Genomic DNA, 72,089 nt, shown 5'->3' with positions numbered 1-72,089 from the left:
ACCCTCCACGCTGCCCTCCAATACTAAATTGGTGATCCCTTGACGCCTCAGAACATGTCCTACCAATTGATCCCTTCTTCTAGTCAATTTGTGCCACAAACTTCTCTTCTCCCCAATTCTATTCAATACCTCCTCATTAGTTATGTGATCTACCCATCTAATCTTCAGCATTCTTCTGTAGCACCACATTTCGAAAGCTTCTATTCTCTTCTCGTCCAAACTATTTATCGTCTATGTTTCACTTCCATACATGGCTACACTCCATACAAATACTTTCAGAAATGACTTCCTGACACTTAAATCTACATTCGATGTTAACAAATTTCTCTTCTTCAGAAACGCTTTCCTTGCCATTGCCAGTCTACATTTTATATCCTCTCTACTTCGACCATCATCAGTTATTTTGCTCCTCAAATAGCAAAACTCCTTTACTACTTTAAGTGTCTCATTTCCTAATCTAGTTCCCTCAGCATCACCCGATTTAATTCGACTATATTCCATTATCCTCGTTTTGCTTTTGTTGATTATCATCTTATACCCTCCTTTCAAGACACTGTCCATTCCGTTCAACTGCTCTTCCGAGTCCTTTGCCGTCTCTGCCAGAATTACAATGTCATCGACGAACCTCAAAGTTTTTATTTCTTCTCCATGGATTTTAATACCTACTCCGAATTTTTCTTTTGTTTCCTTTACTGCTTGCTCAATATACGGATTGAATAACATCGGGGAGAGGCTACAACCCTGTCTCACTCCCTTCCCAACCACTGCTTCGCTTTCATGTCCCTCGACTCTTATAACTGCCATCTGATTTCTGTACAAATTGTAAATAGCCATTCGCTCCCTGTATTTTACCCCTGCCACCTTCAGAATTTGAAAGAGAGTATTCCAGTCAACATTGTCAAAAGCTTTCTCTAAGTCTAAATTTAGTATGAAAGTTAAAATAATAGACGGGTCAAGGACTATGAAGGAGCTTTTAAACAGAATGGGGAATGGCGAAACACCAAAAACAGTTCCCCGTTTCAAGCCAGTGGGTAGAAGAACTACTGGAAGACCTAAAAAGAGGTGCGAATGGTGGGATCCGGAACGGTTCATATAGAATAAAGTTCATCAAAACGGAAGCAGAAGATCATGGTAATCGTTCGTTTGCCGGCCGAAGTGGCCGTGCGGTTAAAGGCGCTGCAGTCTGGAACCGCAAGACCGCTACGGTCGCAGGTTCGAATCCTGCCTCGGGCATGGATGTTTGTGATGTCCTTAGGTTAGTTAGGTTTAACTAGTTCTAAGTTCTAGGGGACTAATGACCTCAGCAGTTGAGTCCCATAGTGCTCAGAGCCATTTAATCGTTCGTTTCTACTTAACGATAGTGTAACGAAATTATTCTCACGCAACGTCTTAGGTGTGATCTCGCTACGAGACGTAATTGTACCACTGTTATTCGACGGCTCTGCACTGGTATACTACTGAAATAGTGTTTCACAATCATCGTCAGCCTCGCTTAAACACACGAAACAATATAAAAAAGAACTCTGACGCAACTCATTCCCCGTACCGCAATGCAGCAATACGATTCACATCGGATAAATTCCTATATCAGACCTCTGAACTGGCAATATACAATGCTAACAATCTCCAAGCAGTCTCCAAGTAGTAGTAGTTGTTTTATTCTTCCATAGAACTATTTTACAAAGATACTGGGCATGTCGTGCTATTACAATTTAAAAATAACAAAAATAAAGTCATTCACATATACAGACATTTACAGATCTACAAGTCTAGTTTGACAAGTATGGGGAGGTAGTTGGCCATAACGTTGTAGGAGGAAACGACGCGGCGTTTATCCGAAATAATTTAGGGAAACCATGGAAATCCTAAATCGGAATGTCTGGGTGAAGACTGGAGCCTCAACCCTCCCAATTACAAGACCACTCTAAAACAGTGCTACCTCATTGAGTTTACATCTGATGTATAATTCCGTTATAAAAATAAGTTATTTAACAAAGTAACAGGTTAATGCTACTTTTTTCATTCATTTGTCACTCCCAGTCACTGCACGCACTAAGCACACTATGCACACTTTGGCTCATAACACTGCTAGCAGTATCAGCTGATGTAAGGAGCATTCTTGGCAGTGCAACCCTCCATCCGCTGGTGTGAAAAACTGAGTCAGCTTCCCTCTAAAACGAGTGCCATGTTCAGCTCAGGGAGATGATGTCAGTATTGTACATCGCACGGCTTTGGAAGTAAGTTTTTCCAGAAATGGGAAAGACGGAAAAAATATAGTGTGAAAGTGTTATGTGGAATGAAGAAGGATAAAATATAGTGTGAAAGTGTTATGTGGGATGTCAGATGCTTCATTATCATTGTTATTATGCGTGTTACGTTTTTCTACCAAATGCCTCATGTGTGTATCTTCGTAATACTTCAGTGCATAGACTGTATTGCCGAAGAGCTACATTATAACTGCCTTTTCCGGTAAGTTGTTTTAGCGATTTCTTTAATCTCCTTTGGTAATTTATTGTACAGTTTCATTGCATGGTAGAAAATGCTGTTTTGAGTTTTATGTTTATTCTTTCTTGGTAAATGTAAGTTCAGTCTAAATCGTGTTCCACTGTCAAGGGCAGAGTTTTTTCTGCATTAACTATCACTGTATTTTTGAGGCGTTCTGCTGTCTGGTAATTGTATTCACGCGTCGCAGTCAAAATCCCCACTGTTCTGAACAGATCTTTGCTATGAGCCGTACTTCTGTTTTTGGTTATTACTCTTATGGCTTTTTTCTGCAATTCGAAAATTGTGTTCATATCGGTTCATTTGCTCCCCAGAAAACAATGCCGCAGCTAAGGACTGAATGAACACACGAACTGGTGCACTTGTACCGCAGAAAACAGTGCCGCAGCTAAGGACTGAATATACACACGAACACTATGTAACTAAAGGACACTGGCTGTTACACGTTCATGACAGGTTTCTAAGGGCATAACATGCTGATGACATTGTATTTGCAAATATCTTTGTGTGTTCACATCACGTCAGCTGAGAATCAATACTCCTTCCTAGAAATTTAGCTCATATTCCACATTCTGTGGAGGTACCATCTAAATTTTATTTAACAGTGCCATTCTTCCTTTTCGAACTGAAATTCGTGGCATTTGTCTTCTTTCAATTCATCGACACTTCGTTGCTTATTGACCAGTTGTCACCTTCCTATGGGGTTTCATTTGCTTTCTCTGCAAGGAATGCTCTAGCTTTTTCAGTTACGATACTGTTGCTGTCATCAGCAAAGAGCCATTTTTCCCGATGACTTACGCTACTGGGAAAGTCATTTATGAGCATTCTAAGAGAAGAAAACGATGCAACACGAAAGATTTATCCGAATGGGGCGGAAATCAATAGATGTGATGCACATTTACAGAAAAACAAATAATTACAATCTCAGACAAATTGGTTGATTTATTCAAGGAAAACAGCTTCACAAATTGAGCAAGTCACTAACGCGTTGGTCCACCTCTGCCATTTACGCCAGCAGTTATTCGGGTTGGCATTGATTGACAGAGTTGTGGATGAAACTTCCTGGCAGATCAAAACTGTGTTTCGGACCGAGACTCGAACTCGGGACCTTTGCCTTTCGCGGGCAAGTGCTCTACCATCTGAGCTCCCCAAGCACGACTCACGCCCCGCCCTCACAGCCTGACATCTGCCAGTATATTGTCTCCTACCTTCCAAACTTTACAGAAGCTCTCCTGAGAGCCTTGCAGAGCTAGCGCTCCTGAAAGAAAGGATATTGCGGAGACATGGCTTAGCCACAGCCTGTGGGATGTTGCCATAATGAGATTTTCACTCTGCAGCGGAGTGTGCGCTGATATGAAACTTCCTGGCAGATTAAAACTGTGTGCCGGACCGAGACTCAAACTCGGGACCTTTGCCTTTCGCGGGTATGTGCTCTACTAACTGAGCGACCCAAGCACGACTCACGCCCCGCCCTCACAGTCTTACATCTGCCAGTATCTCGTCTCCTACCTTCCAAACTTTAAAAGTTCTCCTACGAAGGTAGGAGACGAGATACTGGCAGATGTAAGACTGTGAGGGCGGGGTGTGAGCCGTACTTGGGTAGCTCATATGGTAGAGCACATGCCCGCGAAAGGAAAAAGGTCCCGAGTTCGAGTCTCGGTCCGGCTCACACTTTCAATCTGCCAGAAAGTTTCATATCAGCGCACATTCCGCTGCAGAGTGAAAATCTCATTCCAGAGTTATGGATGTCCTTCTGATGAATATCGTGTCAAATTCTGTCCAATTGGGTAGTTAGATCGTCAAAATCCCGAGCTACTTGGAGGACCCTGCCCATAATGCTCCTAACATACTCAATTGGGGAGAGGTCCGCCAACTTTGCTGGCCAAGGGAAGGCTTGGCAAGCACGAAGGCAAGCAGCTGAAACTCGCCATCTCCGGGCGGGCATTATCTTGCTGAAATGTAACCCAGGGATAGCTTCCCATGAAGGGCGTCGAATATCGTCAGAGTACCGCTATGCTGTAGGGATGCTACGGATGACAACCAAAGGGGCCATGCCAGGTAAAGAGCTGGCACCCCAGACCATCACTCCTGGTTGTCATGCCGTATGGCGGGTGACAGTCGGGTATCTCACCGAAGTCTGGGCCGTCTCTAGAGCCGTCTTGGACCTGCAAACTCGCTGACTCCAGTGGAACTGTCTTCAGTGATCAGTGCCACATAGAACTGAGCCCCGATAGCCAGTCAGCGAAGACGCGTGTGGAGACGCCCTGGACACTGGTGGGTTACGAACCCGATTGTCGCCCGTCATACCGGCCGAGAGCCAGGAACGGTGGTCTGAGGTACCAGTGGCAGGACTCCTTTGGTTGTCGTCCGGGGTACCCTTACATCTCAGTGATACATCGACGATATTTCACGTCCCGTTTTGTTATCCTTCGTGGCAAGCCATCCTCGGCTTACATTTTAACAAGATATCGCCCGTCCGGACACGTCGAGAGTTTATACTGCTTGCCTTCGTGCTCGTCAAACCCTAACTTGGCCAGCAAGGTCGCCGGATTTCTCCTCAATTGGAGCATTATGGACAGGACCATCCAACCAGCTCGGGACAGTATTTTGCGTAGTATGCCTCAGGACGATATCCAACAATTCCGTCAGTCAATGCCAAGCCGAATAACTGCTTGCATTATGGCCAGAAGTGAACCAAAGCGTCATTGACTTGCTCAGTTTGTAAAGCTCTTTCTCTTGAATAAATCATCCTTAGAGCACACAAATCAGGAAGAGGATTGTTCCTAATGTACCACTCTGAGGCTTGCTTGCCTCTTTTCAGCGCTCTCAGTAATCTGAGTAGTGAAGACAGTTCTGACATACCAATTCAAGGAATTGAATGTCTAGAAGTCATAGAAATTTTAAACGCTCTAGCCCCCTCGGAAAAAAATCCTTTATTTCTGCTTTAATAAACTTCGCCGAGTCCACTTCTCCGATATCAATACATCCGGGTAACTACAACTACACAATGAAATGTCAAACAGCTATCGAATACTAATCTCAGTTAGGGCTAAATCACTTTTACATCACCTTTCATTAGTTGTATTTCATGCAGAAATCTCTCTGGAATGTAGAATGTAGTCAAATACAAAGAGGAAGGTTATCTTACGCATAGCTGGAAGCACTGCAGACGTAAAAAATGGGTGCAAAGTGCATTAGCAAATACTTCAAACACGTTTGTTATAAATGTGTCGTTGTGCTGCATCTTGTGATCACGTGGCTGGAACAAAAATCTAAAGAAAGAGTCAAAAAAATTATATGGGAATTATCTATACCAGAGTAGTAAAAGGAAGCAAATAAGGTTATACAATACCAGTAGCTGAGAGAAGTCCAACCTTCATATACCAAATGGGTGGGATGTACATTGTGTTTGGCTAGGTAAAATTCTGAGTCGTTTGACTGAATAAATTTTAGGAAGCGAAACAAACCATTGGACATAAATAATCGCCGAACCTGCGTTAGTATTCCAAGCGACGCTTTTCAGATTTGCTTGCCCCGTAACCCTGCTTGACCCAGGGAGGGGAAGAACCTGCCAATCTAGAATTTATGCAGATTGTGAAAGAAAGTCAGAAATGACGAAAGAAGGTGGAATACTTTCCCGAGAAGCTTTGGTACTAACTTTAAACCAACAGGAGACACACGCTAGTCTCAGATGTGAATTGCGTCAGTGCTTTACTGCTGCGAAGTGACGACATGACAGTCCTGGTTGGAAAAAATGAAACACAACACCACGTAGACCATCAGGAACTCGGATTTCACAAGGGACATATGTAGCAAGAGATGTAGTGCTGCCACTGTTCAATGTAACACTTTGGGAAGGAGTTGCAACTCCAAAAATAATTACATCAAATCAAGCAACAATTGTCTGTGAAGATTCAATGGCCTTGTACGCCCTTACGATAATCAACACGTCATTCATCACCCTGTTCTGGTTATGTATCTTTTCGGGACTATTGTTTGCAATGTCTGCGTTTCATGGTGTACTATGTAATGTCCTTCAGACACGTATGAATGTGCTATAAGACGTCATGGTCTCCTGACCTTCATTGCTTACATATTCCACCCTCACAATCATATGCCGCACATCAAGACGCTTCATTCGAACTGGAACTCGATAAGATAAAGTCAACGTTGTATGAATTCATGTAAACGATATGCAAATAACAAGTGCGCACCGGGGTTGAAATACTCGTGGCTGGCGTACACACATACATTCCAAACATGACGGACACAGGAGCTTTTAGTTCGAGAGAGGCAGACCACACACCACGAGGCCATCCCTTCAAAGGACGAGTCAGCCTATCTACGTTGGATGGTGACTGCCTGTAGAGCAGACAGCATGTGCCCAACTGAAAGGGGGAATGACCCCGTGTTTGGCTTAAAAGAAAATTCCGCTAAACTGTGTGGGGTGTCCAACCTACGCATTCTTTACACATAGCACTTTCAGAGATTTTCACAGGGAGACGGCAAACGCCAAACGCCGATACTACAGATTTCTGGACCTTAAACGAAACGTCATTCTCCAGTTTTAGTAGATCAATGCTAATTGGCAGACGATATTTCTGACGCCTTGAGCTGAAGGAGTAATGGAAGAGACCAAAAGATATACATACCCCTTCACGTCTGGCGTGGATAGGCGCCGTTCTGTTGTCGCTGGAGCGAGGAACAAGTCTCTCCTCAGTACTTCACTGGGAGAGCACCTCTGTCGAGAGCGAATCGAAGTGCGACTCTATATCGAGTCCTTGCGATTAAGTGTTGTTCACTGTGTTGGTTGACACACTTATTGCGCGGTGTGAATGACAGAGTTACAGTTAAACATCTGTGAGCGAATTTTTGAGTGGCATTGCGATGGACTGGTTATCTGATCGGTGTACCATGCCAGTAGTTAGACTAGGGGCGAATAGGAACCCTTGACTTCATCAAGGCGTTGGGAGAGTTTGATTGGCGAAAGTCAATCCAGATAGAACGAGAGTTATCTTATTTGTGAGCAGCGAGCGGCGCAGACAGCAATCACCACAGCTTACGGTATTGTGTGCTACAGCTATTGCGAGCCCCATATTTCCTCCACAACAGTACACTTCACTGCATTTCACACGTGACGGCCTTGACCGTACCTAGCAACATTCTAAAGGATAATTATTCAAGTTGGGTAGGCGTGCCTCTCAGCCATTCTGCCAAGTTAATAACAATCTTAAACTTTGTATAGAAATTTCACTAGCGAATCCTATCCTTGAGAGGTAACTTCACATTCCGAAAAGAACCAGGATATAACTTGTTCAATTCATAACTAAGAGTGCCACTGCGATTTCTCAGAATTTTTGCAAAATAAATAATAATTTTCGTTAGTTTCATGTTTTTCTTACACTAACTAGCACTACTCCAGTACCCAAGTATCCCACTAGTTACATAAGAAATTTGAGAATTTTTGTGTCATTTCCTTACAGTGGACGACACCAGAAAATGTTTATTGCTTCAAGTTTTTCAGGAATTTCTCTTTAGAACGTTAGGAGCGTCTGTCTGGCTTCTGTAGTAGTGTGAGGGTGGAAATTGCATCTTGCAGGAGCCACAGGGTAAAGGGTAAATCCCAGATTAATCCGTTGCGCAGAATAACAGAGTAGCAGATCAACACCCCACGCCCACAGAAAATGGCGACCCTGCCAGGATAGGGAAATAGGTAACCTGTCAGGATAGGTAATATAGGTAAGCTACCAGGATACGAAAGTGTTAGGATAGTTAGGTACGGCAGGTCGCAGCAGTAGCACTTTGAAGAACTTTCTTTCATGTATTAAATAGCTATTTGCAAAGATTGGGATCAGAATAGATACAGGTAGTGAATAAAGCAGAATTGTAAGGAAAAGGGCGTGTGTTATTGTGTTGGAAAATTTTGCAAATTTTTCTTTTTTACTATTTTTGTGTAGCTGTTTGGGCATAGAATTTTCAGGTGATAGGCACAGACGCAGAGTGACGCACAGACGCAGTGTGACGCAGCATCATATAAATTAGAATTAAGAAATAACATTTTTCTCCCTTTTCAAGTGTGCAGGTAGAGATTGGAGACTGTAGCAGAGCAGACAGAACATTAGCCGACAAGTCACGACGTTGTTGTTGTTGTTGTTGGTTCAACCAACTGGTAAGTGGTCGTACAGGTTTGTACATAGGGTTGTGGTGTGTTGAAAGAATTTCCATGTTAACGAGAGCACAAACCAAAAGATTATGTGAGAGACAGCAAGTAGACAAGATGGGGGAGACTCAACCAGATAGACAGCAAGTAAACGAGCTTATTGAGAATAGGAAAGAAGGTGAACCTGAGAATAGGACAGACGGTGAATCAGAGAATAGGACAGTCGGGGAGCTGCAGAATCAGCAGACTCAATTTGACTGGGATAAAATTGAGACAGATCAGACAGATGGGAATCGAAGGGATGAGAACATCGAATTTCCAGAATATGAAATTCCAGGTAGGGCACATTCTGAGCCACAAATAGACAGCCCACGTAGGAAATGGCAAAGATTAGAAGCGAAACGAGCACAGGAAACGCGTTTATTTGCCGCATATTCAGGGACAGAATACGCGTCAATACAGTCAATGAACCGGCAGTTAGCTAACGTTCAAAGAGAAGTAGACAGTGAGGAAGAGGGGGAAAATTTAGAATACGTCGAACTCATCGTATACATTCTAAATATGCCTCAACAGCAGACGTAGAATTTTGCGGAGTTACGAGCACCTCGAAAAGGTTCCGTAACAGACGCAACTGTACCTGCAAACACAAGACATACACAACAGAGAGGGCAGAATGCGGAGTTGTTTGCGCCACGTAATGGTTCAATGAAAAACGTAACTAGTCCTCAACACAGACAGCACGGGTTATTGCAGTTGTCAAACTTAGAAACGCCTCTGTATAGCCCAGAAAACGACGTAACTGGCCGAGTGGAAAACAATAGACCGAGAATACATAGTTCAGCAGAAGATAGTGTTACAGAACAGGACGCGATCATGGAGATGTTACAAAAAATGAACGCTAGTATGACGAAACAGAATCAGGATATTAAAACACAGGTGACAAAACAGTATCAGGAATTGAAACAGGATAATCAGAACTTGGGACAAGAGATAAAGACACAGATTCTATAGGTCAAAATTCAGATGGAAGAAGGGATCGCTAGAATTGATAGTCAGATCACTCAGATAAACAAAGACCCGAAAGAATCTAGAGAAAGAATTCAGATACTAACACAAGGTCAGCAGCAATTACGCACTGACGTGGACAAGGTCCAATTGGGCATCGTAAACGTTGACAAAAAGGTGGAACGTTTTATGAAAAAAGCCACTCGAACAGCAATACAAATTTCGGAAGAACAAGCAATTCAAAGCAAGGTCGCAAAGGTTGCACTGAAAAAATATGATCAGCGGATCAATAAAATAGAACTTACAAACAAAGATCAGTTCGAAAAGCTTCGAACAGAGTTGATACAAACTTTCGAAGAAAAGATCGAGACCGATTACGCCTGTAGCGAAACAACTGACGCGTCAAGCATTAATTCACTACACGAACACGCGCCGTCTAAGAAATTTCAAGTAAAACCAAGGCTAGACGTAACACTTGCGCAGAAATCGAAACAGAAAACCCCGATTAAAGTAATACATGACATGCCACAGGACTAGGCACAGTACCTAGAAAAACGGAACACATACATCCAGCCGATACCAATCGAAAGACAGGCAACTGAACTAGTAAATCCAACGACACAACATAATAGCAGCACAGGTACTATACCACGACCGAAGAGAGTAGAAACACACGAACAACATTTTTGTTCACCAATGATACGATATGACGCGGATATGAGTCAGGAAATTGAGAATAGGCAGACAGGCAGTAGATTACCAGAGAATAAACACGACGACACAAGCAGTGGCAGATTATTTGAGTCCATGAATCAGCCACAAACCGGATTTATGAGTAGATATGATACAGACCACTTCCTTACAGTTAGAAAATTTCAACATTTCAAGGAAGAAGGCGGTAGCTTGCATTCACGCACGTTCATCGACCAGTTTCAAGTAGGCTTACCAAACCACTGGAGCGTAGCTCACAAACTTGACTTCATTTGTCCACACATGTCATTCACAGTAGCAGAGGTGATGCAAAAGATCGCGGCTACCTGTATGTCTTACCTACAGTTCAGAACAGCATTTCTCGAAAGATATTGGTCCAAGGAGGCGCAAAACAAAATTAAATACGAGTTACTTCAGATGACACCATATGAAAACTCAGGAGAGAAAAGCGTGGTAAAATTCTTTGATACAATGGACAAGAAGAATCAATGCCTAGACAAACCATACAGTAACAGAGAGCTGATACGTCTGTGTAGAATGAAATTACCGGTAAAGTATAAATAGGCGAAAGTAGAAAAAAATGAAAATACCGATGAATTCAAAGAGGTTTTAAGGGAACTTGAATTTATGTTTAAAGAAGACGAGGTGAAAGAAAAAAGAAAGGAAAGGGAACAGCAAAAGGAGAGGACTAGGAACGAACATTCCAATAATAATAATAATCGTAGTCCTAACACCAATAATTTCAGGCAATTTAACAGACAACGACAGTGGCACAATGGAGACAATTGGCATAGAAACGATAACCAGAATAATTGGTACGGAAATAGGAACGGTAATGGACACTCATACAGTCGCGGATATGGATTGAGGAATCAAAATGCCAGCGGGCAAGGGTACTTTGAAAGAGGTCACGATGTTAGAAACAGCATCTGGCGAGACCAGGGCGCGAATAATTACCGAGGAAATTATGGTCCACTGAGACAAGAACAACACAGCAAAGAGAAACCAGATGTAGAAGTTAGGCCACCAAACACTGCAAAATGTAAAGACTGAATTGACAAATGTGGAAGAGCTTAGATAAACTAACGTCCACCCTATCTTATACTAACCACTAAATCAAAAAATAAATTAAGAATCAACAAAATAACACATTAATTAAAAGAAAAAGAGACACAATACACACTAACAATCTCTAGCAGTATCAAGTACACTACAACATGCACACAAACAATAAATGGTACACAAAAATTAAAGGAATGAAGAAGTGGTAGGACATAATTAGAATAAAGAAAAGAAATCATACATATACAATAATTTTTGCCACTATCAGAAAATTTTTGCATTATGTAAAATCAGAGTTTTTTTGTAGCTAGCAAATATATGTAAAACAAAAATTGTAAATATTTCTACGCATCAGAGGGACATCGCCACCAACACCAATCACCAGCTCCCTTAATACCAGATGCTTCGAGATAGCGACGGAGAGGGTACAGACATGTTGAGAAAGCACTTAGGGCAATAACAACAACATGAAGACAAACGCTACACTGGAAATGCAGGTTGCAACCAGGTTGGACTTCAGGAGGACAACGCTCAGCACGGACATTTCATATGTCACGACACTGCAACACAACAGAAGAGTGCGGGGAGAATCACAATATGACGAGACGACAATGAAGGTACAAAAAATTACTAAGATCTACAAACTCATCAAGTAACAGTTGGAAAGGTAGCCAGATCCTACAAATTCTATATCACTCCTACTCTACAATTCACATATTCCTAGCCCAAGAAGAACAGAAGACTGCAAGAAAGAAGAGAAGAGCAGAAGATTCAAGATGAAGAAGGGCAGAAAGCAAATTGCTACAAACGTCTTTCCATGATCTTTGAGGCATAGCAACTACTACAACCATCTCTCCAAAAATAATCCTTGAATCGTCAAACAAATACAAGCGAACGGCAAACGGAATATTAAGTAATACCAACCAACATTATCTAGAAATAGATTCAGCAAAAGTGAACAGTATTCTCCCTACCACATCATCAAATTGCCATACCGAACCAGGTGTGAAGTACCAAGACGTCACAGTACAATATTGGGTGCCGATCGTCGGTAGTTAACTACAATCATCGAACTGCCATACCGTCCCAGGTGTGACAGCAAAGGAGTACCAAGACATCACTGTTTATGCAGTAAACCACAGTCGTCATCATCGGTTAAAAGTACCACTCCATGATGACAATGTCAACAAGTAAGACGCGGCATTCGATTGCTAGAGTGCTTCTCTCATGATTTGTTACACCCATACAAATGAGTCGACACCTTCCAGTATTTCAGTGGGGATCATCGAGCACAGAAACTGACGCAGCAAAAAAGGAAAAAACTCATAAAACACAAATGTAGAGTTAAGAAAACGATATATTTGTAAAAGTACCTTTTTCCTTTCTTGTAAAAGTAATTATTTTTATTATGTATGTAAAGTCCACAATTTATAGATACCTTAAACCTTTTGTAAAGAAACTTATATGTATAGTAATATAATCTCACAAACTCATGGAAAGTTTCTTTTATATATAAAATTAGAAAAGAATTTATGCAGGAATTTTCTTCTTTAAGTAACATTCAAAAACACCTTTTTGAGGTAATAATATTAATAGCGAGGATAGAATTAAGAGGAAACACTCCTTCATTCTTACAAAAAAAACAGTGGCACACCAAAAAAAGATAATGCCTAAATAAATAAAACAAAGTATCACAACAGAGCTTTTGCGAACATTTACGTGAAGCTTAACTAAAGAAAAGATATAACCACACTAAAACATGATACACTGGACACTAAAGAGTTTAGAATAATTAATATTGTAAAAACAAATTTTTGGATATAAAAAAGAAAAACAGAGACACGTACTGGCAACGACAAAGAGTAACAACATTTGTAAAGCCTATATTTGCCTAACAACAAAACATAAATTGTAGAATTAAAAAATAGAAACAATAGCTATAAAGAAATCATTAGAAAAAATTGTTAAGAATGGCTGAGAAAAGGTTATTGGAAAATCTAAAAGAACAATTTTTGGCTGACTTTGTCAATGTTTTCCTCAACATTGACAAACCCCAGACAAAAATTTTGTCAGAAGGAGGGAGGTATGTAAGACGTCGTGATCTCCTCACCGTCATTGCTTACATATTCCGCTCTCACAATCATATGCTGCACATCCAGACACTTCATTCGAACCGGAACTCGATAAGATAAAGTCAACGTTGTATGAATTCATGTAAACAATATGCAAATAACAAGTGCGCACCGGGGTTGAAATACTCGAGACTGGCGTACACACATACATTCCAAACACGACGGACACAGGAGCTTTTAGTTCAAGAGAGGCAGACCACACACCACGAGGCCAGTCCCTTCAAAGGACGAGTGAGCCTATCTACGTTGGATGGTGACTGCCTGTAGAGCAGACAGCATGTGCCCAAGTGAAAGGGGGAACGGCCCCATGTTCAGCTTAAAAGCAAATTCCGCTACATTGTGTGGGAGCATCCAACCTACACATTCTTTACACATAGCATGCAGTTTCAGAGATTTTCACAGAGAGACAGCAAACGTCAAACGCCGAAACTACAGATTTTCGGATTCGTCGCCTTAAACGAAACGTCATTCTCCCGATTTAGGAGAGCAATGCTGATTGGGAGACGATACTTCTGACGCCTTGAGCTGATGGAGGAGAGACTGAAAGACATACCCCTTCACGTCTGGTGTGGAGAGGCGCCGTTCTGTTGTCGCTCTCGGAGCGAAGAAGAAGTCTCTCCTCAGTACTTTACTGGGAGAGCACCTCTGTCGAGAGTGAATCAAAGTGCGACTCTATATTGAGTCCTTGCGATTAAGTGTTGTTCACTGTGTTGGCCGACACACTTATTGCGCGGTGTGAACGACAGAGTTACAGTTAAACACCTGTGAGCGAATTTTTGAGTGGCATCTCGGTGGACTGGCTATCTGACCAGTGTACCACACCAGTAGTTAGACTAGGGGCGAATAGGAATCCTTCACTTCATCAAGGCGTTGGGAGAGTTTGATTGGCGAAAGTCAATCCACAGTGCGACTCTATATTGAGTCCTTGCGATTAAGTGTTGTTCACTGTGTTGGCCGACACACTTATTGCGGGGTGTGAACGACAGAGTTACAGTTAAACACCTGTGAGCGAATTTTTGAGTGGCATCTCGGTGGACTGGCTATCTGACCAGTGTACCACACCAGTAGTTAGACTAGGGGCGAATAGGAATCCTTCACTTCATCAAGGCGTTGGGAGAGTTTGATTGGCGAAAGTCAATCCACATAGAACGAGAGTTATCTTATTTGTGAGCAGCGAGCGGCGCAGACAGCAGTCATCGCAGCTTACGGTATTGTGCCCTACAGCTATTGCGGGCCCCATACTTCCTCCCCAACAGAACACTTCACTGCATTTCACATGCGACATTCTCGATCATACCTAGCTACATTCTAAAGGATAATTATTCAAGTTGAGTAGGTGTGCCTCTCAGCCATTCTGCCAAGTTAATAACAATCTTAAACTTTGTATAGAAATTTCACTAGCGAATCCTATCCTTGAGAGGTAACTTCACATTCCAAAAAGAACCAGGATATAACTTCTTCTATTCATAACTGAAAGTGCCATTGTGATTTCTCAGAACTTTTGCAAAATAAATAATAATTTTCGTTAGTTCAAATGGCTCTGAGCACTATGGGACTCAACTGCTGCGGTCATTAGTCCCCTAGAACTTAGAACTAGTTAATCCTAACTAACCTAAGGACATCACAAACATCCATGCCTGAGGCAGGATTCGAACCTGCGACCGTAGCGGAATTTTCGTTAGTTTCATGTTTTTCTTACACTAACTAGCACTACCCCAGTACCCAAGTATCCCACTAGTTACGTAAGAAATTTTGAGAATTTTTGTGTCATTTCCTTACAGCAGACGACTCCAGAAGATATTTATTGTTTCAAGTTTTTCAGGCATTTCTCTTTAGAACATTAGGAGTGTCTGTCTGACTTCTGTAGTAGTGTGAGGGTGGAAATTGTATCTTGCAAGAGCCACAGGGTAAAGGGTACATCTCAGATTACTCCATTGCGTATAATAACAGAATAGCAGATCAACCCCATGCTCACAGTGTGAAGGAACAGATGCTGCTACAAAGTAAGGATTATAAAATGGGAGAAATGTATTCAAAACTGCGAGGCTTCAACTGTACAGTTCATGAGTGACTAACTAAAGTTTGTGCTGCAACGGGACTCGAATCCAAATACCCCGCCTTACGCGAGCGGTCACCTTAACCACTTCCGCTACCCGAGCATGCTCCAGGACCGACCTAAAATTGCCTAGGCACTGAGTGACCACGTCCTGCAGTGGCGAAGTTGATGTGATTCCTGCACATGGAGAGGCTTCATTATTAATTTCGCGGCCTGTCTAGGCATGGAATACTATTTGCTGTGCCTGTGTTTTGCAGTGTATTATGCAATGTCCTTCAGACAATAATAGTAAAAATAATAACAATAAAGTCTATCCCTGCACAGGTATTACATCAACTGTGTGAGTGCAGGACCTGGACGCTCAGTAACGTATGGAAGTTTTGGAGCTGTTTTGGAGACGTGTTGAGGTAGCCGAAGTGCTTAAGGCCATCACTTGCGTAAAGTGATGAATATCGATTCGAGTCCCGGTCTGACACAAATTTCCATTTCTCACTAATGAATTATGCAGATGAAGTCTAATCATACTCGCAGATACTAATACCATCCTTCCATATCTTCAAAACTTTACCGTACATTACAAACTACAACATTCCACTCCAAAGTTTTCCTGTTGGCTTCTTCGTATCTTCAATCCATCTCCCATTAAGTGAATCTCTTTGGTCTTTCCTTATAACGAAGAATCCAACACAGAATCTTCTTTGTCCTACTACCATCATTTTGTGTTGTTATTCGCCCGGACCATCTCCATTTCAGTTTTGCAGTGATTGCTATCATGTCTTTGACGTCTACCTGTTATCTCATCCATTGGTTTTTCGTTCTGATCTTCATATTATGCTCAACGTGAATCATTCCACTTCTCATTGGGCAGTCCTCCAGTTTTAAACTGTCTGTGCATTCAACGTCCATATTCAATTTCCGTAAGTTAGTGCAGCCAGCACAATCTTGTTATTGAGATTCCGTTTAAGGTACATTGAGAATTTACTTCTGAGTAATCCATTCTTTTTTCCAGATCAATTCCGAACCACTTTTACCTTCCTGTTTACTTAGTTTACATTCGCTTTTTGCTTTCATTTCTTCTATGTGCATAAATTCGTCAGCTGTTTCCGTAATTTCATCTATATCTTCAGTTACACTGAGGCGACAAAAGACACGAGATACCACCTATCGTCCAGTCGGGCCTCCTTTTGCTCAGCGTTGTGCAGGAACTCGGCGTGGCATGAACTATTCAGCAAGCCGCTGGAAGTCCCTGCAGTAATTTTGAGATATGCTGCCTCTCTAACTGCCCACAATTCTGAAACTGTTGCCGGTGCACGATTTTGGGCATGAATTGACCTCTTGAATATGTCTCCTAAATGTTCGCTGCCATTCATGTATGGCGATACAGATGGCCAAATCATTCGCTGGAATTGTCCAGAATCATCTTGAAAACAGCGGCCAACAATTGTGCCCGGTGACATGTTTGGGACCACGAAGCCAATGAATGGCCCCCAAGCAGCAGAACACTACCATTTCCGTTCAGCTGGACCAGAGGCCAAAGTCCATTCCATGTCAACACAGCCCACACTATTATGGAGCAACCACCAGCTTGCAATGTGTTTTGCTGACAACTTGGGTCCATGGCTTCGTGGGGTCTGGGACATACTCGAAACGTGTCATTAGGTCTTAGCAACTGAGATCATGATTGATTTGATGAGGCCACGGTTTTACAGTCGTCTAGGGTCCGATATGGCCAGGAGCCCAGGCGCTGCGGATGAAGTAGTTCTGTTAGTAAAGGCAGTCGTGTTGGCTGGGTTGGGTTGTTTGGGGGAAGAGACCAAACAGCGAGGTCATAGGTCTCATCGGATTAGGGAAGGATGGAGAAGGAAATCGGCCGTGACCTTTCAAAGGAAACATCCCGGCATTTGCCTGGAGCGATTTAAGGAAGTCACGGAAAACCGAAATCGGGATGACCGGACGCGGGATTGAACCGTCGTCCTCCCGAACGCGAGTCCTGTGTGCTAACCACTGCGCCACCTCGCTCGGTTCAGTCGCGTTGATCGTTTGCTGCCACAGCCCATTACCGCCAAATTTCGCCTCATTGTCCTAAAGGATAAGTTCATCGTACGCCCCACATTGACTTCTGCGTTTATTTCGCGCAGTGTGGCTTCTCTGTCAGCAATGACAAACGAGGGACTGATGACCCTGTAGTTTGGTGCCATTCTCTCCTATACAACCAGGCAACCATTGACAAAAATCTCCGCTATGTTCGTTAAGTGAAGGCCGTCGGTCACTGCGTTGTCTGTGTTGAAAGGTAATGCCTAAAATCTGTATTCTCGGTACGCTCTTGACGCTGTGGGTCGCGGAGTATTGAATTCCCTAACGGTTTTCGTAATGGAATGTTTCATGCGCCAAGCTCTAACTACCATTCCACATTCAGTCTGTTAATTTCCATCGTGTCGCCATAGCTCCGTCGGAAACCTATTCACATGAATCACCTGAGTACAAAGGACAGCTCCGCCAACTCACTGCCCTTTTATACTTTGTGCACGCGACACTATAGCCATCTGTATAACTACATATCGCTACGCCACTACTTTTGTCACCTCAGTGCATTCTCCGTGACCACACTGCTGTTCACACTTGTCAGAGAGTTCATAGAACTACTTTCAGACAATTCCCACACTCGGTTAGTATGTGGGAAAAATGAACACTTACGTATTTCCGTGCGAGCTCAGAATTATTCTCCCTATGTAGGTGGGAGTCAACAAAATATTTTCCCATTCTGAGGAGAAAGTTGGTGATCGAAATTTCGTGAAGAGATCTCGTCGCAACGAAAAACGCCTTTATTTTAATGATTGCCACTCCAGCTCGCTTACTATATGCATGACACTCTCTCTTCAATTTCACTTGAATGCAAACCGTCTGCAGCTCGTGGTCGTGCGGTAGCGTTCTCGCTTCCCACGCCCGGGTTCCCGGGTTCGATTCCCGATGGGGTTAGGGATTTTCTCGGCCTCGTGATAACTGGGTGTTGTGTGATGTCCTTAGGTTAGTTAGGTTTAAGTAGTTCTAAGTTCTAGGGGACTGATGACCATAGATGTTAAGTCCCATAGTGCTCAGAGTCATTTGAACCATTTTTCAATGCAAACCGAGTTCCGTTCTTTGGATTTTTCAATGCACTTTGTCAATTGTATCTGCTGTCGATCCAATACAGGGGAGCAACACTCCAGAAGAGGGCGGACAAACGTTGGCAACATTGTTTTAGTCTTGCTGTAGTTAATCTTCCTGCCTACAGGCACACTTTCTCGCTTCCGGGTTCAAAGCAAACAAAAACAATGACATCTGCAAATCGAAGGTGATTGGGACAAGATCTGTATATGAGTATTCCTTCTTCACGCCAGTTTAAAATTTCAAGACCTCTTCCAAGGTTTCAACAGATTAGTTTTGGTGAAATGGAGTCACCTTATCTGACTCGTTTCTCAAGTACGGATTAACCTGATGTAAGCGAACGGAATCTGTTTCCTTGTTGTATTATTCTTCAGAAAACTGGTGTAGGTAGATTCTACGCTTCTCGCTCTCAAGTTCTGTCTGCGCGGATCTTATTGCAACAGAGTCAGACGCTTTCTCGTTACAATCCCTGTACAAAAAGTGGTGATTACTAAAATTCTTTACTTCTTCCTGCAGCTTCGTTGACAATCCTTAGATGGTTCTCTGTTCTATGCTCACTTCTGAGGTAAGATTGTTTTCTTAGCTGGTTAAAACCTAACATTTTCTCTAGACGATTACTGCGGAATTTATGTAAATATTTTGTGTACCACTAGCAAAAGACAAATTACCTGCTCCATTTCTTATGCAAAACTCTCTTGATAACTGTGCAATTTTTGCTTTCACCATCTCTCCCACTGCTTTTATCATATATAGTGTTATGCCATAATTCCCAAGGGTTTTTCCTCTTTCTGCGCACCGAATTTCTTTCTCTACCTCTCCTGGTAACACTTCCGGGGTTCACTTCCTGTCATAGTTACTAATTAGAATACTCGTTTACCTAGGTGGGCTATCTAGATTTTTTCTGTGTACTAAAAGTGAAGAAAGGTTAGGTGCCAAGGAAACTAGTAGAAATACAGTTACAGGCTGAAACTTGTGGAGCAGAAAGAGACGGAATGTAGTCAGAGAGACTGTGGCGTGTTGTTTGGCGCTCACCGCGGTGCATGGGTGTGCTATTAGCCACCATATTTTACGTAGGCAGTCTACGATTGAGAGACAATGTATATAAAGTGCTAGCACTCTATACTCAGAGGTAATGCTGTTGAAAGTTATTTCGTAATTTTCTTACGTACTATCAAGTACCACGCCCTGTCCTTTTTCCTACACAAAACATGGCGGAGACTTGTTTAATTAGCCTCTCGTGGTGGTGCTGCGTCTCCATCGTACTCTTTCTCTTTTGCGGGGGGTGGGGGGTGGGGGTGGGGGGAGAGTATATTAATGAGGAAGTTGAGCGTAACGTGTTCGCAGAGGTGCTGAGGGTCACAGAATTGGATAAAATTGAGGGACGAATCAAATCGCTCGGTATTATGCGGACGACAAAAAAGAAAAAAGAAAAAAAACAGAGGCTGGTTTAAAGAGCATGGAGTGCGTAGTACATTAAATTCTCAGTAGTAGTCGGATATTTTGTATCACTGAAGACGGGTGTCGGAGCCGAAACGATCCCTTTAGCGAGGCGTAGAGCTGTGCCCCCGCCAATCGCCGACGCGAGTAACGCTTTGATGAGCGAGCGGCGGTGGTTTTCTCCGCGCTGGGGGCGTGTCCGTCCTCCACGTCTGCGGCTCTGTGGTGATCGCGTGCAGCGTGCAGGAGGCCGTCACAAACGCCGGTCTCCTCCCGCCCCCGCCCCCGCCCCCGCCCCCGCAGCTGCCCCACTGGCACAGCGACCTCCGCCCCCGCTTCGCCACGCCGCTCTCTCTCCGCGCGTTCCGCTGTTTGCAGTACCGCCGCCGGACTATCATTTACAGCTAACGGCCACTAGCCGCGCGATTAAGCCGTAGCCGCGTTTTAATACCTCCCGGCTCACCGCTGCCTGATTATACGTTGTTTCGGCGCAGCCGCTCGTGAGGGGGCGTGTCCCGCACAGCCCGGACATCGACGCCCCCCTTCCCCCCCGACCTCCGGCCCTGCCCAAACCGCATCACACGGCGTGCGCTGCGTAAATTCCTCGGAACCTCGGAACAGAGATCGGTCGCTTGGTTTCTATCAAGCGGCGTAGCGAAAAATAACAATGTGGTTTTCCCCAATCGCTTGGTTTCTATCAAGTGGCGTAGCGAAAAATAACAATGTGGTTTTCCCCAAGAGTACTTAGCACATCGGGCAAGAAACTAGTCATCCCGAGGCTAGCGCCTTACACCGCGCATACAGCAGTACTCGGCGTAACGTGGCTTCGTGCGGGGACTATCCTGTTGTGTCAGAAGCGCTCCTTACAAACCTGTAAGTTAAAAGTACTTATGCTTGTGCCCGAACAATGTCGCTATCCTACAGGCAGTAAAAAATTCTAATTCTCCATAATCAGTGTACTTTTCTAAATTAATTTTCTCTTCTGCTTGTATTATGTCTTTCGTTAGTTATCCCTGGGTTAACCTGTTAAGCTATTATTGTGAACGAAGTCTGAATGGGAAGTCACATTATTAATGGATATTGTTATGTCTATTAATTGAGTAAATGGTAGCATGCGAATTGTAACTATACAGAATGAGACAGTCACATGCTCAGGGGAAATCTGTAATGTATAACTCGCAAGTTTATGGTCCTGGGGTAACTAGACGCATATTTGGACCGTTCAGTTATTTAACGAGGGCATTGGTTTGGTATTTGTGGGTTTTCTAAAACTGTCCGTTTAATAAATTGCTCTGAAAAGGTATTTGCTGTGATTGGCTCATAGTGAAAGGCAGCGGATAGCGCGGTTTAGTGCTGATAGATAATGGAATATGACTTTTCTCAGACAGTCGGAAGAGATTAGATTCGCTCTTATTTTTGTGGACTATGCTTTGTGTAGTCGAGATTGTGATTTGGAGCTCAGCTATCACGACGATAGGGCGCCTGTACTGCGAGCTTCGAATAGCTGTAATAATTTTGCGGATTTATGATGTTACAAAGGTCGTGGAATATCGAAAAGTGTTTACTGACGAACGAGAAAGATGAAAGCGAGAAATTCAGGATTTTCTGTGTGAACTGTGTTGTCTTTTTCACTTTTTGAATAACTAATATCCGCGTAGCATGTTATAAAAGTCGTGACCGCGAACTGAACTTTGGACGAGATAGGTTTGGATAATATACAGGTAGCAAACGAAAACACAATATCCGTTTGCAAACGTTTGCGGTAGCGGGTTCGGTTAAGTACCATAAGCTGGCCATTTAGAGTGAATATGTTTGTATGTGAATGTCGAAATAGTAGGTAAATACAGACTTGTCAGTTATTATGTGTGAAAAAAGTAACAATATATCTGTATGTTCATTCGAAGAGTGGTTTCAGCCTAGTTAAAGGCCGGCCGGAGTGGCCGAGCGGTTCTAGGCGCTACAGTCTGGAACTGCGCGACCGCTACGGTCGCAGGTTCGAATCCTGCCTCGGGCATGGATGTGTGTGATGTCCCTAGGTTAGTTAGGTTGAAGTAGTTCTACGTTCTAAGGGGCTGATGACTTCAGCAGTTAAGTCCCATAGTGCTCAGAGCCATTTGAACCTAGTTAAAGTGACAGTAGCAAAACTTTTGATGTACCCTTTAGAAGCGTTTAGCGCTACTGGTTCTGCTAGCCTTCATGAAATCGAGAAACCATTATTCGTTTTCTGACAGAGTGGACGTATGAGCGGAAGCAGAAGAAGATATCATCGAAAGGTGAGTGGGACATACACTGTAAGCGTAAAACACACCGCGTCCCTCCAGAACACATCACGCGGCCTCTGGACTTCCTAAGGCCCTAACTTCGGCGAGGAGCATAGTATACACGTTTCATCAGGTATGTCATACCCAGCTGAAGTCACTGATCGACGAAAAGACGCCATAGAGCCACAACGTTGCTTTGATTTGATTGCTACATTACGCCGGCCGGAGTGACCGAGCGGTTCTACGAGCTACAGTCTGGGACCGAGCGACCGCTACGATCGCAGCTTCGAATCCAGCCTTGGGCATGGATGTGTGTGATGTCCTTAGGTTAGTTAGGTTTAAGTAGTTCTAAGTTCTAGGGGACTGATGACCTCAGAAGTTAAGTTCCATTGTGCTCAGAGCCATCTGAGCCATTTTTGATTGCTACATTACACTCACTGTTGAAACAGTCTCTGGGATTAACATGGGATCATTTAGAAGGCCGGTTATGATGCAGTGAGGTACCTGCATGCTCATGAAACAAGGAGTGTACTTGCACAGCCCTATAAATTCACTGCTTGTCGTCTTTCAAGAAGAAGGTATCCACAGCATACTCTGTAAGGCGGCAATACTTTTCCTCTACACATGTAAAATTATACCAGTTTGCATATTTTATTCGAAATGAGATCATGATTTACGATGAGTGATTTTGATAACTGATCATTTCTTTCATCGGTACTGAGTAGCACCAAGCAATAACATTACTCTGCAGTCTTGCATACCTGGGAACGAATTTGAGTGGGACACCGAAAGCAGGGAGTGGTGACCGTTACATGTTCCTATGTAAGCGGCGATCGGTAGAAGAGAGGTGAGAAAAGAAGCCGTGTCGTGTTCGACTGAGAGAGATGTTTCACTGCTCTAAGGAGAACAGAGTGGAGAACACCGCTGCTGGCAGTGTCCCCTGTGGCAAGGTCAGAGAGAGGACGCAAGACACACTCATGCTGGTAAAACAGCCAGGTGCTGGAACCACGGATGGAGGGTGATACCATCTGACAAGAGAAGGAGGCATCCTTTTTGTATGAAGTAATGCGTTGGGATGATGAACTGCAGACGCAGGTTTGCGGACCCTTTGCAGATCTTCTCACGAGAGATGGCGAGTCATATTCCCTGCCAAAAAGCAGAGAAGTGATTTTGATAGGCGAAGTCATTAGTCATAGGAGGAACTGTAGAATGTTCTAGAACAGTGTTCTATTTGGAGTATGCACAGTAGGCGATTGGCTTGCAGCTTCATGAGCCGAGTAGTGGGAGGCACTGTTTTTATAACGGACCTGGGGATTCGTTGCGAGGAGCGCAAACGTAGACGCCACGTGCGTTGCTGGAAACCAGCGTACGGCCTGTGAGGTGTCGAAAGAGGACACGTTGCGCGGGGAGAAACTTAGAGGTCGGGTAGGGTTGTTTGGTGGAAGAGACCAAACAGCGAGGTCATCGGTCTCATCGGATTAGGGGAGGAAATCGGCCGTGCTCTTTGAAAGGAACCATCCCGGCATTTGCCTGGAGCGATTTAGGGAAATCACGGAAAACCTAAATCAGGATGGCCGGACGCGGTATTGAACCTTCGTCCTCCCGAATGCGAGCCCAGTGTGCTAACCACTGTACCACCTCGCTCGGTGTGGAACTTAGAGACTTTTCTGACAAAAAGAAGAGCCTCACTGCAAGAAGTGGCGACATTTTGATTTCGGCATTAGGAGAGAGTTAAGTCGTTTCTCTGCAAGCAGAGTGCCGATTCTTGGCTTCTCTGTGGGGTATGAGGCATACTGAAGTGCTTCCTTACGACCAAATACTTGGGATTCTGTTACTGGCTTATGAGCGAATAGAAATCTTGACTCGTGTTCTCTGTTGTACTGGAGTAGTTTCAGCTCTTGGAGAGGCATATAGAAACAGTCATATACTGTGCATGCAAATAGTAGAATCTGCTGGGAGCAAAAAGAAAAATAACGAAAAAATCACTCAGGCTCATCCAAATGCATTTTCAACCCAACTGAATAAAGATAACTCTGCTGACAGCTATTGTTAAATGGAATACGCAAAATAAATACAGTTTCCAGTGTTGCTGTAGGCGTAAATGGAAAGTATTTACGTTGTTATTTCCGTGAGAACAGGCAAATACGCACAAGCAATATGTGAGAACTGGGGAAAAGTCAAATGATGAGTATTTTATTTAATGATCGTTTTCTTTAACGATCAAATGGTGAAAATTTCTTTCAAATAATATTTATTTGCTGCACTATTAAAGGTCTAAACCCTATGAAATATTAAGTTGACACAGTTCTAATATTTTATGTGCAATATATTATCACCAAGTATATCAGTTTAAAGACGCCATGTGGTGATATCTTCCAGTGGAGTAGAAAGAGTTGCCAAAAAGATTCACTCTTAAATTATACACGAGGCCTTTACGAGCTCTCATAAGCTGTTGAATACATGTGTAGCCATAAGTATGATTCTTTCTTTGTGTCAGTGCTACGTCCTAGAGTATTTGTATAGATTTTTTTGCCCAAGTACACTACTGGCCATTAAAATTGCTACACCACGAAGATGTGCTACAGACGCAAAATTTAAGCGACAGGAGGAAGATGCAGTGATATGCAAATGATAAGCTTTGCAGAGCATTCACACAGGGTTGGCGCCGGTGGCGACACCTACAACGTGCTGACATGAGGAAAGTTTTCGACCGATTTCTCACACACAAACAGCAGTTGACCGGCGTTGCCTGGTGAAACGTTGTTATGATGCCTCGTGTAAGGAGGAGAAATGCGTACCATCACGTTTCCGACTTTGATAAACGTCCGATTGTAGCCTATCGCGATTGCGGTTTACAGTATCGCGACAGTGCTGCTCGCGTTGGTCAAGATCAATGACTGTTAGCAGAATACGGAATCGGTGGATTCAGGAGGGTAATACGGAACGCCGTGCTGGATCCCAACGGCCTCGTATTACTAGCAGTCGAGATGACAGGCATCTTATCCGCATCCCTGTAACGGATCGCGCAGCCACGTCTCGATCCCTGAGTCAACAGATGGGGAGGTTTGCAAGACAACAACCATCTGCACGAACAGTTCGACGACGTTTGCAGCAGCATGGGCTATCAGCTCGGAGACCATGGCTGCGGTTACCCTTGACGCTGCATCACAGACAGGAGCGCCTGCGATGGTGTACTCAACGACGAACCTGGGTGCACGAATGGCAAAATGTCATTTTTGGGATGGATCCAGGTTAAGTTTACAGCATCATGATGGTCGCATCCGTGTTTGGTGACATTGCGATGAAAGCACATTGGAAGCGTATCACCCGGCGTGATGGTATGGGGTGCCATTCGTTACACGTCTCGGTCACCTCTTGTTCGCATTGACAGCACTTTGAACAGTGGACGTTACGTTACAGATGTGTTACGACCCGTGGCACTACCCTTCATTCGATCCCTGCGAAAGCCTACATTTCAGCAGGATAATGCATGACCGCATGTTGCAGGTCCTGTACGGGCCTTTCTGGATACAGAAAATGTTTGACTGCTGCCCTGGTCAGCACATTCTACATATCTCTCACCAACTGAAAACGCCTGGTCAATGGTGGCCGAGCAACTGGCTCGTCACAATTCGCTAGTCACTACTCCAGATGAACTGTGGAATCGTGTTGAAGCTGCATGGGCAGCTGTACCTGTACACGCCATCCAAGCTCTGTTTGACTCAATGCCCAGGCTTATCAAGGCCGCTATTGCCGCCGGAGGTGGTTGTTCTGGGTACTGATTTCTCAGGATTGATGCATCCAAACTGCGTGAAAATGTAATCACATGTCAGTTCCAGTATATTTGTCCAATGAATACCCGTTTGCACCTGCATTTCTTCTTGGTGTAGCAATTTTAATGGCCAGTAGTGTATTACAATAATACTTCTTCTTCTTCTTCTCAGCCTTATGGTAGGTAGGTCACATGGTCTAAATGTATGCTTCCTTGACCCACTCGATTTATTTGTCAATGTGGCAGCGTCCTCTGAGATTCTTGGCACTCCTCATTTTGGCCCTGTTTCAACTTTCCCGTCTGCTAGAGTGCTGCATCTAGAAGATCTGGCGCAGCAAGTTTTCGACTAAACTACTGCGACTCTCTCTGCCATTGTCTTTCAAGTATGTGCTCCTGCTGGGTTTGTCAGCAGGTCTTCACTCTGCCCAGAGAGTGCGCAGCATTCGGCGCCAATACCTCGTCTCATCTTAGAGTCCTTTGTCAGAGTTCAGGTTTCCGATATAGATATTACCAGGTTTCGGTCGAAACTACTCTAGAAATTTTTTTTTTTTCCTCAATTTCCACGAGGCATTTCTCGACCTCAGTGGGCTTTTTTGTCTAATTGGCCTGAATAACTCTGAGCAGAGGTTTTATTTTTTTACGTACTACAAAACTGTCTTGCAAAGACACCTTTTGAAAATTTCCTACAGTTGACACCAAACATAATTCGTATAGAGCAAGTGAAATTTCGGAAAAGTTATCTCTGTTATCTAAAATATGCGCCACATTAGTGAATGGAAATATGCGAAATGAAGTGCCCCTTTTTAAAATTTTAAACCACTTACTGATGTTGGGAGCGGGAGAGGCACCACAGGACGTTAGACGTTTTAATTTCCACTGTCTTGAATAAAAGATTGATAGCTTCCATTACAAAATATACACGTTTGTATTCCACAGAGTGTAATACAGTGACGTGCGGTGGTAGCATGTTGTGTGAAGACGTGGCACTGCACTTTAGCACACTTAAGACCTAATAACGTGTCTTACATTTCAACTATCCATAATGCAACTATGGCTGAACTATAGTCTAAGACGCATGTGTGATGCCAAAAGCTGAATATCTGTTTCCTGTACTTCGTAGGTTAAATACGTTTTAGTTATGGTATTCTGAGTGAACTGAGTTTTGTCAAAACGTGTAGATTACTCATCCCCTGAAACGTCAATTGATATGGTCAAATATTTCATGAATTATCGTTTCAGTAATGCAAGTGTACTATGTTCACAGATTTGGGCCCAGCTGCACCACGAGATGTACTGTATGATTCGTTTTCAGTAGACTTGGCCACTGTTTCTATGTTTCGATACAGTGTATCGATACGTGGAACTGTTTCACTGTTTCGAAACAGTAGCGTTTTATTCCGCTGTGTGTCTGATAACGGGACCAGATTCGATCTCGAGCGAGACAGAGAAACTGTATCGTTGTTTCAGAATAACGCTGTTTCGGTCCTTTTGTGCTTGGAACGGACTAATTCTAACGAAACAGTGATGTTTTATTTCGCTCTGTCTCGGACGAGATTCAGGCATGGCACAGATACTAAAACACGTTTAACATACTACTTCATAAAACACTTTCAAGATTGTCGAAATCTTTTTGATTTCCAAAAATAAAGCTTCGTTGCTAATTTACTGCCTTATTCCGAAATGGCATAATATATGCTTTATAAACACTAACAAACAATAAAATAATGCACACTATTCGCATTCAAAATAAAAAGTGTGGAAAACATTCAGTTAAATTACACATCTCTTATACCATACGCTTCTCTGTTCATGTACAGTAATCATATTAAAAAACGCAAGTAAACCTACAACATTTTGAAATAAAAAAAGGCGTAGAGTGACAGTTTTTAGACATATACATAAACTGGATGTACTTTCAAGCAATCTGACTAACGAATCATTTGCAAGATGGCCAGAACTATGCCCGTTACATAAAGTCATTAAAGATGACCTAACTCACGTTGAGCGAACAGTATGGCTGAAGAAAAAATGACTGACAAGGCACAATACATCTTGTAGAGGGTATAGTATGGACGTATTGGAATAATTAATGTCAGGTGATGGTTTTAAAGTAATTCACGCGACATGAAAACTTTGTGGACACGAGTCGATTTACTGGACTCTAGTTTACCCCAGGGAAGCATTTAGAATTGACCGTGGCTGGCTGGGGAATGGCGAAGGGAAGCGACAATAGGCAGTTTAGGGCGGCTCAAGCTCTGAGAAAGTGGTAACGCGGCGCGGCCTCCAGCCGCCTTAAGATGAGTGACAGTGAGTGGGTGGTTGACTCCGACTTCATGCTGGTGTACCAGGAAACAGATGGAGAACTTGTACACCTGTTGATAAATGTCCGTCGTCCCGTTTTCTGTGACACATGCGAGAAAGCCGCGCAAAGCTATGGTGGAGCAGTCAACAGCGGTCAAAATATGAGTGTTCGTGACTATAGCAACTTCACGCTGACTTCATGGTCCACAGAGCCTGAAGTAAATCAGGTGAAGAGCAACAGCATGAAATACGCAGGCCTCAAATGGGAACGTAGGACCAAGGAATTTGAAGTACTCTCCTGGGAGTCAGAATTCCGGAAAAATTGGTGTTTGTGCAGACGCTAACCTTGACGGGTGGCCTGGGAGGAGCGAAATAGCAGAAGTTGAGAGGAAGGGAAATTTTGTGGGAATTTTTTCACTTCCCAGAGCAGGCATTGGTCGGTGCTGGGAAGCGACACATAATTAACGCGACTTGCGCTGCAATTGGCACAAGTGGTTTTGCTGGAGGGGAAACCGAGGTGAAGAGCGGACTGTGAGAAGTGTCTGTAGAGGTCTTCTGTTCCCAGCTTGCCTAGAGTGTGGACGTGGTGTTCTTTACGCAGCTTGTCTGAGAAAGAGTGAGGATCTCTGCATTTTAGGACTTAGCAAATGGAACGATTCAGCTTGGAGATAGGAAGTTTCGGTTCAGCTATATACTGAGCAAGATAGCTAGGAGCGAATAGACGTGCACAGCCTTGCAGCACCATGAGGTCTGCTGACGTCTGCACAATGACGCAGCTCCGCCACGCTGCATTCGGTGATATCGCGCCGTTTCCAGCCACTGATTAATTTGTTGGATCATGTCAGCAAAGTTTCCATGAGGGTTTCATGGGCTGTGTATTGTACAATTCTTCTCGCGCTTCGCATTACGCCTGGGTCAGTTGATAGGAATTACTTTTGAGTTATCGTGCTTTACTCCATGCAAACGCAATTTATTGCCACTGCCTGATAGGAGAGTCTTGTAATGTGATGATTGAAGGTCGGGAGTTAAAATAAATTTGTGCTAATCGACTGCATCTGTTTTCAATCAAGTAGTTGAAATCCCAAGTCACTTTCTTAGTTAATTTTAGGTTCAACATTTGCATGTGGTGTTCAATAGCTGAACATAACATCAATGTGCACCCCTTTTTAGATCAATTCTGAATAAATTAATGTCAACACTGCCACCGCAGTTCAATCAGGAATCACAGGGCCGTATTACTTTTTTGCATTATCCGATATTGCGGCAGTTTCTGCACTCTCTGTTGATCTGTTAGTCAATTAGTTGGGGTGAACACACGCCAAATCCAGCTAAGTGATGGGTGGGGTGTTACACATTGATGGTGTAATGGTGAACAGGAAGGGCTGGGAAGAATGGTGAATTTATAATGATGGTTTGAAACACCTTGGGGGCAAAAATTTTCTCTCTTATATTTTGTTATTTATTAAAATTATGTGACTTTATTTGTGAGTCTATTGTCAATGTACCTATTCCCTACAATGACTTATTTTGTGTCCATAGCGGGACGGGTATATTACCCATACTAACGAAATGTGGGAATCCCAGTAACATATCTGTTGTTTCTGCAGTTTGCTCCTGCCTCCAGTTCCGTTCATGTTGGTTCTTCTGTCTTCAGCTATAGCGTTACGAAGCCCGGTGTGGGATTATTTTATGAAGATAAATGCTGAGAAAATTAAATGTAACTTGTGCTTGGCAGTGTTGTCGTTTAAAAGTAGTTCAACTTCTTGCATACCAGTAAACAAACACTTGCGACATTAGGATCCAGCAGTTAATTTAAGTGAAACTCGTTCGAAACCAGTTTTTATGAATCTGGGCAGTGACGAAGCCAGTTCAGTTTCCACAGCAACTGCTCAGGAATCTGCTGTTTCAGTGCCTGTGCGTCAAGAGGAACAATCTGTGCAAGAAATAGCCGGCACTCCCACTGGTTGAGTTCTGGGTAGGTGTGGTAGCTAAACAAAGATTACTGGATTTGCATCAAGACCAGTTCCTTCATCTAAAGAAGCCAAAATAGACGAACAGATTTTAAGACTTTTTGTTAAAGAATATCTTCCATTTAATGTAGTTGAGAGTGTAGAATTTAGAAAAATGACTTATTTATTAAATGAAAACTATGTATCTCCCAGTAGAAAAACACTCTCCCACAGTTTACTCTCTGAAGTGTTTGACAGCACACTAGAGCGAGTAAGAACTGAAGTGCAAGCTGCATCCTACATCTGCATTACGACTGATAGATGGACATCTGTGAAAAGTGATAATTATATTGCAGTGACTGCTCACTTCATTGATGAAAACTGCAATCTGAAGTCATTTGTGTAGTTTTAACTTCCATGACAAACATACAGCAGAAAACATTTCCAGTGAATTACAAAATGTGGCTTCAACTTGGGGTATTACCAATAAAATTAAAGCTTGCACTACAGATAACGCACCTAATATGATGACAGTAGTGATGATGTGCAAATGGTGGCATGTACCTTGTTTTACACACACACTGAATTTAATTGTGCAAGCAAGCCTTGAACCAGTTACAGACACAGGGGCAAAACTGAAGTCAATTGTGGAATTTTTCAAAAGAAGTACTTGAGACATTACACAATATTCAGAAGCAAATGGGCTTCCCTATTTTAACACCGAAACAAAATTGCTCTACGAGATGTAATTCCACGTGTGAAATGTTTGACAGGCTTTTGAAAATCAAAAAGCCTTTGCAAAGCATCCTCGCCATCCTCAGTGTGGATTCACGATCAAAATTGTCCAATGAAGACTGGTCAGTTATTGAAAAATCTTGTGAAATCCTTTTGTACAAGTCACAATAGAAATTATCAACGAAAGAAATGTACCCTCGTCAAAAGTTGTCTTATTAAACAAAGGTTTACAAAAGACATTGTCTGAGACTGAAAAATTCAGATTACAGCAATGAAGCCACTAATACAGTAATTGCTAAAATTGAGGATGGAATCTGTACCCGCCTCGTTCAAAAGTTTGCAGATAAAGCAATTGCTTGTGAAGCAACATCATTGGATCCTCACTTCAGGGAGCATGGATTTCCAAAAACCGGGCATCTATTAAAATAAACAAAAGATGACATAATTAACAAGTGCTGTGCAATATGACATAAACGCGCTCGGTGTTCTACAGATAATCCACCACCAGCCAAACCAGTTGTAGTGAGCACATTCAACTCTAGCAGTGGCAACATTAGGCAAGATTTTGACCAAGCTGCAGATGGCTTGATCCAAAGTGTAGACAATCCACGTGCTGCAAGTATAGTCGAGTTTGATAAATATATGAAGATGCCACTGATACACAGATCACGAAATCCATTGCTGTGATGGAAAGAAAATCATGTGTTGTTCCCTACACTGTTTAAAATAATGAAACTACCTCTTTGTATTATGGCCACCTCTGTTCGATGTGAGCGAATATATTCAAAGCAGGGGCAAACAATAACAGACAGACGATCCCGTCTTTCAAGCAAAAAAGTATCAAAAATGATATTTCTAAAATACAACTTAGAACAGGTACAGAAAATCTATTCAGAAATGAAACAGTAAAATTTTAGTTGATTTTGCCCTTCTCTGGACAATGTGCACTGAAATTGTATTTGATTGTATTTTGTTTAGTCCAGTAAATCCTACATGTAGCTACCTTACAAGAACATTTTTCTGAAATTTGTTGCACACAGAAGACACGTTTTTGCTCACCATTCAGTGAGTTTACTTTTATGAGTATGCTATTTATTTATGTGTTTGAGAATAATTATCTGATTTATGAATGTATATGTTTGTGTGTTTATTTTCGTAAATGTTCTATGTTTTGTTATTTCACTATAGGCATCGTGATACTTGTGTATCATAAATAATTCTCAGACAAATCAATAATGGTACTTCGATACTTCCGTTTTTGGCGTTCAGATACTGTGATAAAAATTGCATTTCAACAGCAACTTAACTTCACCTCTGATTGTCTGGGGAAGTTTATAATAAAATGACAATACATCTGCATGCTGTGAGTACTTGATGGAACTCCATATACCTGCACTTCAAACAAACTTCTTTAGCAAGAACTGTAATTGGTTAGAGCCAGGTCTGCCATGATATAGGTATCACAAAGGCATCACACTGTATGAATTGTTTTACATTTTAGTCTGGATTTTATGCTTCAAGGAAACATACCGATCTCTGCATTTCAGTTACCTTGAAATATTTTAACATGTTTTATAGCTCTATCAAGTGTACATATTATGAGATTATCCATATAACTTGTGAATGTTTGATGAAAAACTGCCATACTTGAGCACTGTGCTATATGCTCCAGTCTGTTATGGTAATTTTGTGATCTGTGTGCATCATTCATTGCATCCTGCTCTGTGTGACAAACAGTAGAAAATTTAACTGTGAGTAAGAAAAGTGTGAGTGGCACACTCGTAAATGTTCATTAAGCGCCTCACTTCCCAGAATATTCTCTCAATAAATTATATCTCACGATATGCCTTTTCAAGAGCACAGACAGATTATCACTCATAAAACCTATCAAAATTAGGCAGTAGAATACAGGGAAACGAGTATGGAAAAATCAGTTACGTCAAACATATGAAGTCTGTCTTCAGCCAATTGGAAAGTTGGAAAGTCATGACATGAAAGTAGCGCATTTGCTACAGTAAATACGGAACTACAAAGACGCCTAAGTAAAAGTTTCATACTTTCTGCGATCTGATTGTCGCTCTCGCACCTCATTTGTGTTTTTATGACAATACTTATACAGTAGACACCCAAGATGATATAATGTGACAGCCTATTCTAATACAAAACACAAACTGTTTCGAAACATTACATTGTTCTGTTTCTTTTGTTTCGAAACAGTTATGTGTTTCAGTTTGCCCATCTCTAGTTTTCAGGAATTTGTTTTACCTTTAATTTGTGGCCATGTTTTCATTGTTACAGTTCGGGATCATTTCCCCGTATCATACCAGGTCTTTCTGCTGTCCTTGACTTTATCTGCTAACCCCATTGTCCAGTCTTGAACATCACGTTTTGCTATTTCTGCTTCTGACAGACCGTGTTCTACTGCGCCAGTCCATTTTACTGTTTCATATCTTTTCTTAACCGCGAGTTTCATAGAATTGCACAACCCGTATAATTAATCCAATTGTTTTTATTCTTTTAATACACCCATAGAATTTTAGCCTTTTTCCCCATGTCCGAATGCATGTTGCTATACGTTTCAGTTTACTTCGTCTTAGTCACGTTCCTTCTTCAGTAAAATTTGGACCTAAAATTACTTGGTCTACTTTTCGTTCTTTTTTTCTTCAATAATAAGAAAGAAACACATTGAATAAATCCAAATGAGACAACGAAAACTAGTCCGAAAAATTTTAGGTCCATAATATGTTGAAGAAGGAACTTACAGGCTAACAACAAAGAAAGTGAAACGTACACAAACACGTATTCGGACGTGGGGATAAAAAGAAAGGAGAAACAGACTAAAAGTCTATGAGCCTATTAAAAGAATGGAACCAACTGGATTAACTAGACATGTTGTGCAATTCTGCGAAACTCGTAGTAAAGCAAGTACTGGAACAGTAAAATGGATCGGCACAGTAGCAGAAGATCTGCAGGAAGCAGGAATAACACAAATTGATGTACTAGACAGGAAAATATTTGGCAGAAAATTTACAACTGGACAATTGGCCTAGTAGAATAATCTAATATAATTAAAGCAAATTTGAGTAACATAACATCAAAATTAAAATTTTTAGGTTAAGTAGCAGAAAATTCTGTGACAAAGTCAGGGGTAGGACAACGAGATGGCCTGCTGCACCCACTTTTTTTAACTGTGCATTACAGAAAGTAGTTAGAGAACTGAGGAAAGTCATAAATACTAAGGGTATAAAAAAAGGAAGAAAGTGAGACACGATCACTTCAGATTGTCCAGTATTTGCAGATGACATGGCACTTATTACAGACTCACTTGAAAGGGCACAGTAACAAATTACATAAGAACTACCTCCAACGGCAAAAGTTGTATTCCAGATATCATCTGAAAACAAAAACATGCTTCATGAAAAACATCTGTAATGCACCTCAGAAGCTTATAATAAACAAACATAATCTCTAAATTAGACTGTTTTGATGCTTGCAGCAGATACAAGAAAGGATCTTGAAACTCTTGTGCAAACATACTGTGATCCTCTGCAAAGATGCGGCCTCCGTCTAAACATTTAGAACACTGAGTACGTGGAAATGATTCCGTCTACTGGAACTGTACAAATCGGTGTAGCTCCCTTCGTCAAGGTGGATACGTTCCGATACCTAGGTTCTCGCCTACAGAATGGCAGCTATGTGAATGAGGATGTGCAAGCAAGAAACAAAGCGATCTGGATGCGATTCTGAGACGTCACTTGTGTCTTTTGTGATAAGTAGATGTCGACCCACGTTAAATCAAAGATAGTACAAGTATGAGACCAGCTGCTTTGTGTGGTTCCGAGCGTTAGCACACATCTAGCGCTCACAGCATGTCGTGGAAATGAGTACATTGAACAAATCATTAGGCATTTCTCTGCTCGGCCACATCAACAAACAAGATTCGGAAACTAGATGGAGGAGCTCTAATCGGTGAGAAGATGCAAGAATGGAGATTTCGCTGGTATAGACACACCGTATGGACGTATCGTACGGACAACGCGCAGTTCAGGCATCAGCCCACTACATCATCACACTGTCGAAGGCCAAGGACACCGTGGAAGACCTAAAATATGATGGCTGGACGCTAAAAACGCAGATATCAGATCAAGATGCCTAAATTCACGGATAGCGCTACGTCGTAAAACAAAATGGCGTGCACTGAACCTAAAAGCGGACTCCGTTCCACACGGAACGCGCTAGGAAGTAGTAGTTGAAGAAGAAGAAGATTTAAGGTAGACTGCTTTATACACTCATGAGGAAGAGTATCAAACAACATGAAGAAAAAGACAGTAACAGAGTCTAGAATAAATAAAATGGAGAGGACTCTTCAGATAAAAAGAAACATTTAACCTAAAATAAATCATCATGGAACACAAAACTGAAGCACTATCAAACAGTAGTCAGACCAGAAATATTCTACGCAGCAGAAACTCTTAAGCTGGCTACGAAGGGAGAGATCGAAAAATTTGAAGAATTGAAAGAAGTGTCCTAAGAAAAATATTGGGGCCCAGAAGCAGCTATAAATCAGAATACAGATTAAGATCTAATATCGGACAATTTCTGAAATTTTAAAAAGGAAGAGACGTAACGAGAAAAAGGAGATTAACGTTCTGTGGACACATATGCAGGATGAATAATGACAAATGACTAAATAAATCTTCGACTTACTAAAGATTACTGAGAGAAGTAGGATGAGATATCGAAAATGTAAGAGTCGACTCGCATTCAATAAGAGGCAGAACATTTTTTAAAGAAATAATAATAGAAAAGGCAGGCTTTTACGACGGAAAAAATCAAGAACTGGAAAAAAAGGGAACAAGAGCAGAAGGGACAACAAGCTCGAAGAATGAGTGAACTGTTCGCATGAAGGAAACTGCAGTTGAAACCAAAGAAGCAGAAACAATATTAGTTTATTTTACCCGCAAAAAGGAATATTGAAAATAAAAATAATTACAATATTTTAACAATAACAGCAATAATAATAATAATAATAATAATAATAATAATAATAATAAAAGAACCATAATCTAGCAAAAAGAAAGAAAGAACATTACGATTAAAAATCAAATACAGTAAGGTCAAATTTAGTTGTGCTCCAGTTATTAAGTATAAGTAAACAGTTCTTACATTAATTCTGGACTAGAACTCTACTTGATAATTGTCCTATTTCTAAGAGTCACGTTTATTTAAATCACAATGTTCTGATCATTTGATTGTTCTTTTATTTCCTTTTAGACAGTGTTTCAATTTAGACTCCGCAGCGTCTTGAAGTTACTCACTGAGACGGATCCCCTAAAAATCAGTTTAATTTGGCACTCAGTAAAGTGTACAAGGAACTTCTTGACGTTTCAATTATTGTATGCGTTTGCACCCTGAACCTTAGCATGCCTAACTGGGCTGGCGACCGTTTATTGTTTCATTCGTATATGAATTTTACTACTTTCATTAACCCCAAAGTTGAAGCCAATTTAGTTTTACAGTTAATTCCAATATATTCAAAATTACAGTCCAATAACTTTATCCATTAGTCGCACATTTGAACAAATTTCCCAAATCCCCACAGGGGGTAGCATTAGTATGAGTCACAGCAAGTTTGTGTTATACGTGGCTTTTCCCGTGGCAGGACTTAAGGTTAGGTTGTCAGGGAAGAGTGACGTATTACAAACGAGTGTCATAAGACGACTGATACATTTACACCAGAAAGTAAGGATAAGGATTGGAAATGAAATGTCAAAAGGAAGCAGCATTGGTAGAAGTGATAGACAAGATTGTTGCCTTTCCCCACTGTTGTTTAATACATACCTTGAAGAGATTATTGCGAAAGGCTTTTATAGGAAAAGAGGAATATCTACTGGTGCAGAATGTATAAGATTTGCTGATGACATGGTCTTAGTGACAGAAAGTGAGCGGGCAGTGAGTAACATGCTCAAAGATCTGAATGAAGCTTGTGTGGAACATGGGATGCAAATAAACACAGCAAAAACAAAGAGTATCGTCATCAGTGCAAGACGCAGACTGTCCAATATTAAAATAGGACAAACTACCATTAACCAAGTAAGTGCATATAAATATCTTGGAAACACAATAACTGAACACTTGAGATGTCACTAGGAGGTGAAAACTCGAATTGCCATAGCGAAGGAGGCATTCAACAGAAAGAGGAGACTGTTATGTGGCAAATTAGATAAAGGTCTAAGGAAAAGACTTGGCAAATGATTTGTCAGGAGTGTGGCACGATATGGGGCAGAAACCTGGACGCTGAGACGGGAAGAATGAAAAAGGTTAGAAGAATTTGAGATGTGGATGTGGAGGAGAATGGAGAGGATAAGCTGGATGGAAAGAGTAACGATAGAGTATTGGAAAGGGTTGGTGAGAGAAGATGTCTGCTGAAGGTTACAAGAGAAAGGATAAAAAACTGATTGGGACATTCATTGAGAAGGGAGTCCTTGCTAGTAGATGCTTTGGAAGGGCTGGTTTGTGGGAGAATACTGAGACGAAGAAGGAGATACAAGATGATAGACGACATAAAGGGAAGAGGAAATTATATGGACCTGAAGAGGATGGCAGAAGACCAGACAGCCTGGAGAACTACCATGTGAAAACTTGCCTTTTAGCAAAACACTTATGATGATGCAGTTAGTAAATATTTATCGTCAGAAGAATGGAACTTATAAAAATTTGTGATATATTGATTTGCTGTATTGTAGTAATAAATTTGCAAAGATATTATTTTAAAGAAACAAACGATGTTCAAGTTGTTACCTAGTCCTTAAATTAGGAACCATTAATGCGTCCTCTCATTGAGTGACGTCCTTTTTAAGGCCTTATCAATGGGCATGAAGGTTCTTCTGAACCAAGGAGCAGTTTTAAATTACGAGGATGCACATAAAGTTTTAATTATGACCTGGAGGGATTAAAGGTATGCATTTAATTTTTGTTCATAGGTACATGTCTGCAGTCCTGATACAAACGGAACCCACTTCCCGACCCCAGGACAGCAGAACGCCGCTAGGGAAGCGAAAACAAAACGACACAGGGCGCTGGTACAGTGAAGTATTGTCCAGTAATCCCTTTTTTCGTCTGATGGGAAACCGCAGTGCTTATCAACTTATCAATCACGTTACATAGAAACAGATTAAAACAGAATGAGAAACAATGGCAAGACTCTACAAGTGAATGTACACCGAACTTTTGACAGAACGAACAGATACATCCAGTGTCACATATCTAAAATATACCATCACGAATTTCCACTCAATACATTGTACAATTACACTATCTATTAAAAACTTCTTTAAATACTATTCATGATTTTTATTGGACAGTCAGACATACATTATCTGCACAACCCTGAAATAACCTACTATAAGACAAAATAACTGTAGAAGGTGATAAATGGAAGGAAACAATACCTCACAAACAAGTAAAAAGAAGGAACATGACCTATGTGTCGTGTCTAAGTACAAAATGCTTAGTTGTACAGAGACGAGGGGCATACACTATGTCATACCTATAAAATGAACGTCCAAGACGTGTTATAAACCGAATGTACGACCCACCTCAGATCATAACATATGTAGAACGTATGAAAGACTCCCACAAGGAAACTGTTCATGATGCAGACATTCATATGCGAATGCATCATAAGCCGGCCGTTGTGGCCGAGCGGTTCTAGGCGCTTCAGTCGAGAACCGCGCTGCTGCTACGGTCGCAGGTTCGAATCCTGCTTCGGGCATGGATGCTTGTTCTGTTCTTAGGTTAGTTAGGTTTAAGTAGTTCTAAGTCTCTGACCTCAGATGTTAAGTCTCATAGTGCTCAGAGCCATTTGAACCATTTGAATGCATCATATCTCGTGTACTGCCATGTAAAACTGACACACAGTGATACTAAGTATGCAGTGCATCATAAAGGATGACTCAACAATATATATACATGAAAAAACCAGAAAAGCTTACTGAGTAGCACATCGCTCAAAAAGTACTCATGTATGATAAGCCTAAGGGATCACGAAGAAAGAATTGAAATCTAAAATATATAGTTCTGAATAAATGCATTGTAACAAGTACACACTTAGGTCTTTCGATGACATTGAAACCAAAAGCCATTACTTGCCAGCAATTGATTTTTTATGGAAAATTTCCAGTAGTTCAAATCGTGTCAAGTCCAGGCCACGTTATTAATTGGCTAGTGAGGAGGCCACACACCATGCTCGTAATTAAAACGTAAGTAGCTGTAATTTTTCTGTCAGACGTAAACTTAACGAGTGAAAGCAACCTATTTGTTGGCAACACATACACTACCGCAACAAAAACACTGGTAATGCAGCGAGTCGTATGTAGTGGAACTTAAGGTAATATAATTCAAATCTAGGCGAAATAGAAGACAGGTACATAATCACAAAATGTGTCATATATGACTTAAGTAATTGCCCGTTACTGAAAGCGACATTTAACGTACACAGTTCTACCACCAAACACGTAACTAGAGGCCAGTGGCAGCAACGTTCACGCCAGCTTCCTGACCAGCAACCCACTCGAAAAGCACTCATTTGCACGAAACCTAAGCAAACACGCCAAAATACAACAAAATTAAACTGTATATACTTATGAGTAAATGTATTGTAACCAATACATACCTTGAACTTTGAACAACACCACTGGCCATTAAAATTGCTACACCAAAAAGATGACGTGCTACAGACGCGAAATTTAAGCGACAGGAAGAAGGTGCTGTGATATGGAAATGATTAGCTTTTCAGAGCATTCACACAAGGTTGGCGCCGGTGGCGACACCTACAACGTGCTGACATGAGGAAAGTTTTCGACCGATTTCTCATACACAAACAGCAGTTCACCGGCGTTGCCTGGTGAAACGTTGTTGCGTTGCCTCGTGTAAGGAGGACAAATGCGTACCATCACGTTTCCGACTTTGATAAAGGTCGGATTGTAGCCTACCGCGATTGAGGTTTATCGTATCGCGACATTGCTGCTCGCGTTGGTCGAGATCCAATGACTGTTAGCGGAATATGGAATCGGTGGGTCAGAAGGGTAATACGGAATGCCGTGCTGGATCCCAACGGCCTCGTATCACTAGCAGTCGAGATAACAGGCATCTTATCCGCATCGCTGTAACGGATCGTGCAGCCACGTCTTGATCCCTGAGTCAACAGATGGGGACGTTTGCAAGACAAAAACCATCTGCACGAACAGTTCGACAACGTTTGCAGCAGCATGGACTATCAGCTCGGAGACCACGGCTGCGGTTACACTTGACGCTGCATCACAGACAGGAGCGCCTGCGATGGTGTACTCAACGACGAACCTGGGTGCACGAATGGCAAAACGTCATTTTTTCGGATGAATCCGGGTTCTGTTGACAGCATCATGAAGGTCGCATCCGTGTTTGGCGACATCCCGGTGAACGCACATTGGAAGCGTGTATTCGCCATCGCCATACTGGCGTATCACCCGGCGTGATGGTATGGGGTGCCACTGGTTACACGTCTCGGTGACCTCTTGTTCGCATTGACGGCACTTTGAACAGTGTAACAGATGTGTTACGACCCGTGACTCTACCCTTCATTCGAACCTTGCGAAACCCTACATTTCAGCAGGATAACGCACGATCGCTTGTTGCGGGTCCTGTACGGGCATTTCTGGATACAGAAAATGTTTGACTCCTGCCCTGGCCACCACGTTCTCCAGATCTCTCACCAACTGAAAACGTCTGGTCAATGGTGGCCGAGCAACTGGCTCGTCACAATACGTCAGTCACTACTCTTGATGAACTGTGGTATCTTGTTGAAGCTGCATGTGCAGCTGTACCCATACACGCCACACAAGCTCTGTTTGACTCAATGCCCAGGTGTATCAAGGCCGTTATTACGGCCAGAGGTGGTTGTTCAGGATACTGATTTCTCAGCATCTATGCACCCAAATTGCGTGAAAATGTAATCACATGTCAGTTTAGGAATAATATATTTGTCCAATGACTATCCATTTATCATCTGCATTTCTTCTTGGTGTAGCAATTTTAATGGTCAGTAGTGTACCTTAGAACTAAAAATTATATCGATGTAACCAAATTTCAAAAGTGCCATACTGGTCATACATATCGTCACACAAACCAATTTATCAATGGACCAGTGAGGCGCCCACACAACATGCCAATAATTGAATCGTAGGTGAACCCTTTATTTATATTTGATGACATACGACCAAAATATCTGCATGCGAAAGAAACAGCATCGTACAGGTCAACATATATCATTACTCGACAAATCTTCTAAAACACACTACAAACTACTTATCACGTACGAACCCAAGCGCAAACATATAACCCACATCACGTCCGGTAGCAACTGTATCATGGAACAACAAACTACCAGTAATAGTCGGCAAGAGGCACATACTTATTCAATACTGAAACAGCTATGAAAAAACAGGAATGTGGCACGAAATTCCGATAGGTGTTGGCGCTTTGTGTAGCCTCCATAGTGGCGTCTATAACGGATTCGGGTGCCAAGCAGAGAGCTGTCACTGAGTTTGTTTTGGCGGAAAACCAGAGCCTTGCAGATGTTCACAGACGCTTGGCGTACGTCTACGCAGATCTGGCAGTGAACAAAAGCACGGTGAGCCGCTGGGTGAGGCGTCAGTCATCATGGCAACAAGGTAGCGCAAACCTGTCCGATCTCTCGCGTGCTGTGACTTCTGCAATGCTGGAACGTGCGGACACCCTCATTCGAGGTGATCGATGGTTCACAATCAAACACGTCACTGCACAACTTAACGTCTCTGTTGGTTTTTTTTGGTCATCAGTCTACTGACTGGTTTGATGCGGCCCGCCACGAATTCCTTTCCTGTGCTAACCTCTTCATCTCAGAGTAGCACTTGCAACCTACGTCCTCAATTATTTGCTTGACGTATTCCAATCTCTGTCTTCCTCTACAGTTTTTGCCCTCTACAGCTCCCTCTAGTACAATGGAAGTCATTCCCTCATGTCTTAGCAGATGTCCTATCATCCTGTCCCTTCTCCTTATCAGTGTTTTCCACATATTCCTTTCCTCTCCGATTCTGCGTAGAACCTCCTCATTCGTTACCTTATCAGTCCACCTAATTTTCAACATTCGTCTATAGCACCACATCTCAAATGCTTCGATTCTCTTCTGTTTCGGTTTTCCCACAGTCCATGTTTCTCTACCATACAATGCTGTACTCCAGACGTACATCCTCAGAAATTTCTTCCTCAAATTAAGGCCGGTATTTGATATTAGTAGACTTCTCTTGGCCAGAAATGCCTTTTTTGCCATAGCGAGTCTGCTTTTGATGTCCTCCTTGCTCCGTCCGTCAGTGGTTATTTTACTGCCTAGGTAGCAGAACTCCTTAACTTCATTGACTTCGTCACCATCAATCCTGATGTTAAGTTTCTCGCTGTTCTCATTTCTACTACTTCTCATTACCTTCGTCTTTCTCCGATTTACTCTCAAACCATACTGTGTACTCATTAGACTGTTCATTCCGTTCAGCAGATCATTTAATTCTTCTTCACTTTCACTCAGGATAGCAATGTCATCAGCGAATCGTATCATTGATATCCTTTCACTTTGTATTTTAATTCCACTCCTGAACCTTTCTTTTATTTCCATCATTGCTTCCTCGATGTAAAGATTGAAGAGTAGGGGCGAAAGGCCACAGCCTTGTCTTACACCCTTCTTAATACGAGCACTTCGTTCTTGATCGTCCACTCTTATTATTCCCTCTTGGTTGTTGTACATATTGTATATGACTCGTCTCTCCCTATAGCTTACCCCTACTTTTTTCAGAATCTCGAACAGCTTGCACCATTTTATATTGTCGAACGCTTTTTCCAGGTCAACAAATCCTATGAAAGTGTCTTGATTTTTCTTTTGCCTTGCTTCCATTATTAGCCGTAACGTCAGAATTGCCTCTCTCGTCCCTTTACTTTTCCTAAAGCCAAACTGTCGTCACCTAGCGCATTCTAAATTTTCTTTTCCATTCTTCTGTATATTATTCTTGTAAGCAGCTTCGATGCATGAGCTGTTAAGCTGATTGTGCGATAATTCTCGCACTTGTCAGCTCTTGCCGTCTTCGGAATTGTGTGGATGATGCTTTTCCGAAAGTCAGATGGTATATCGCCAGACTCATATATTCCACACACCAACGTGAATAGTCGTTTTGTTGCCACTTCCCCCAATGATTTTAGAAATTCTGATGAAATGTTATCTATCCCTTCTGCCTTATTTGACCGTAAGTCCTCCAAAGCTCTTTTAAATTCCGATTCTAATACTGGATCCCTTATCTCTTCTAAATCGACTCCTGTTTCTTCTTCTATCACATCAGACAAATCTTCACCCTCATAGAGGCTTTCAATGTATTTTTCCCACCTATCTGCTCTCTCCTCTCCATTTAACAATGGAATTCCCATTGCACTCTTAATGTTACCACCGTTGCTTTTAATGTCACCAAAGGTTGTTTTGACTTTCCTGTATGCTGAGTCTGTCCTTCCGACAATCATATCTTTTTCGATGTCTTCACATTTTTCCTGCATTCCTGCCATTTCGTCTTAGCTTCCCTGCACTTCCTATTTATTTCATTCCTCAGCGACTTGTATTTCTGTATTCCTGATTTTCCCGGAACATGTTTGTACTTCCTCCTTTCATCAATCAACTGAAGTATTTCTTCTGTTACCCATGGTTTCTTCGCAGCTACCTTCTTTGTACCTATGTTTTCCTTCCCAACTTCTGTGATGGCCTTTTTAAGAGATGTCCATTCCTCTTCAACTGTACTGCCTACTGCGCTATTCCTTATTGCTGTATCTATAGCGTTAGAGAACTTCAAACGTATCTCGTCATTCCTTAGTACTTCCGTATCCCACTTCTTTGCGTATTGATTCTTCCTGACTTATGTCTTGAACTTCAGCCTACTCTTCATCACTACTATATTGTGATCTGAGTCTATATCTGCTCCTGGGTACGCCTTACAATCCAGTATCTGATTTCGGAATCTCTGTCTGACCATGATGTAATCTAATTGAAATCTTCCCGTATCTCCCAGCCTTTTCCAAGTATACCTCCTCCTCTTGTGATTCTTGAACAGGGTATTCGCTATTACTAGCTGAAACTTGTTACAGAACTCAATTAGTCTTTCTCCTCTTTCATTCCTAGTCCCAAGCCCATATTCTCCTGTAACCTTTTCTTCTACTCCTTCCCCTACAACTGCATTCCAGTCGCCCATGACACTACTCTGTTGGTAGTGCTGACATATTCGTCTGTCAATTGAGGTACTCAAAGGTGTGTGTCCGCTGCGCTCCTCTCACCCAAAGAGCAACGAAGGACCACTTGTGCGGAATAGCTTGCGTGTTACGACTTTGGTCTTGACAATTTTTCTTCGAACATCGTCACATGCGATGAAACATCAAAAAGATCGCCATGTACTCAATTCTGCCCGACGAACCCATTCAGATGCGGAAATATAGCAGGTGTGTCAGCCCAATCGTGATGGTTTCGTTTCTCGTCTAATCACCATGGATGGATTATGGGGGAATCATTATGACGCCGAGGCAAAAGACCAAAAAAGTAAGCAGTGGGAACAGGTGGATTCACTACCGCAGAAAAAGCAGAAGACCCCGTCATCATCGGCCAGGGAGTTGCCGTTTTATGGTGCTACCATGGTGTGCTGCTAACAAAAATTTCTCGGAGGGGGCACACCGTCACGGAAGCATTATACTAAAATCTCCTGACTAGGCTATGGCAGGCTGCAATTACGAAGCGTCGTTGGGGGGGGGGGGGGGGGGGGGGGCACTACACCACCCTTAGCTGACTTCAGGATAATGTCACACATCCTTCTTCTTTGGGCCACCAAACTTTGCTTCGTACCCTCAGTCTTACGACATGGGATCCAGTGGCCTCTTTCCTCACATGAAAGAACCATTGAGTACCGGAAATTTCCGGATGGCGAGGGGTGATTTTCGATGTGGATCATTTCCTGAACAGGCATCACGCAGACTTCTACAACCTATGAAGTGTGAGAATAAAGTACTGAGACCGGTTTTTTTATTTACCAAAGTTTTTATATTTTTCAAAGAACAATGCTGTCCACTTCAAAGGAATTTCCCTTCGACAGCTACACCCCGGCGATGTCGCTGTTTCCGGTCTTGTAGCATTACCGAAAGGCTTTAACTGGTAGACCCTTTAACATATCGGTCGCACTCTTCTGACTGCTCACCAGACTCTCAAAATGACGTTATTTTAAAATATTTTTTTTCAATTTCAGTAAAAGAATAAAGTCTAAAGGACTCATATCAGGTGAACAGAGAGGCTGTGGAACCAAGGGAAAGCCCTTTGCGGTCAAAAATCCTTTCTTGGAAGTGTCCGTTTGATATGAGGCGTTGTCATGATGCTACATACACTTGTCTGTAAAGTATGTTCTCGCTCGGTTCACCCTATTCTTTAGTCTTTGAAGGACATCTTTGTGAAACACTTGGTTGCAATTAGGTCTGGGAGGAACAAGTTTTTTATACACGATACCCCTACCGTTAAACAAGCAAATCAGCATTGCTCTGATCTTTGACTTGCTCAATCGAGATTGTTTCGGTCTAGGAGATGTCTCAGTGTGCCATTCCTTACTTTACCGCTTTTTCTCAGAATCGTACTAAAAATTCCTGTATTCATCACCTGTGACCTCAGTACTGAACCGTTCGTAGCCACTGGCAGGGCTCTCAAGAAGATTAACACACGCGTTTCACTGATTGTATATCTGGTCAGTTGTGTGGTTATTCGGCACCATTTTGTCACAAACATTTCGCATGCGCAAAACTTCAGTCAAAATTTGATGTACGGTGAAGGTGTTTCAGTTTAAGATGTCATCCATCATCCTTATTCTTAAACGCTCGTCTGATTTCGCAAGAGTGCGCACACATTCGACATTTTCGCCAGTTTTTGAAAGTGAAGGTCACCTTGGGCGAAATTCATCTTCAACATGTTCTCAGCCTTCCAAAAATGATTTGTGCCAGTGAAAAACTTGTTCTCTTAGTAAAGAATGTTCCCCATAGGCCTGTTTGAACTTTTCTATGGGCACAATCATGGATTTCTCAGTCGTAACAAAAAACTTGGTGGCATAACTTTGGTGTAAACCCCACGCTTGCATTTTCGTAACACACAACTAAAACACACCTTCACTGATGACGCTCTGAAAAATCGCATGATGGTTGTACAGAGCTGAAACTCGGACTGAGCATCTGAAACTGATGAACGCACCACTCTAGACAAGTAGACCTACACAGCGTTGGCAGATCGCTCGCTGTATTGTCAGTTTCATTACTTTTCTTACACACCTCGTAGATATCTGCCAGTGATGTGAAGCGTGTATGTGTAGAGAGTATCTAGGATCATCATCAGGTTTCATCTATATCTACATCTACATGATTACTCTGCAATTCACATTTACGTGCTTGGCAGAGGGTTCATCGAACCACAATCATACTATCTCTCTACCATTCCACTCCCGAACAGCGTGCGGGAAAAACGAACACCTAAACCTTACTGTTCGAGCTCTGATTTCTCTTATTTTATTTTGATGTTCATCCCTACCTATTTAGGCTGGGATCAACAAAATATTTTCGCATTCGGAAGAGAAAGTTGGTGACTGAAATTTCGTAAATAGATCTCGCCGCGACGAAAAACGTCTTTGCTTTAATGACTTCCATCCCAACTCGCGTATCATATCTGCCACACACTCTCCCCTATTACGTGATAATGCAAAACGAGCTGCGCATTTTTGCATCCTTTCGATGTCCTCCGTCAATCCCACCTGGTAAGGATCCCACACCGCGCAGCAATATTCTAACAGAGGACGAACGAGTGTAGTGTAAGCTGCCTCTTTAGTGGACTTGTTGCATCTTCTAAGTGTCCTGCCAATGAAACGCAACCTTTGGCTCGCCTTCCCCACAATATTATCTATGTGGTCTTTCCAACTGAAGTTGTTCGTAATTTTAACACCCAGGTACTTAGTTGAATTGACAGCCTTGAGAATTGTACTATTTATCGAGTAATCGAATTCCAACAGATTTCTTTTGGAACTCATGTGGATCACCTCACACATTTCGTTATTTAGCGTCAACTTCCACCTGCCACACCATACAGCAATCTTTTCTAAATCGCTTTGCAACTGATACTGGTCTTCGGATGACCTTACTAGACGGTAAATTACAGCATCATCTGCGAACAACCTAAGAGAACTGCTCAGATTGTCACCCAGGTCATTTATATAGATCAGGAACAGCAGAGGTCCCAGAACGCCTCCCTGGGGAACACCTGATATCACTTCAGTTTTACTCGATGATTTGCCGTCTGTTACTACGAACTGCGACCTTCCTGACAGAAAATCACGAATCCAGTCGCACAACTGGGACGATATCCCATAAGCCCGCAGCTTGAATAGAAGTCGCTTGAGAGGAACGGTGTCAAAAGCTTTCCGGAAATCTAGAAATACGGAACCAACTTGAGATCCCCTGTCAATAGCGGCCATTACTTCGTGCGAACAAAGAACTAGCTGCGTTGCACAAGATCGATGTTTTCTGAAACCATGCTGATTACGTATCAATAGATCGTTCGCTTCGAGGTGATTCATAATGTTTGAATACAGTATATGCTCCATAACCCTACTGCAAACTGACGTTAATGATATAGGTCTGTAGTTGGATGGATTACTCCTACTACCCTTCTTAAACACTGGTGCGACCTGAGCAATTTTCCAATCTGCAGGTACAGATGGTCACGTCTTGATTCTCTTCGAGGTGGTAAGTAAAACTTTATGAGGGCTCTTCGTCTGTGCCGAGCTTCGTCTCTCTCCGCAGTGAAGGAGGCTACGCCTATCCCCCCCCTCCCCACCCTATGACGCATCGCAGTAAGGAGGCAGCGCGACCACTCGCCGAGCCTGAGAAACGGCTACTCTCTTTCACCCTCGCGAGGGAAAAACGCATTTCGTCGCCTTATTACGAACTTTTTCTAAGGCACTAATTTCATTTTTGCCGACTCCTTAATGTTCTGTCATCAAGAAACTTTGCGGCGACGCACTTCTCCCGCCCCGGCCCTCATTACAAATTAGACGCGGCGGCGGGCCTGTTACGGGCGCGCCCCGCTAACGCCGCGGCCGTGGCTCGTAATTCAGGAACATCAAACACAGGGGCGCGCGCGCGGGAAAAAGAAGCGGGCGTAAACAGGCCGGGAGATTCTGCCGGCGACTGCCTCCGCAATCAGTTCGTGGAACCACAGGTGTTCCTAGGATAACGTCCGTTTTTACTGACCGTAATTACGTTTAATCCCTCGGCGACACAGCCGTTCTCTCCCCACAGACGCAGTCGCGCCGCTGTCGTTACAGGGTAATTTAGAGCCGCGTTTTCACTTAGTGCGCGAAATGGGGTACTTTTTAATTAAAGCTAACGCAACGGAAAAGAAATCTTATTAGGCTTATATTTCTTCGGCTGATGCCGCGAGGATTAAAGACGGCGGTCACGAAGGTGCCTTGTGGGGCCGCTCTGTTCTCATTACCTCGCTTTGTCTCCGCCAGACATCGGGACGGCTTGTTGCCTAACGACCGGCTTCGACTGGGGAAATCTCTCAAGCGGCCAGGTATTACACGCGGTCGAAGGTCACGAGTGAAGCAGCGTACGACGCATTTGTGGCCGGGTGAAAATTACTCGACAACCATACCGTACTCGCTGCAGAAGTGTTCGTTCCAATACATGAAACGTTTAACGTCGACTTCAATATAGCAGAGTTAAGCGTAGCAGAGATATATGAGAGAGGAAAGACGTAAGTGAACAATCGTTGATTGAGAGACTAGATTTCTCCACAAACCATAAATCTGTTACATAAACTACTCATGTTGTGTACATAGTTTCGCATAGTCAGCGCGTACACAACTTTCCCAATAGAGCGCGCCCCGCTAAGCACAACAGCGCAGGCGCAGCGCTCGTCCGTCTCCGCACTACGAGATGGCGCTGTCTTAGAGACGGACCAAATTCTGCTTCCGCCGATCCGCGTATTAATATGTAACACAGCCAAGGAGATTGCTGCTAACGTAGAACCTTTTCTCCTCGCGGATCACACTCGCGCAGTGATACCTGAACGTGCGAGATATTATAACGTGTGTACAGACCTCCGATTAGTCAGTCTGCATCAGTCTGCATTAGTCTGCATTAGTCTGTAGTCAAGTTTCAGTCAGCGCCTAATAAGATTATCATATTCCTGTACACAGCCATGAAGAGAAATGTATAGACACTTTGCCAAGTATCAGAGATACGTGAGAATAAGATTAACGTACCAAGACCAAAGGAACTTCAGATTGTCAATTGTAAACAGCATCCAGAATCAAGTTACGTAATATCTATGATTTTTATTACTTTAATAAATGTGTGTGAAAACTAATCAAGTTCTGTTTAAAGTTGGTCACCGTCAATCTGCTACTCTAAGTGTGCAAGTGGCATTTCTATCGTCTGACCTAATGGCAGAAGATAAACACGCCACGATAAGACCACGAGACATGTTGCTGACACTCGCCAACTTCGTTAGAGCGACAAGTCAAATAATCTGATGGTGTGTGTACCGAAGGTCTTACAGTACACACACCACAACTCAAAAACAGTTTTGCACCACCTAACACCTGAGAACGAGTATCGCCTTACATTTGACAGGAGCAAAGGGTAAATTAATATGATTATGAGACAAAAAATAAGTTTTCTTGACACGTCACTCTTCTGACTGGCTCGATGCGGCCCGTCACGAGTTCCTCTCCTGTCCCAACCTCTTCATCTCAGGACAACACTTGCACCCAACTTTCTGAATTACTTGCCGGATGTATTTCAGTCTCTGTCCACAGCTCCCTCTAGTATCATGTAGGTTAATTCCTGATGTCATAACACTTGTCCTGTCATCCTGTCCCTTCCTCTAGCCAGTGTTTTCTGTATGTACCTTTTTCTTCTCCAATTCTGCGCAGATCCTCCTCATTCCTGACCTTGTCAGTCCACCTAATTTTCAACATTTTTCTGTAGCACTGCCAGGTGCCGGGGTGGAGAAGAGTTTGTACCTCTTTAATTCAGACGAATTTTGAATGAGAACGAGACATGCACTCGACCCCCTCCTTATTTACCAGCTAATTAATTATGCGCGCAACGGTAACGGAAGGAAATAATGGTGGACCCTGCTAGTTGGAATAAGGAGTGCACACTCACAACAATTTAATAAAAATCGCAATCTACTCAAAAAAAACAGTACTTTATCATAATAAACAACAAGAAATGGGATTCTGCCTCTATCCACGAAACGATATACCGATTAAATATTACAATGAGATTTATTATATATCAGAACATAAACGCACATGATTGTCTACACATACAGTAGATTAAAGGATAGGGTATACTGCAATATTATGAGAATAACAGTTGGCTCGAGAACAAGGTGCTCCTACTCTCTGTGATGCAATAGATAGACTATATAGCAGTATCGCAATTAGTAGTGAGAGCTCAAATGGGATCACATGGAAAACAAGCAGGGTGGACTTGTAGCAAAGCGAGGACGTGTGCTGCTGAGGGATTCAGTATAAAATTGATAAGGTCCTACAACGCCAGAGCCGCAAAATACTGGCTCTGAGCACTATGAGACTTAACATATGAGGTCATCAGTCCCCCAGAACGTAGAGCTACTTAAACCTAACTAATCTAAGGACATCACACACAGCCATGCCCGAGGCAGGATTCGAAACTGCGGCCGTAGCGGTCGTGCGATTCTAGGCTGAAGCGCACAGAACCGCTCGGCCACAACGGCCGGCCGCAAAATACTGTACCAGTACTGAAATCTGCAGCACGTCGTCGGTAGGCTGCGTCCTGTTGATGTAAGCGCCGACTTCTGCCATGCAGCAACTCTGTGTCAACCCCTGGCCGCGAAGGCTGTCAGAGAATTCTAAGTTCTTCCGAAAACGAGCGACCAAGTCTCAAGACCGTTCGACTCCGAGAAAGATCGGATCCTGAATCCTCCTCTGTGATGCGATGCAAGCAGCGAAGCCAGCATTGCTCAACTCCCTACTATGCTCGATAACCGCGAATCAGCATTCAGTGCTGATTCCAAAATTCCCCCACACTGCCTCGGAACATCATTCACGCCCATAGTGATCGTTCCCTCAATTTCGAGCGGGGCTTTATGACGTCAGCTAACCTCAGTTTAAGTTGACCAATCATGCCTCTACGATTCAGCTGAGGGCACTGAACTTGCCGTTTGACCGGCTACAAAAACAACCTGCCTAGACCACTGGCCATCCGGCGCCAGACAGTCACACCCAGCAGGGCACAGTCCGCAAGTATTCTCAGAATCATGAGGACAATGCAGTCAGTCGGTGCCAGGAATCTTCGTTCCGGACGCGTCGGAACGGTAAACACATAAACTGTGGCGACACTCAGACGTCTCGCAGGCCGTTTCGCCCTGCATACAAATAGGCGAAACTCGACCGACGTCAGCCGTTCCGCCTGGCGCGTAAGCCTATTGTACGAACCAACAGAATTCAGGGAAGTGCAGCCCACAACCGGAAACGCAGTGTGCCGCGTCCTCTGATGCTTGCCTCGCACAGGCTACCCATGGAACTAAACCAACATGCATGGGAATCAAGTGAAAAGTAGTTTTTGAGCTCTCAGTACAAATACTCTCATTACAATAACCTTATTTGGTCTGTTGATGAATTTAATGAGAGGAGACATGCAAAAGAGGTCATGGAACCTCTCAGCACTACATCTGAAATTTTATGTTCTGCCCACTCGGCTTGTGTAGGGTGCCTAGGAAGCTGCTTTCTCGGATCGCTAGAAAATAATTCAAGCACATCGTATTAATGGAGTTTATTACAGTAAGTTAAATTGACAATACTTAATCTGAGTATTCAGATAGGTGTGTCGCAAGCAAGTGGCGACATACAAATAATCAATGTCCTTCGGTATAAACAATTTCAATACAAGCAAAACAATACAGTTCGTAAGTCACTGCTGTAGCGTTTGTACGACGGTGCGTGTTCCACTCCGGCCACCGCCAGGCTGCTCGGTGCTTGTATTCTCTTCGTGTAGAGGCCGCTCCTGTCTGTGTTGTCCCAGAGAGGGGTCCGTCAGCGTACCATTGGCTGATGTCGTCTCACAGCCCTCTCTGCTGTGATGTTCCTGGTCGACGTGCCGGGGCTTCACGTTACGCCGGAACACGAAAAGCGTCGATTTTTTCTTTTCTTTTCCTGGTCTTCCCATAGTCCATGATTCACTATCATACACTGCTGTGCTGCAAACGTACATTCTCATAAATTTCTTCCTCAGATTAAGACCGATGTCTGATACTAGCGGGCTTCTCTTGGCCAAGCATTCCCTTTTTTGCCAGCGCTACTCTGCTTTTGATATCCTCCGTCATGGTTTATTTTGCTGCCTAGATAGCAGAATTGTTTAGCCTCGTCTAATTCGTGAGCACCAATTTTAATGTTGAATATTTTTGCTACTCCTCATGTCATTCGTCTTTCTTCAGTTATTCAATCCGTGTTTTGTTCTCGTTCCTGTAATTTTTTCCACCTTCACTGAGGATGTGGTGGGGAAGGGAAAGGAATGAAAGAGGAATCTGACTGATAGAATTTTTCAAAGAGCGTAATTTAATCATCACTAACACTTGGTTTAAGAGTTGCGAAAGAATGTTGTATACGTGGAAGAGACCTGGAGACACCGGAAGGTTTCAGACTGAATACGTAATGATAGGACAGAGATTTCGGAACCACATTTTGAACTGTAAGACATTTCCATGGGAAGATGTGGACTTTCATCACAATTTATTGGTTATGAACTTTAGATTAAAACTAAAGAAACTGGAATGAAACACGGAATTTAGGAGTTGGTTCCTGCATAAGTTGAAAGCACCAAAGGAGATTCTGAGATTTGGAGGGAGCATTGAGCAACGATTGAGTGGAATAGCGGAAGGAATATAGTAGAAGGCGAAAGTGTAGCTTTGAGAGATGAAATAATGAAGGCAGCAGAGGTTCAGACAGCTGAGTCTCCTTGAATAACATAGAAGATATTGAATTCAGCTGATGAAAGGAGAAGATATAAAAATGCAGCAAATGAAACAGAAAGGGAATCCAAAAGTCTAAAAATGAGACTGACAGAAAGTGCAAAATTAGTAAGCAGGAATAGCTAGAAGATAAATGAAGTATTTAGAAGCATATATCACTAGGGGAAAGATAGAACCTACCCGCAGGAAAATTGAAGACGCATTTGGAGGAAAAAGAAGCAACTGTATGAACATAAAGAACTAAAACGGAAAGCCAGTCCTAAGCAAAGAAGGGAAAGCAGAAAATGGAAGGAGTATATCGAGCGTCTATACAAGAGAGATGCACTTGCAGGCGGCATTATGGAAATCAAGAGGACGTAGATGAAGGAGATGGGAGTCATGATACTGCGAGGAGCATTTAAAAGGTCATTGAAAGGCCTAAGTCGAAACAAAGCCCCGGGAATACATGTAATTCTGTCAGAACTACTAACAGCCTTGGGAGAGCCAGCTTGGGAAAATTCCTCCATCTGGTGAGCAGGCTCTATCAGGCAGGCGAAATAGCCTTATACTTCAAGAAGAATGTAGTAATTACAGTTTCAAATGAAGCAGGTGCTGACAGGTGTCAATATTACCGAACTATCAGTTTAATATAAACATCAAAAAAAGTTTTGCATCACGCTGGTGCTCAGAACTCCTGAAGATAGATGCATGCATGAGTAGCGCCTATTAGACGGAGGGGGTCCGACAGCCGATCAGTTACAGTCATTCCACCCGGAAGGAGGTACACGGCTCGTGTTGTTTGTAGTCCAACCATGCCTAGACGATAAATACCGAGGTTGGCTCGCATCCGCATTGTTACTTTGTGCCAGGAACGGCTCTCAACAAGAAAGTGTCCGGGCGTCTCGGAGTGAACCTGTTGTTCGGACATGGAGCAGATACAGAGAGACAGGAACTGTCGATGACATGCCTCGCTCAGGCAGCCCATGGACTACTACTGCAGTGGATGACCTCTGCCTACGGATTATGGCTCGGAGGAACCCTGACAGCAACGCTACCATGTTGAATAACGCTTTTCGTGCAGCCACAGGACGTCGTGTTACGACTCAAACTGTGCTTAATAGGCTGCATGATGCAGAACTTCACTCCCGACTTCCATTGCGAGGCCCGTCTTTGCAACCACGTCATGCAGCGCGGTACAGATACGCCCAAAAACGTGCCGAATGGGCCGCTCAGGATTGGCACCACGTTCTCTTCACCGATGAGTGTCGCATATGTCTTGAACAGTACAATTGTCGGAGACGTGTTTGGAGGCAACACGGTCAGGCTGAACGCCTTAGACACACTGTCCAGTGAACGCAGCAAGGTGGAGGTTCCCTGCTGTTTTGGGGTGGCTTTGAAGGCGCCGTAACAGCTGTTCGATACGCGAATGCCATCCTCCGACCGATAGTGCAACCATATCGGCAGCATATTGGCGAGGCACTCGTCTTGTCTTCAAAGACGACAATTCACGCCCCCATCCTGCATATCTTGTGAATGACTTCCTTCAGGATAACGATATCGCTCGACTAGAGTGGCCAGCATGTTCCCCAGACATGAACCCTATCGAACATGCCTGGGATGGATTGAAAAGGGCTGTTTATGGACGACTTGACCCACCAATCAATCTACGCCGAATCACCGTTGAGGAGTGGGACATTCTGGACCAAAAGTGCCTTGATGAACTTGTGGATAGTATGCCACGACGAATATAGGCATGCATCAGTGCAAGAGGACGTGCTAATGGGTATGTGCAGCAGTCTGGACCACCACCTCTGAAGTTCTCGCTGTATTATGGTACAACATGCAATGTGTGGTTTCCATGAGCAATAAAAAGGGCGGAAATGATGTTTATGTTGATCTCTATTCCTATTTTCTGAACAGGTTCCGGAACTCTCGGAAGCGAGGTGACGCCAAACTTTTTTCGATGTGTGTAAGTCATGGTTGAAAAATACTAACACAAATTCTGTACAAACGAATGGAATAACTTTTAGGAGCCGACATCGCAGAACATCAATTTGCATTGAGTAGAAATGTTGGAATGCGCGAGCCAATACTGACCCTCCGACTTATCTTAGAAGGAAGGTTAAGGAAACATAACCTACGTTCATACCATTTGTGGACTTAGAGAAAGCTTTTGACTGTGTTGGCTGGAATACAGTCTTTACAAAGTAGTAGGGGTTAAATACAGGGAGCGAAAGACTATTTAGAACTTGCACAGAAAGCAGACGTCAGTTATAAGAATCGAAGGGTATGAAAGGGAAGAAACGGTAGCGAAGGGACTGTGAGAGGGTTGTAATCTATCGCCGATGTTATTTAATGATCTTTACATTGAGCAAGCTGTAAAGGAAACCAAAGGAAAATTTGGAGTAGGAATTAAAGTTTTGGGAGAAGATATAAAAACTTTGAGGTTTGTAGATGACATCGCAGTTGTGTCAGAGACAGCATATTACTTGGAGGAGCAGATGAAAGAAAAGGGCAATGTCTTGAAACGAGGGTATAAGATGAATATCAACAAAAGGAAAACAAGTATAATGGATTGCATTCAAATCAAATTAGGTGATACTGAGGGAATTAGAATAGGAAACGAGGAACTTAAAGTAGTAGATGAGCTTTGCTATTCTGACAGTAAAGTAACTGATAATGGCCGAGGATGTAAAACGTAAACAGGCAATGGCAAGAAAAGCGTTTCTGAAGAAGAAAAATTATTTGTTAATATCGCATAGACATTTAAGTGTACGGAAAGCTTGTCTGGAAGTCTTTGTATGGATTATAGGCATGTAAGTTAAACATGGACGATGAATAGTTTACACAAAGAGAGAACAGAAGCTATGAAATGCGATGCTATAGAAGAATACTGAAGATTAGATGAGTACATCACATAACTAATGTGGACGTGCTGAACAGAATTGGGAAGGAAAAGAAATTTGTGGCACAACCTGACTATAAAAACGGCTCGGTTGATAGGACACATTCTGAGACACAAGGGGAGCACCAATTTAGTGCTGAATGGAAGTATAGGGAGTAAAAATCGTAAAAGGGAGACTAAGATGTATTACAATAAGCTGATCGATAAGGTTGTAAGTTACAATTGTCGTTCGAAGATGAAAAGGCTTGCATGGGATAGAATAGGATGGAGAAGTGCATCAAATCAGTCTTCGGTCTGAAGACTACAACGACAACAAAAGGAATGTCATCAGCGAATCTTATTATTCATGTCCTTCTACACTGAATTTTAGTCCTCCTATTAACAACTATCAATATTGTGATCAAAGTTATTAATGCACACCGTGAACAACAACAGTCCTATCATTCTTCCCTGGGATACGCCCAAAGTTACTTCTACATATGCCCATGAGTCTCGATCCAAGATAAGATGCTGTGTCCCACCTAGAAAATATCCCAAGTCCAGCTGCAAATTTTGCTTGATACGCCATACGATGGTAGTTCTGATAACGAGCATAAATCTGATACTGATTCAAATGCTTTCCGAAAACCAAGAAATACTGCAGCGTCGTGACTACCTCGATCCGTGTCTTTCAGGATGTCACGTGAGAAAAGTACGAGTTGCTGACTCAAGTATCATGCCACTTCGCCCCTTCGCTGGTAGTGCGGGGTGGCAGCAGAAAAGAACCGGTTGCCTGGTAGCAGCCCACGCCTTAAGTGGTCGAGGTTAACACGTATCGCTGGCAGCGCGGGGTCGGGGCAGTCCCTCAGCGAGTGGCCGGTGGACGCTGCCGCCCCTGTGGGTTAAGTGTGCCCCGTCCACCCCTGCGGGAGCGGCTGTCACGGCGGCCCGGGAGCAACCCTTGCAATAACAGACGCGCGCCCAGCTCCGCCCCAGCACGCACCACTGTGCGGAGAGACATGATGTGACTGCCCGCCCAGCGGATCTGAGAGGGTCGCCGCAGCTATACGGCACTGGGGGTGACTCAGGGCAGCCGGACACCTAGCTAGGCTCAGCCGAGGATTCGAGAGTCTCTGTCAGCAGCACAGAAACACTTCTGTTCCGTGGTCTCTTTTCAGGTTGGGTGTGTAGAAGGAAACGGTTACATCTACGAAAACAACTGAGCTTGAGAAGAAGACTTAATGCTACTCTGCTATTAGCTATTGTTTCAATTACACTACAAATGATTCGGGTTATTGTAGTAATTCCTGGGTGAGATTTCTGCACCAAGTCGTCTAGATGGTCTCTACTCGACCGTCTCTAATTTGTTTCGAATTTTGTGTGTAGGTTTGCTAAATGGTCAAAGGGAGGAACACAGATTTCTAACCGACAAATTTCGGTATTTTGTGAGTAGGTGCCTCTTAATTGAAGAATGGCATCAAGTCGCAGCGACATTTCAAAAATTATGGAAAAGATTTCAGTCCTGCATTTCCGTGAATAATTCGGAAAAGAGGCATTAACTCTAATAAAACTATAAACAGCCGACCAGTTGCAATGGATCAATAATTCTTTACCTAGGTTTCGACAAATATAAATTTGTCTTCTTCAGAAGGTAGCAATTTTACATTAGTAAGGACTAATGTACCATCGCCGTTTTTAGTCGGTTGTGAACTCTGCAAGATCCATGAACTATTTTATATTTACGTGACAAACCCTAATTCTAGGGCTATATTTTATTTTTGACACATGGATCTATGCCGACAATTGTAAAAACGGCGATGGTACATTAGTCCTTACTAATGAAAAATTGCTGCCTTCTGAAGAAGACAAATTAATATTTGTCGAAACCTAGGTAAAGAATTTCTTTATCCATTGCAACTGGTCGGCTGTTTATAATTTTATTACGTGAAACCGTTGCTGTTGTGCAGCTATGTTTAAAATACATTAACTCTAATTGACAAAAGGACAAAATGTAAACATGCAGGGAATTCAGCAGGCAAAATAATATACAGAATATGATATTGCCATGAAGGACAAGATGGATAAGCAGGAATGGATAACTGCACGGCTGCGCAAGCATGCATAATTAGGGAAGAGATACATTGAAGTTTCTCATAATAAGAAATGAGAAGGAGCGATCTGTATTTATTTAAAAGAATTTTTTTTGTAGGCAAGATCACGTTCAAAACTCTTTTTCAGTGACCGATTTCGACAGGTAAGACCGTCATCTTCAGAACTTTAAAAACTTTTTTGGTTTTATGTCATGTTCCGTTACGCATGCATGACTCATGCCATGTTAACATTTTAGTGAAGATTATGTGGCACTTCCACGCATGTCTGCCAAAAATAAAATTTCAAAGACGTTTGTCACAAGCCAAAATATACACAGCTAAAACGCACTATCTGAAACCAGGCATGTCCACACCTACAACACTCCTTTGATGCTTGTCAGTTGTTAAAATCCACAATGTATAGTAAAAGTTCACATTTATGCCTATATTTACATTTATGGGGTATATGAAGCACATCTGCAACCTTGTCACTCGAAATACGTAGTGCAACTCATTACGGATGAGAAGGGTCCAAGATGTGCTTCACTCGTCATGCAGATGTAAAAATTGGCATAAATTTGTATTTTTACTGTATGTAGTGGATTTTAACAACTGACAAACATCAAATCAGTTCTGCGTACTCGTATGTGGACGTGCCAGATTTCACAATGTGTACTTTAGACTTGTATCTTTTTACTTGCGACTAACCTATTTTTAATTTTATTTTTGGCACACTGTTGTGCAATATGCAATGTGCAATATACTCTTTACTAAAATGTTAACATTGTATCAGTAATGAACACAGAACGAAACATGGCACGTACAACCAAAAAAGTTTTTAAAGACCTGAAGATAACAGCGTCGCCTACCGAAACCGGTCAATAAAATATATAGTTTTGAACGTGATCTTGGACGTAAAAAATTGCTTTAAGCAAAAGATATATGCTGCTTGCATAAAAATTAAAGATAGCTTTTGGTAAGCAATAGTATAAAAGTAAAGAGCGCAGGTGGCAAGCCAGTACCAAAGTAAGATTGCCACTTCCCAACGAAACTACAGAAGACTTCCGAGCCAGACCGCCAGTGTATTAATGTCTTAGGTAGTCATTAACGTGAGCATTATGTCGGTGATTCTTAAAGTGAAGAGCCTTGTAAATATTTCTGTATCAAGTGGTACTTCAATATTCAAGGATAGTTGTAAACACTCAGAACATTCCTGTGGAAACGCATTATACAAAGTTATGTTATTCTTCACATCTGTATGTAATAAAGTGAACTAATATTTTACACGCTATAGTTGCGCTCATTCTCCTCCCGGAGTAAATCAAAGCACCCGACGTGATATTGCCGAGTGTATTTTCGTATTGCACAACAGAAAGGTGAGAGGAATAGACAGAAGTGTATACAAGGAAAATGAACTCGAGGGCAGTATTATAGAAGGAAGACGACGTAGATGCAGATGGGAGATACGATAAAGCGAGAACAATTTGGCACGCCACCATCAGACCTAAGTCAGAATAATGTTGGTGAAATAGACGACATTCCCTAGGAACTATTGATGCCATTGCGATAACTAGCCATGACATAACTACTCCATCTGGTATGCAAGATATGAGACAAGCGAAATATGCTCAGACTTCACGAGGAATGTACTAATTCCCATTCCAAAGATGACAGTTGAGAACAGGCGTGAATATTACCAAACTACGGATTTAATACATCGTGCCCGGAAATTACTGGCACGAATTATTTAAAGAATAATGGAAAAATAATATCAGGAATCGACCACAGGGATGATTGGTTTCGGTTCCGAAGAAATGCAGAAGCAATTGAGGCAATACTAACACAACAGCATGTCTTAGAACATAGGTTACAGAAATCGAAACCTACGTTGATAGCATTCGTATATTTAGAGAAAGTTTTTGACAATGTTGAATGGAATACACCATTTGCACGTCTGAAAGTAGCACCGATACAGCGCAGGCTGTTTATGACATGTACAGAAACCTGACTGTAGTTGTAAGAATCCAAGGACGTGGAAGCTGTTGGGTAAGGAGTGAGCAGGGTTGTAACCTATCCGCTATGTTATTCAGTGTGTACACTGAGCAAGTACTAAAGGAAAGGAGTAGTTCGAACAGGGGGTTCGAGTTGAGGAGGAAGAAATAAACACTGAGGTTTACTGGCGACGTTATAACTTTCGCAGAGACAGCAAATAGTTAGGTAGACCAGTCGAACGCAATGGATAATTTCTCGAAAGCAGATAGTAACATGAACAGCAACAAAAGTAGAGCAAGGATAATGGAAAGCAATAGCATTAACATAGGTGATATCGAAGGAATTAGATTAGAAAATGAGACACTAAAAGTACTAGAGGGGCTTTGCTGTTTGGGCATCAAAATAACTGATGCCTGTTGAAGTAGAGAGGACAGGAAATGCACACTGACTATAGCACGAAAAGCATTTCTGAAACTGAGGAATTTCAAATTTAACTATCAGGAAGTTTCTGCTGAAGGTAGCTGGTTAGAGTGTAACCTCGTATGGAAGTGAAACAAGGACGATAAGCAATTCAGACATGAATAGAGTAGCAGGTTTTGAAATGTGTTGCTTCAGAAGAATAGTGAAGATTAGATGGGTACATCGAGTAACTAAAGAGCAGTTAGTGAAAGGGGAAAATAAAATTTATTACACAACCTGACTAAAAGAAGTGATGGGACACATTCTGAGACGGCAAAGAATAGTCAGTTTGGCAGTGGATGTGTGTGTGTGTGTGTGTGTGTGTGTGTGTGTGTGAGGGGGGTGGGGGGGAGTAGATAGGGAGGAGTAAAAATTGTACGAGAAGACCCAAACATTAATATGGTAAGCAGGTTCGAAGGGATGTGAATTGCAGTTGTTAATCAGAAATGACGTGTCTTGCATGGGACAGAGTAGCATGGAGAGCAGCTTCATACCAATGTTGCGACCAAAGGCCGCAACAGCAACAATTTCAATAAAGTTGTAAAACTTATCTGTACTACTGAACAGTTTGCTTTGTGCAGATTCTGTACGTTTTATGTCACTCGATACACTATTCTTGCTCCAAGTCACACGCAAAGTCATCAATAATTTTGTCGTGACAAAAATTCTTCCACGTTTAAGTGGTATGATCTCATCATAAGCCGGCATATGAAACTCACCTTTTGTGACCATCAAGTTTCGTTACTCTTAGTTTCGTAGTTTTTATGATGTATGTGAGGAAAGTAAGCTGAAAACAAATTTCTTGAAAAATAAATTACATTCAAATCCTTGCACGTCGAAAGTGAAGGCTGATCCATACCTGTGTTGACAACCATTTGAAAGAGCGTTCCTGTTTCTGCAACATATCAAATTTCCGCGACTGCTTTTCTCCACTAACGTCTACAATTTTCCAGTTAAGTTTACCAACACCATGTTCTAAGGTCGCAATATTTGGCGATATTTGTCAGAAAGCAGTAGTAAATGCATGCAGAAAGCCAGTATGTCTTAAAAGACGAATGAAACATTAAACCTTTTCTGTAATTTTTCAACATTTTTGTACAATTTTTCACAAGGAAAAAGTAATCGATTGTTAACAAACTCAATCAAATATTGTTCTTGCGCTGGACTTTTAATTATGTTGCTTTGAAAATCTAATGGCTTCAGCAAGAGAGGAATATGCGCCAAGGAGTACTTTAGTTCATTTCTACACTGCTGGCCACCGTAAATGCAACACCCTGAAGGAAGCATCCGAATCAAGTGAAATTTACACCATGGGTTTGCAGCGATGAGATATGCAACTGATTAGAATTTCAGCGCAGACGCACATCACGCGCGCCTGTGGCGCCACCTCATAGCGCCATTTAAGGCTTGGCGATTTCGACGAGTATACGTTCGGCACGTGTGTTTACCTTGTGGTTGTTTCACAAGACGATCAGTTATGCCTCGTAGACAACAGCGAACATCTTTTGATCAAGTATCCGAGTTCGACAGAGGAAGGATAGTGGCTTACCGAGATTGTGGATTATCATACAGAGACGAAACCAAACAACTGTAATGCGGATATGTGACCGTTGGATGCAGGAGGGTACGACGGACCGACGTGGTCGATCGCATTCACCTCGGTGCACCACTGCACGTGCTGATAGGCAAATTGTGCGCATGGCAGTGACGGATCGCTCAGTGACACCCCGAACCATAGCACAGCACATTGTGTCTGTAACGCATCATCCAGTGTCTGCGCGTACCATTCGACGCCGTTTACAGCAGAGTGGTCTGTCCGCAAGACGTCCATTGCTTCGTCTACCATTGACGCAGAACCACAGACGTCTCCGTCGGCAATGGTGTGATGACAGACGGATGTGGACGGCAGAATGGAATGACGTTGTCTTTACTGACGAGGCACGCTTCTGTCTGTAGCACCACGATGGTCGGATTCGAGTGTGGAGACACCGCGGAGAGAGGATGCTGGACAGCTGCATTATGCACCGCCACACTGGTCTTGCACCGGGTATTATGGTATGGGGCGGTATTGGATATTACTCTCGCATGCCTCTAGTACGCATTGCCGGTACTTTAAATAGCCGGCGCTACATATCCGAGGTGCTGGAGCCAGTTGTCCTTCCTTACCTTCAGGGCTCGGCCACAGCCATATTTCAACAGGATAATGCGCGACCACACGTGGCACGCATTGTCCAAAGGTTCTTCGTCAATAACCAGATTGAATTGCTTCCCTGGCCGGCTCGCTCTCCGGATCTTTCGCCGATAGAAAACATGTGGTCCATGGTTGCTCAACGAGCGACCCAGATTACATCCCCAGCTGCCACACCAGATGATCTTTGGCAACGTGTGGAAGCTGCTTGGGCTGCTGTACCCCAGGAACACATCCAACGTCTCTTTGACTCAATGCCGAGACGTGTGGCAGCGGTGATCTCCAACAATGGCGGCTACTCTGGCTACTGATTCTGACAGGAACCACATGTCACAGACGTCTGTAAACGTAATCATTTGATACTTGGTCAACATGTTATCTACAAAATAAATCTTGTTGTGCTACCTCTTGTCTTTCTTGGTGTTGCATTTACGGTGGCCAGTAGTGTATTTTGAAGTTTTCATTTGGTTCTCTCTGATTCGAGCAAAGGCCTGCAAAATGTTTGAAATTTTTCTCACGAACAACAAGAACTGTTGATTCCTTTTTGCCTGTGGTTCAGTAATAAGTCCGAAAGAACAGATACCACATACATAATTAAGGCGATGACGGCCATTGATGCCTTCAGTGCATATGCATACTAAGCTCAAACTCTGACGGGAATCGGTGAGACGCCGCGAGTAATGAGGCTAATGAGCAGCGGTACTACATCAGTAGTGTGTAGTGTAGCTGAGAATCTTGGTCTCACAGGAGGCGTGCTAGGGTAGTCTGGGCGGTTGTGGTAACCACTGTGTCTGGGTGGCGTAGTTGTCAGTCATCTGCCTAGGTAGCAGGAGAACCGGGCTCAAGTCCCAGTCCGGCACAGATTTTCGACGTGCCCCATTCATATAAACCATTGGCCACTGGCAGTTGATCTCTTTAATTCCTTTGTGTCTTTATTCATAGTGACGTTGGCGTGTGTGTCTGTGTGTTTGTGTGTGTGTTAAAAAATGTTTGTTACCCGGTATCATGCACCTTTTGTTACACTCACCGCGTGCTCATGAGCACACTGTGACTGAAGTTGCCCGATTTGTTGCTATCAGTACAGTCTATTCAACGTATCTTCAAGAAAAGGTGTACCACTCGCAGCCATGTAACATGGTGTACGAATAGACCCTGTTAACAGGTGCAGAAGACTAGTGTTACATATGCTTGCTCAATGACAATCTGATCGATACCCTACAGAAATTGCTGCTGTCAATGAATGAAAAATCGTCTACACCTCTGTCCGAGGAAAGAGAAGTTGGGGATGGGGACTTCACAGAAGGCCATTAGTCACAGTGACACACAAAGTTCCACGTCTTCAGTGGGCTTTCGAGCTAACCAACAAAGAAACTGGACACTAACTGACTGAAATCTTGTCGTGTGGTCCAACAAGTCTCCATTCTGTCTCTTTTCAAATGATGCATGGTGTAGAGCATATCAGCGACCTAATGAGCCACTGAGCCTGCAGTCCTTCGAGGGTGTAGTTCAGCTGGGGATAGTTCTCGGATGTTTTGGACACGATGTGCAATTTGTCGAGGGTCTAGTTCAGTCACAAGTGGTTCCAAGACTTTTGTGGGGAGTGCAATTTGTCGATGGTGTAGTTTAGCTGGAGGTGGTCCTAGATGTTATGGGGATGTACAATTTGTCTAGGGTGTAGCTGAGCGGGAGGTGGTTCTGGGACGTTTATGGAAAGTGCAATTTGTCCATGGTGTAGTTCATCCGGAGGTGATACCAGGACTTTTTAGGAGAGTGCAATTTGTCCAGGGTGTAGTTTATCCGGAGGTGATACCACGACGTTTTTAGGAGAGTGCAATTTGTCGAGGGTGTAGTTCAACCAGAGGTTGTTCCGGGACATTTTCGGGAGTGAACAACTTGTCGAAGGTGCAGTTCAACTGGAGGTGGTTCCAGGAGGTTTTGGAGGTCGTTTCTCGTATCATGATATGGGCCAACTAATTCAGGTTTACATAAACCTCAAACAATATCTATATTTCAACATTATCGATGACCAAAGGATACCCATTTTTCCTACGTCTCCGTGATGAACATGCAGAGGATCTTCTAGGTCTCCAAGATTACAACAGCTACGTTCACAGGGCTGCACACATACGTTTCTCATTTGACGAACATACAGGCTCTCTACCTCATCTCGACTAAATCAATTGATCTCAGTCCCACAGAAATTTTCTAGAACTTTTTGCAACAGTGAGTTAAACATGGCAGCACTACAGGATCTAATACTCGATGGGTGGCTTCTTCTGGCTATGGGATGCCTGTAGAATCGTCTGAACTCTCTTTTTCGTCGATGAGACACCTTTCTCAATGTTAGAAGTGGTGCTGCACGGCTGGTGTCTCCTAAGGTGACCAGTTTCCTTTTTTTTTTTTCGGAACCGCGCTGCTGCTACGGTCGCAGGTTCGAATCCTGCCTCGAGCATGGATGTATGTGATGTCCTTAGGTTAGTTAGGTTTAAGTAGTTCTACGTTCTAGGGGACTGATGACCTCAGAAGTTAAGTCCCATAGTGATCAGAGCCATTTAAACAATTTTTTTTGAAACGGCAAGTCGGTTGGAATCAGTGGTATTCTTGGAATCAAAACATCCTCGTTTGTTCGATCGCATCTGAACGCCAAACGTCAGTTCGAAGCATCACGTTTGTCGACTTTCTAAGTTATTTTGTGCATAAGTCCTAACTCAACTGTGTCCACTGATCCGGAGTCATAATGGCTCGCGATTGAGAAATTCTTATTCGATTTGCCTCCAAACACTCTCTACGCTCTTCGGCGGTCTAATTGAGTCGAAGATCCTGCGTTGCGCATACGCCAACCGATATCTCGACAAAAAACTTTTTTTCATGCAAACCTTGTCCTGCCAATTACAAAGAGAAAGAAAAGCATCCAAATCAGTGGAGCCGTTCTCAAGTGATGATCTTTCATACATGCTGTTTGCGGCAACAAATTTTTATTTATATAGATATAGGAGAGAAATGTACAAACGAAATAAAGATCAATCAAGGAGTGAGACAGGCGTGTTCTCTTTCATTCAACCTTGTGTTGACAATGACCTTAGAAATGTAAGTCAAATAATTATCCAGAAATTAAATTAGGTAGGCAAGGTAGTCTACGTCCGTTACTGTGTGCAAATTATACTACAAGAAAGCGAAGTCCATCTCCAGTTAGCATTAGCCGGCCAGAGTGGCCGTGCGGTTCTGGGCGCTACAGTCTGGAACCGAGCGACCGCTACGGTCGCAGGTTCGAATCCTGCCTCGGGCATGGATGTGTGTGATGTCCTTAGGTTAGTTAGGTTTAATTAGTTCTAAGTTCTAGACGACTGATGACCTCAGAAGTTAAGTCGCATAGTGCTCAGAGCCATTTGAACCAGCCAGTTAGCATTACGTCGGCTAAGTCGAAAATGTACAGACCATATTATTAAAATTTCATTACTTAAGGCAAAAGTACTGTCGAAAATAGTAATTAACAACAAAGTAATTGACAGGTATCAATTTTTAAGTAACTGGGCTGCTACAGGGGTCGTGATTATGGTCATGACAGAGATGAAAAGCTGCACTAATTTTAAGCAAAACATGGGAGAATAACCACAACGTTTAACTACATAAACTAAAAGCCAGAAATTAAATTTCATCGACGCCGACAGCACTGCTGTTGTATGAAAGCGAGAATTATATATATATATATATATATATATATATATATATATATATATATATCACAGCAAAATACAATCAGCACATGTAAGATTCTTGAGGAGGTTGAAGGGTTGCACATGAGGAGTTTTAATGGAGAATGAAATGATTGCAATCAGTTGTATGTACATGCTACTAACGAGGAAGTAAGTGTATACAGGAAGAGGTGGAAACAACAAGTAACCAGAATGAGAGACGGAAGGCTACCAATGAAAATCCCGAACTAGAATCCGAATGGAAGGAGAGACATGGATTCCACATCTACGTCGATACTTCGCAATCCACTTTACGGCACATGGCAGAGGGTACCCCGTACCACTACCAGTCATTTCCTTTCCTGTTCCACTCCCAAACAGAACGAGCCCTAATTTCTTGTAACTTATCTTCCTAGTCCTTACGTGGAATGTGTGTTGGACGCAACAGAATCGTTCTGCAGTCAGCTACAAATGCGGGTTCTCTAAATTTTCTTGAAAAACTGTCGTATTCCCTCGAGAGATTCCTATTTGAGTTCCAGGAGCATCTCCGTAACACTTGCGTGGTGTTCGAACCTACCAGTAACAAACGTAGCAGTCCGCATCTGAATTGCTTCGATGTCTTCCTTTAATCCAACTTGCTACAGATCCCAAACTCTCCAGCAGTACTCAAGAACAGGTCGCACTAGTCTCTTGTACGCGGTCTCCTTTACAGATGAACCACACTTTCCTAAAATTCTCCCACTAAACCTAAGTCGGCTATTCGCCTTTGCTACCGCAGTTCTCACGTGCTCGTTCCATTTCATGTTGCAGCGTCACGTCCAGGTGTTTAATAGACGTGACTATGTCGTGCAGGACACTAGTAATGCTGTATTCGAAAACTACGGGTTTGTGTTTCCTACTCATACGCATCAACTTACATTTTTCCAAATTTAGGGCTAGCTTCCATTCATTCATCAGACCAATTAGAAAATTCGTCTAAGTCACCTTGTATCCTCCTACAGTCACTCAACGGCGACACCTCACCGTACACCACAGCATCATCAGCAGACAACCGCAGATTGCTGCCCACCCTGATAGCCCCATCGTTTATGCACTGTATATAGGGAATAACAGCGTCCTATCACACTGCCTGGGGGCACTCCTGATGATACCATTGTCTCTAATGAATTCGCCGTTGAGGACAACATACTGGGATCTGTAACTCAAGAAGTATTCGAGGCACTCACATATCTGTGAACCTATTTTCTGTGCTACCTTCTTTAACAGCCTACAATGGAGCACCGTGTCAACCGCTTTCCGGAAATCTAGAAATATGAAAACCAGCCTGTAGCCCTTCATGCATAGTCCGATAAGCTTACATCGATGAATCAGCATGGTTTTAGAAAGCATCGAGGGTACGAAATTCAACTTGCCCTTTTTCTATGGTGCTTACAAACAGGCATTAGATTGAATGAGCCGTGAATAACTCCCGATTTTCAGCAGGATTAATAATCATCATTGTTGTAACGTCTTACCCATTTTTAGTGTTCCGTCCCTCAATCGGTAGAATCGGAATCCTCATACAATCACTTTGTTGTCCCTCTGTCTGTTCGTCTGTTAAGACCGCTTTTTCTCACTAACGTGCAGAAGTTTCAGGCTGACATTTGTGTCAAACACAAAGGGTCGACAGTCTTTTGGCGGCATAAAAAATTAAAGAGTCTAAGTCAATGAAGTCAAAAGACACATCCGTTTATGTGATACATTTTGATACTGGGAAACTCACTTATCAAAGTAATACATAGTCAACTCTCTTTAGAGCATAAGTCCTACTCGCACGTGTACGGTTTTTATTCTGTACGCCTATGAGTTTCGTCTGAAGATCTGGAGCTATAAGAAGACCCCATGCCTCTGGTTTTCCTAATATTATTTAATCCTTTAGTAATGCCAACAGATGCATTTAGATAACGCATTCTTCCAAACGTGTTTAAGTTCTGCTCTATTACATTTTGGATCCTCTGTGTCCATACTCATGTGCTTCTTTTCTTATAGCATCTCCATGTCTTTTACATGATTTCTTGAAACTCGTGTTAGCAAAATCTCGCTTATTCAGCACATTTCAGAGGCACAGTTGCAGGATCGGTGTTGATATATTGCAAAAACGCAGATATAAGTTGAGAATATAAACAAAGACTTACTTAAGGTATTAGTTAGTATAAGTGGTTGTATCGATTGTGGCGTGCAACCGCTGAAACATTAGAATAATTACGCGGTTCAGTTGTCTTGCAGAGAAGGCGGCACCTTTTCTGTTCTTGTAGCGGCCCAGATCGGACGCATATCTGCCACCGATGCAGATAATTATTTGGGACACCGCCATTATTAATATTCTATTGAGACGCAATGTCACTAGACGTACTCGTAGTTACACACAACAACAGAATTAATTTAAGTGTCTGTGTAATTTAATTTAGTATAATATTTTGTGAATACAGTGATTTTATTTAATCTTGTGTTTAATTTATGTTGCGAGTAATTGTTAAAATTAAAGACGTCTTGGCATAGCTAAAGGTTCTGTGTTACAAATCCTATGAAAGGCCCGGCACGAGCCAAAACTTTGGAATCATTCAATCTACCAACTCCGATAAAGAAATATTTCTCAGAAAAATCACTCAAGGTCAAACTTCCAATGAACGAACCATACGCAAAATGCTATTGCCAAGCGCCCAAAGTTTGTATTACGCACCGTTAAAAATTTATACTCTGATCACATGCTACTATCATTACCTGTTATTATCTGTCTGTTCTCTGATATTCTCAAACCAGACCGGAAAATCCTTTAAATCAAAACATGCAAAGGATATTACGATAAAAATGGTTTATTGTTACGGATGTAAGCATGTATTATTAGTGTAGCAACGTGCGAGTAAATTAGCCCTTAAAACTGTATTATGTAACACAGTAACATCACAACGCCTACTTTAAGGACGCTGCACAGTGTGGGCTCTACATGTATGCAAACCAAACCAAAGGTGATAATTCGTGTACAAAGATGCTGTGACAAGTCTGCTCATTAGATTTAAATTTACAAACGTATTTTAAAAGTATAATAAAACTAATAACAAATCGACAATGAACTTCGACAATAAGACTGTCGAGGCCAGAGAGTACTAACCGTTCTCGACACAAGTAAAATATCCGATATTTCAACAAGGACTTGTTTCAGGGTGTATTTTTATTGGACACTTTTTTCTAATAGTGGTCAGTGCTATCTCATGTAAGAACGTGGGAGACACTTTTTTAAAAGCCCTATGAATGTTGTTTGCCAAATAACTAATAACAATGACTATACCAATCGCTAACATGTGGAACGAAAACTTTTGTCAAAGTGCAAAAAAAAATGGTTCAAATGGCTCTGAGCACTATGGGACTTAACTGCTAAGGTCATCAGTCCCCTAGAACTTAGAACTACTTAAACCTAACTGACCTAAGGACATCACACACATCCATGCGCGAGGCAGGATTCGAACCTGCGACCGTAGCGGTCGCGCGGTTTCAGACTGTAGCACCTAGAACCGCTCAGCCACTCCGGCCGGCTGTCAAAGTGCACAAATAAAAAATAAACTTGAAGAAAGTCCATGAGGGAAGACTTAAGCCTATGCAGGCTGTTTTATTTTGAAATAATCACGTTATTTCGTGTTCTAACATTAGCTAATTCCCCCCCCCCCCCCCCCGCCTCTCTCGGGCATTATCACACTACAGCAGAGTAAAAAATTGTGATGCATATTGCACAACATATTCAATACATGTGTGTGAAGGAAACAGCATGTGAAGGCGTATTTAGTAATGGCTTCCGGGCACAACTTTCTCACACATGAAATCCAAACGCAAAAAGAAAAAAAAGGCAGTCCTTGTGGGGAGTTTCATGGTCTGCGAGTATGATTTAGGATAACTATTTGAAATGAAAATACACATGGCGTGGTCAACGTCTTAAAATCAAATAAGGAAACTCTTCCTTATCGCAGCGCCTGTATCCCTAAGGGACGTCACTACCAACAATGCCACGTGAACGTGTGACTCACTTTATATATTTATTTCTAATTTTTAGGTAAAATGTACCTTGGTATCTTAGTTCACAAAGTGTGCGTTAAGGAACGTAAAGAAATGGGATTCGTGCGCCGATGAGAGCTAGACCCGTCAATATTATTTCAAGAATGGTTTGTCTAAAAATGGCAGTAAAGTTTTGGAGTCCCACTGTAACTAATTGTGCTAGCCTGTTGGATGGTGGACGAAACAGAAGTGTATATCCCAAACAAAAGGAGCATCTCCGAAAGCTTTGTAGCTTCGAAGGACTGCGTCATTGTACTAAGTCCTAATTCTTCAGTTATTTACGAAACAGTTATTCAGAAATGGGTTTTACTGATGTATAAGTTAGGCAGAAGGACTCAACAAGAAATTAACCGATCAGTTAATTACTAGCTTTGTATCAGCGCCTCAGTAATCTAACTGATAGTGTTTAATCATAGGCTTTCAGATAATTATGTCAACATGCAATTAAGGTAAATGGTAGACTAGTGTTCAGCTCTTCAATCAAGTAACCTGTGTTACTATTTGAGTAGACAGCATTACTTTCGAAATTGTTTCTGACTTTTAGACATCGTAATTACTCTCGACAATTTTGAATAATTCCTTTTGCTACAGCCTGTTAAAAGAACGCCTCAATTCACTTTGTAATGCAAGAGTATAATGAACGGAAACAGCTCTCACGTGGTGTTTGCCTTTTCATTAATTCTAGCCTTTTTTCAATCTACGTATTAGTTTATTTGGAATACACAAACGTCTTTTACACATACATCACTGACCTTTCTTTCTTGGTAAACAAAATAAAAGTGTTCCTGTGTTTTAAGGTAATGGTGCGACGTGTTACACTGGCGGCAACAGAGAAACAAACCGCCGTCCGATAAGAAGAAACTGGTAGACAACTTAATTGTCAGACAGTGATTTGCATGACGAGATTTGTCCTGAATCACTGTGCACCATGATTCAGGTAGCAAAAACGTAATTTATATAGAAATGAAACAGTTTACGACACATAGCAGGAATGAGTGCAGCGAACAGATAAACTTTCAAACTGAAGATATTAATTTGTAGAATTGAGCAAATTTTGTTGTTCAGAATGACAAAGTAGGCAAAAGTCGCAAGCAAGGAAGACACAGAAGAAACTCTCTTAAGCTAGAGAAATGTTCTTCAATGTAAAAAATGTAAGTAATTCTAATTCAGTCCAGGAGTTGAAGAAGAATTTTCTGTAACCGTTAGTTAACACTTCTTTGCTGTGTAAGGGTGCAATGTGCTCAACTCGAAAACTGGAAATCTGGAAAAAAGAAACTTGAAGCATTTAAAAATTTTTGTGCAGAGCCGTGTCATAAAAGTACAAAATGAAGAGCTATGAGGAAAAGAGAGGAAATAATTA

Source organism: Schistocerca piceifrons, chromosome 7 (assembly GCF_021461385.2).
Source record: "Schistocerca piceifrons isolate TAMUIC-IGC-003096 chromosome 7, iqSchPice1.1, whole genome shotgun sequence".
Taxonomy (NCBI): Eukaryota; Metazoa; Arthropoda; class Insecta; order Orthoptera; family Acrididae; genus Schistocerca; species Schistocerca piceifrons.
The sequence above is the reverse complement of the archived record's forward strand: the minus strand, read 5'-3'. Positions refer to the sequence as shown.